Source organism: Pelecanus crispus, chromosome 3 (assembly GCF_030463565.1).
Source record: "Pelecanus crispus isolate bPelCri1 chromosome 3, bPelCri1.pri, whole genome shotgun sequence".
Classification (NCBI taxonomy): domain Eukaryota; kingdom Metazoa; phylum Chordata; class Aves; order Pelecaniformes; family Pelecanidae; genus Pelecanus; species Pelecanus crispus.
In genome coordinates, this window is record NC_134645.1 from 113,438,715 (window position 1) to 113,510,803 (window position 72,089).

The window sequence follows — 72,089 nt, forward strand, 5'->3', positions numbered from 1 at the left end:
TAAATTATCTAGGTGAAAGAATTTAATAATCCATTAACTTTAGTTTATATATAAGGAAAGGGGACAGTGATGTTTGCTTTTTTCATTATTTTCTACTTTAATAATTTACCACATTTTTGGAATAAGGTGTGTCTGTATGTCCAGTACTGAGCACAAAGGGCCATTGCCCTTGGTTGGGCTTAACAGTAACTGTAGTGGTAGCAGCATTTGTGTCTGTGATTGTTGCTGGGCATGGAAATTGCATAATGACCACATAATCCATGAGGAGGCATCTATGTCAATAAAACACTCAAGGGACAAAGTAAAAACTAATTGATTTGACATTCTTATTTCATTCCAATGATACCAACATGCGGAAATTAAATATTGTGCAGTTATTTTATAATTTTGATTAATTCCTTCAGATTTTTAATGTATGATATTTGCTTTAAATGTTTGGGTGTATCATTTATATACCATAAAATGTATAATATTTGAATATTCAAAACAAAATTAAGCAGCAGTATCAAAACAATATCTTCTTGTTGTACTGAAATGAACTGTTTCCACACTGAACCAGCATCTTCAAGAGTTGTGTTTTGTGATTTTTTTTTTTAATGTGTTTTAGAATGAAAAGAAACTTGTTTTTCAATATCTTTGCAATTAAGTATGCAAACTTCAGACTGCTTTGGAAGTGCATGATTCTATTTTGTGTACATTTGAAAATCTTCTTACATGTATCAGATAAAATATTCTGTTTTGCCACTCCTTGTTCTCTGTTTCCATCTCCAGTCTTGAGTTTTAAAAGTGCCATTGGGTCCCTTTTTCTCTGGGTTATGTTTTAACAAATATAGTAAGATACGGTATCTACCCAGAGCCTTGCAAACATTAGATAATGTGTCACTGCATTTTGTTTGTCTAGTGGGTAAAGAAAATTTTAGTGCTATAATTTGGAAGATTATGACACAGATAGAATATCTAGCTCTCTTAAACAGAAAGTCAGAAATGTATCACATGAGCTATGACTTTTGTTTCCATCTCCATACCAATAGGCATTCTTGGCTTGCTTTTCTCTAATTTGTTAATTTTTCTTTTTTTTTCTTTAGTAATAACCAGGCCAGAATTAGTTAACAAAATACCAGACACCTAAACATGGTGCAATTTTGCAGCTGTTTGGAATTTGGGACTACCCTGTAAGGCATAGTTTTTTGGTTGGATTAATGCAAAATCCAAGACTGAATGTGCAATATCTCATTTTGACACTTCATAGCCATTAATCAATGTCACATCGACAGGCACTCCGTGTTCCCCAACATGCTGAAACACTCTTATATTTTACAATAGCATCGTTTGGCACTTCTCTCACACTGTTCAGAAACAAAAGCACTGACAAGCTGCTGCACTGTTGTAAAACCATCAGAATGGTTCATATTCGTTGGAGGCACTCCAAAGGGTATGGTGAAATAGATTTGAAGCTCTACCAGCTATACTGACAAAAACACCAGGTTCTCACCTGATAAACAGACAGAGGTTCAATTGCAACAGGCAACAATTTAGCTGAATAATCATCTTATACATTTAGTACATTTAAACTCAAAATGGAAAAATCTAAGGTGCCTCATGATGTTATCCTGCATTGCATCTATATAATTTCCAGGCCCTCTGCTGTTGATACACCTCCTTATTTTCTATAGCAAATACATGTTAGTACAGTATGCTTTACTAGTAAAGGTATGATACAGTTACAGATATACCCAGCTGCAGCTTCACTAAGCTAAGGCAGATTTTCCCTATTAAATGGGACTACTCCAGGTTTGCATATAGGTACATATAGGCAGAACTGAGAAACTGGTGTCAGCCAGTCCCTCTGTAATGGTGAGCAATGGACTGATGATACAAAGCTGGAATAAAGTTAAAGAAGTTATTTTTTTCCCCTGCTGTCGTAATATACATGTTATTTACTACATTTAGCTTTTATTTTAGAGATGAAATAGCACTCTATGAATGGCATATTAAACTTCTATACAGAGCTTTGTACAATCCAAGTCAACTCTTTATTTCAATAATTTAATTCAATCATTTGATTCTATACCATCTTCAGAAAGAGCTGTTTATGTCCAAGTTAGTAAAAATTGTAAGATTCATATCTCTCTTTCTCAAATGCTTACAGATCACAAACTTCTATTTATGCAGTTATTCAGAACAATTTTTTTCTTCAGTTATTAGAGGCACCTGGAAAATGAGGCTATCGATTTAATATAATGTTCCAAGGTCAACATCTTAAGAAAATGCTTTGTCCCTATCTATGAACACCTGAAATTGATACAGCTTATCTTAAAATTCATGAAATTTATTATCATTTTTTTGTAGACCAGTAGTCACAGCATCATCTTCTAATTCAATTGCAAAGGTAGCCTTTGCCACCTCCCTTTATCCTAATGAAAGATCTTCCACTTTTATAATTCTGCACTCAGAGTATGTGATCATTTCAGACGTATGCAACCCTGCGTCGAAGCTCAGGCATATATTTATGTTGAACTCATTCCACTGAGATATCAGAGAGTGAGAAATCCTGCTGTTCACAACTACCAGTTTCTTGCAAGTGTTTGGGGGAAAGACTCAGCTGTTGCTGTGATGACACTGGGAAAAACTCCGCTTGAGAGACAAAGGTGGTTAAAAACCATCACATCAACAATGGTGTTCACCACAGGGTGAATGTTGTCCTGGGAAGTGAGGGTGTAGCAGGGCAGTTATAGCCCTAAACTGCTTGAGGTGGAGAAGGGCAAGCCCAGAAGAGACGTGAGATTGAGCATCCATGTGGCCACCACCACATCACAAAATGCCAAATTGTGGCTACTGTCTTCTCTCCGGCTAACTCCCCAAGGGAATTTTCCAACAAAGCAGGGGAAAAAAGGATCATGAATGAGATATAGCTAAAGACGGGTGAAGAATTTATCAACAGAGAGGAAGAACGAAACCCACAGAGAGGAAATTAATGATGCATGATAAGCATATAATAAGTAGTGGAGCCAATACTTCTATTTACCCGTACAAACATGAAAATGCTCAGAGAATCTGATGGGTAGCTCACATGAAAAGGAATAAAGGATTTTGGTTTTCTTCTGTGTAAGTGTCCTGTGGACCCAGTGCCACAAGGCCTTTGTCTAAACATCTCAGAGTTTAGGAGAAGAAAAAATGGGTTTAAAAACTGTATTGGGTTTGCATGGCAAGGTTTTGGTAGCAGGGGCTGGCTACAAGGGTGGCTTCTGTGAGAAGCTGCTAGTAGTTTCCCCTATGTCCGATACAGCCAGTGCCAGCTGGCTCCAAGACAGACCCACCGCTGGCCAAGGCTGAGCCCATCAGTGGTGGTGGTAGCACCTCTGTGATAACATATTTATTTAAAAGGGGAAAAAAACCCCAACCCAGGCACAGACTGCAGCTGGAGTGAGGAGTGAGGATATGTGAATGACTCTGCAGACACCAAGGTCAGTGAAGAAGGGGGAGGAGGTGCTGCAGGCACTGGAGCAGAGATTCCCCTGCAGCCCCTGGTGCAGACCATGGTGAGGCAGCTGTGCCCCTGCAGCCCATGGGGGTCCACGGTGGAGCAGATATCCACCTGCAGCCCATGGAGGACCCCACGCCAGAACAGGTGGATATGCCCAAAGGAGGCTGTGACCCCGTGGGAAGCCCACGCTGGAGCAGGCTCCTGGCAGGACCTGTGGAATCATGGAGAGAGAGGAGCCCACACTGGAGCAGGTTTGCTGGCAGGACTTGTGACCCTGTGTGGGACCCACGCTGGAGCAGTCTGCTCCTGAAGGACTGCACCCCGTGGAAGGGACCCACGCTGGAGCAGTTCATGAAGAACTGCCGCCCATGGGAAGCAGTCACTTTGGAGAAGTTCATGGAGGACTGTCTTGTGGGAGGGACCCCACTCTGGAGCAGGGGAAGAGTGTGAGGAGTCCTCCCCTGAGGAGGAAGGAGCGGCAGAGACAACGTGTGATGAACTGACCGCAGCCCCCATTTCCTGTTCCCCTGTGCTGCTCGGGGGGAGCAGGTAGAGAAAATGGGGAGTGAAGTTGAGCCCAGTAAGAAGGGAGGGGTGGGGGCAAAGTGTTTTATGATTTGGGTTTTATTTCTCATTACCCTACTCTGAATTGATTGGTAATAAACTGAATTTCCCCAAGTTGAGTCTGTTTTGCCCATGACAGTAATTGCTGAGTGAGCTACCTCTCCTTATCTCAACCCACGAGCTTTTTGTTGTATTTTCTCTCCCCTGTCCAGTTGAGAAGGAGAGTGACAGAGTGGCTTTGGTGGGCACCTGGCATCCATCCAGTGTCAACCCACCACAAAATCATATCAGATAACTATAAATACGGCGCAATTCTGCATGTTTATATTATATCGCTTAGAATTTTATAAAAGATGTAGGCCCAGGGCACAGATTTATTCAATTTAAAAATACATTTGTTCTAAGTATGATTCTTCTTCCTGTTTGTTGATTCTACCTATTGGTGTGCCTTTCCCTGAAACACCTGGTGCTGGTCACCTTTGAGAAAGAATAGTAGACCAGATGGATCATTGCTCTGATCTACTGTGACAATTTCTGTGTTCCTAGTTCAAGTCCAAAATACACTTGCATTCCTCATTTTGTCATCACTGTGGGGTTAAACCCCAGCACATTCTTCTTACACAGAAATGCATACGATATCATTTCAAATGCCATATGTGTTTAAGTAGATTTCACACTTGAAGTGCAGCAGAATCACGTTCAGAGATGAACAGGGATCTTTTTTTGAAGGATTTCATTTCCAGAGAGGTCTGTTTTTAAGACCCTAATCCAGAATAGCCTGGAAAGTAGTTTTGCATAGTTAATGTACCACACATGAATACATCTGCTAAGTCTGAATGTCTATATAAATCCTACAAAGTAAGACTCTGAAATTGCCTAGGTGACAGAATAAATCCATGCTGTACAAAAAAAAAAGTTAAAATTTAACCTCCAGCTGCTTAACCTTAGTTACTGCATCTTGGTTACTGTGTGCATTCCTGGCTTTATAACTTTTTTTTTCTAGATAGGAAGACATCTTGAGTTTATTTTTACTGGCCGTCAATTTTCTCACAGGATCAAAATATCACAAGTTGATTAGGTATTAATGAGAGTTCATTAATATTAAGTTTCTGGCTCCAGAACCCTGAACATCTGTGATCTTGTAACTTAGTGAATTTTGAGCACCGATAAAAATCTTTCTTTCCAATGAAGCTTATTAATAAATGATTGAGCAATGTAATTTATCACTGGCTGTATTATTATTTCTTAGAGCTAAGGTTGCATTATAAATTGACTCTTCAGAAAAAGGTAAACTGATTCGCTTACTTCAGGTCTTGCCTTGCATTCTAACATATGGTTCTGCTTAAACATGTCCATGTTTGCAACCTACAGTTGACATTTTTGGCACTCAGAATAGTGTCTTGTAATTATGCTAAGTCTAGAAAGGAGGATTAGCTTTTATAGCAGAATTCATAAAATAAAAAAAAAAAAAGTTTTAGTCAAATTTATTGGCTGCAATGAGCCCTCCAGAATGCAGACGTCTGGTCTGGTAGAACTCAATAGATTTCTGTTCGCTGTATGTGCGCGCGTGTGCGCGCGCACACACACACACACATGCACAAATGACTACTTTATGAAAGCATTTGTGTGCAATAAAATGTTAAATATTTTCACACTTAAAATCAGCTTCCCCACCTGCAGCGATTATTATCAAACAAGCTCCATTTGATATGTTTTGAAAGCCTTTTTCTCCCTCTTTCCTCCCCCACCCTTTTCTTTCTCTCCTAAAATACACTGTATTGGTTGTATTGGTTGCTTGGCAAAGCCAGGTTTTTTAACACTGTCCAGGTTTTTCCATAATTCTCACCCCTGTGCAGTTTTGTGGAGCAATTTGCAAGTGCTTCATTATGGATTCAAAAGCACATGAGTTGAAAGAGGGTGAGCTGAGCTCTGCTGCAGTACCTTGCGTGTAGAAACCATCACTTATCAGTCGTGAAAGGCACATTCCTGATAGCTGAGTGTTGGTATGAAACCCTGACTTTTATCTCTGCACCAAAAGGGAAAGGTTTCATTTGGGTTAGCAAACACCAGGCACCTATTTCCTTTGCAACAGCCTGCCTCAAAGTGCGCTTTAATTCCTGACGATTCCACTGGAAGATCAAGCTCACACACATATCTATCAAACAAATCTCCTCATCCTCCAGCATCCTCACCCCTTTTTGAACTCTCCTAGGAAAGAAACAGCCAATAGCAACCTAGCTGCCATGCCTTGTACATTTTGAATACAGATGTCTGCGTTTTGTGGTGGAGGACGGACAAGTTGTGTTCTGTGCTATTATTGATTTTTTCCTTCTTTCATTAGTTTACACTTCCAGATATCTGTAGGGCAAAATCAGGATGATTACCTTGAGTTATCATAGTCAAGCATGAACTACCATGTCTCCCTTTGGGAAATAATTAATCCACTATTTATAGACAGAGTTTAGAGGAAAGGTCTAATTCTTTCAAGGATTAAAAGCCTTCTTTCACTACTTCTCTGCATTAGACTAGACCTTTAGAGGAGGATGAATTCCAGTTGTTACAAGAAGCTGTTACTTAAGCTCATATTTTCCTATTTAACCTCAAACAATTACCTGCAGCACCTGAGCTGCAGGGATCACTTTGAGGTCCCCCCGTAGCCTGTAAAGCAAGCCTGGCACCTCCCAGCTGCCCTCTGCATGTGAGCGTCTGCCTCTTTCTTTTGATCATCTGCACAGGAAGCAAGGACAAACAGGCTCCTAATTTAGATACCTTGCTTAAGTGTCCATAATGAGGTGGGATTAATCTAGGCCATGGTTTCTAGCTGGAAATGAATGTAAAAAGTTAAAAAAGCAGAAGAAAATCACATCAAGAAGGGGAACACAAGCAACAGGAACCACTCCAGTGTCTCATTCCTGACAAGGGAATGCTTCTGTTCTCCTCTGCTTTAATTGTGCAATATCTGGCAATCATCCTGGACAGTGTTATAAAGTGATATGGGATTGTTTAGTTTACACCCCAATTTAGTCATCTAAAAGGTGGGTGTCGACTCCGGTTGAAGGGCTTAGGCTCCATCAGTAATCAAAGAAGAGAAACAGACACATCCCCAAGGTGATTTTTCGCATTTGAAGGTAGGTGTTTCAGACAGGGCAGGCAAATAAACTCCTCAGAGATAACTTTCTTATCCAGTGACGACAGAGTTATCTCCTGCAACTACTTCAGACTACTCAGCTAAATTTTAGATTGCTGAAGTTAAGCAGGTTAATTCCTTTCCAAGTCTGGATCCTGTATCTCTAGAGGTACAGCGAACTAAACGTAGGTCTTCTCAGCCCTAAACTGTATCCTGTCACTATGATTATTTTTTGCATTAGAAGCTAATAAGTGTTGCCAGTACCTTTTAAACTCTTAACTGTATACTACATGTGTTGGGTTTTTTTGTTGTTTTTTTCTCCCCCTTGTAAAACTGCTAAACATATGCTTAACCATCTGGCAAGAAACAATCAAAACCAAACAAACAAGGTGTTTGAAATTTCAAACACGCGATCAGTCATATTTCTTTAAGGTTTTTTTATATACAGGCCTGAATAATAGCACAGTAATGTAGAATGAAATAACAATGTAAAAATTAATTAACATGCCACACTAGGTAGTTTAATGTTCCCAATCAAAATAAAGAAACTTGTGAAGGAGAGAGTTTCTCTCCTCTTCCTGTCTGGCTCTGATTATATTCTGGCTGAACTGTATTTTTTCAAGCTATTAATTTTACTAGTCATGTATTACCTGTGTCTCCCTGTCCTTCCTTTCTCCTTGGTCTCCTGCTTTTCCACCACTCTGTAGTATCTTAATTTTCAAGGCTCTGTGCTACCTATCACTTCCTTGTCTTTCATGATTGTTGTTGAGCCAGCTTCACTGGTACTCTGCCCCAGACCTGCCAATATCCCTTCCTCACTTGCAAAGCTCTCAAACAAATACCCTGAAGTCCTCCCCTATACTGTTTCTTAGACACAGAAGAATCCCTCCATAGATGCCTGGGTAGACATGAACTTGGCCTTTGAGTCATGGTTTTCTATTCCAAGCTTTTACTAAAAAAAAAAAAAAAAAACCTTTGGTGGAATCCTGCTGGGTGTCCCAGGCACTGTGGCTATACAGGCTAACCAGGAAAAATAAGGGTAATGAAAGCAACATCAGTTGGTGTCTTCTGTTTCTCTACATATTCCATTAGGAAAAGAAAAGGTATTACAGCAGGCAATTTCATAAAAGTTTTGTTGGCTCTGTTTCTCCTAGGCTAAGATCCTAGCATGATAGGGTAGCATTCAAGTAGTTGCAATAAAATCAAAATAGTGCTTTTATTTTTCTTCTGAGGAGTTGGGACATGCAGCATGTGTATGTGGGGGGGGGTGGTCAGAACTTGTCCCTTTCTGGTTGTGCAAAAAGAAAGAACAAGGAAACCAGTACAGGAAGGTGTGTGGCGTGGGACAGATGTTCACTGCTGGTTCACAAGAACAGCAGATTTGGTTTAAGGGGCATGCTGTAAAAAAACAGACTTTGAATGAAGAGCATTAAAACTGAAACAGAGCCAGGCCTCTTAAAGTTATTAGAGTGCAACGTAGTTTTAGGAAAGCTTTATTCCTGTTGCTGAGAATGAAATGTACACCAATAATTTCACACCCTGCTCTGGATATACCAAACCCAGATCATTTTCCTCATAGAGTAGTTCAGCTCTGTAGCATTTGGCTCGCTGGATTTATTGATGTGAGCAAAGTAGATCTAAGTAAGGTCTTTACAGGATGAGATCCACACTCAGTTTCTGAAACTGAGAAATCAGAAAGGCAGAAGGAACAAAAGTAGGTTTGGTTTGGTTTGGTTTGAAGACTTTAGCCTTAAAGTTCGTGCCTTGCCTAAGCTTTATGGTTTGAATCATCATCTCCATCTTGGGGCCTGAAATTAATTGTCCTTTACCATTCCCTAGGCATGTGCTGCCTGCCCAGGAGCTGGCACTTCAGCTTTGTGTACTCAACCAGTGCTCTCCTTGCAGGGTCACTGCTAACCCTTCCCTTTTCCCTGCCTTTTCTTCCAGCAGGCTGGGGAGGACACAGCAGTAGGGCAGCATCTGATGATACAGCTATCAAAATGACACATTAGGTAAAAGATAAGTATTGATAGTCACAAACTCCCCTCCTTTGCTGTCAGCCAGTCTTTCTGGACTAGAAGTTTCCATGACCCTGTCTGCATTGAAGGAGTTACAACCTGAGCAAATCTCTGGTGGAGACCTTCAGAAGGGGTGTAAAATAGAGTTTGTGGTGTTGTGATTTATCCTCCTGTTTGGCACTGGCTACACATATCACAGTGAGTTGGTCTTACACAAGTGCTGCACATCTATCTGGGTAGGAAATGTGCACTACAAGATAGGTTGGAGCTGATGGCGAGCCCACTCAATCTTCCACAAGCCATGGCTCTGTCTCAGTTTACCCAGAATGGGCTCTACGTGTATGCAGAGCAGGGTGTTGGTTAGATATAGCTCAGCACGGCAGGCTAGGATAGGCAACTAGTCAGTTTTTGCAGTCCGAGACACAAAGTAAAGTGTTGAAAATTCACCCTAACAAGCTATTTTTGTTCTCCACTACCACATTACAAAGAGATGTGGCTACGATAAAGCTGGGTACTGTGATTTCTACCAATCATTTCCTGGTGTGTGCCTAGAACTTTTCTTTGCTCTAATTTTTCACCTGTGAAAATTATGTAAAAAAGATATTATTCACCTCTGAAGGTAATTTTCACATTGGAAAGTATTCTTTGGATTTTTTTTTTTTTTTTGAGGTTGAAGATCAGCACTGATACTCCTAGCAACTTCTTTGCCCTCTTTAAACAAACAAAAAACCCCAAACACAGTAATCCAGCAGATGGCAAAACAGTAGCAACATGATTTAGAGAAGTCTAATCTTCCAACTAGCATAAGATTAAATGAAGCATTATTTATTTATTGGCTTTTCTGGTCCACTTACTGTGATTTAGATATAATCTAATATTATGGAAAGTCTTTGAGATCCCAATAGAGTTCTTCCTTTTGCTAGATGTTGTATGATCCCTCTCCCAAAATGCTTATTTAAGAAGTAGACTCTGAATACCTTGCACACACTAATGAATTTTTCTCCTCACAACCACCCTGCAAGAAAGGAGAGAGTTATTACTCAATTTACCTGTGGGAAAATAAGATTAAATAATTGGCTCTGAGTCAAGAGGAAGCCTGTGGCTGAGCTGTGACTAGCACCCAGATATCCTGAGTCACAGTCCAGTGCCTTAACCACAAGCCAGTTCTGTTGCTGACAGACTTTTCTTGGTAGCAAGCCCACATTTCTGGAATGTATTCCCTGCAGAAATGCAATTAAGTATGTACTTGGCTACTTTTAAAAGAGCTGCAAGCCACACCTCTCTGCCTAGGCCTTCCACTTGCTAAATCCCTGCTTCTTAGTTTACTAGTAAAGCTACAGGCGGCCAAGAGGCTAGTCTGGAGCTATTTTTATGGTGCTAATGTCTCGCTGTAGCCCTGAAAACAAACTCATTTTACAAACAAATAAATTCAATTAAAAGAAATGCACTTTGACAGCAGAGGATCCCGTCGCTGCTGTGAGTGCTAACCTGTGGTGGGTGTTGGTCTGACACTCTCTCTGAAGTTCAGGATGAAGAGCCCACCTGAACCCACCTAGGAGGTGTCAGTGGCTAATAGGCAGCTTCTATCAGGTTAAAAAGCCAGGCAGACTTTTCTTTTTGTAGGCGTCAAGGTAACTGTCATCATAACTTTACTTAATTTTTAGAGGATTTTTTTCATGGAGGACAATTTTTGCCCCATTTTGGTATTTGATGATATGCTAATCCTCAGGACATGGGAATATTCATAAGATTGGATTCCTGTGCATCATAATCTGTTAGTTTTTTACAAGAGAATGGAGTAACATGCTAAATTAAATGTATATGTCTCCCTGTAAGAGCTACAGTGTTAATATTTACTTCTGTGCACAAGGAATTAGATACACTCCTGCAGTTGTTGTCCAGTCAAGCCTTCCTATCTGCACTGAAAATAATAGCATCTTGAAGAGAATATTTATTGTTACTAAGCCCCTTTAGACATGGAAGGTAATGTAATATCTTTTGAGTAACTGTTGCTCAAAATATCTGAGGCTAATCGTCACACTGATCAGAGAACATTAGGGTGCCAATCTAAGCAACATTTGATTCTAATTAACCATGTGCTTTATCTTTGCTGTACTTAAAAAAAATTCTGATGCACATGTCACAAATCTAGAGTCTGAACAGCTTTATTGTAAATTATCTGCACACAGATAAATAATTATTGGGGTCTGCCAGATCCTTCAGTCATCCTTGCCCCAAGTACTTATCGCAAGTACCCAATTTTATAGGCACAAGCAAAGATAAAATACCATTAAAAAAGACAAGTGTATACATGCTTATTGCACACCTCCTGTATGCACTGCTGTATTTGTAAGCAAACAGGCACATGCATACAATTTACATGCAACGCATCTGCCTTCTGCTAAGAAGATCACATAGGAGAAATATATTTAGCAAGTAAAGAGTAGTCTTCCTTCGCAGCTAACATAGCAACTTCCATCTGTGGTAAATTATAGGATATTCTAAGAAAAGGTCTTGCATGAGTTTTGTCAGAAGAAATTAGTTTGGTGTGCTGTAAAATCAAAACCAGAATGACATGTGATTGTTGCTGAGTGGCTGGGTCATTCCTAATGTTGCCTTGATTCTTATAAACATGAAAAGGAACTTTGAAAAAAGAGACATCACAGCTCTGTGCAACTGTGCTCCTTTCACTGTCATAAAACAATATTAATCAGAGTTAGCCCAAGACAACCTAACCCAGGTCAAGGGATACTGGAATGGCACAGCTGAGTCTGCAAGTTGCGCTCCTGTGGTGAACAGGCCCCTGATTTGTATGTTCTGGACCCAGGGAAGTCAGCAGCCAGAATATTGTTAAGTTTAGTGGTGCCAAAATACTATAAATTTGGGGGTCCTAAAGTTTTACATGAAATGCTTATTTTTAAAATCTTCCATTAGACATTGAAGCCAATAATATTGGTAGAACTCTAAACTGTATACAAACCATGTAACACTACTTAGGCTAGATTTCCGTAATTCTGTACATGTAATGCCATTTCCCCAATGCCCATTTGTCTTGCAGTCCAGAAACAAAGAGCTTTTAGATAAAAATATGAATATTGTTAGTGTTACTCATATCCACAGCTGACGTAATGTACTGTCATGGTATTTACTGTTGATTTCAGATATAACTACTTTGAAAATACGTGATCTGCTTTTGCCAGGGTGGAATGATCTGCCTGAGCTTACAGACAGCTCAGGAAGAGTATCCTGAGAAGTGTATCCTCTATTGTCCCTTCAGGCCTGAAATAACAACATTCTGATTTTGTTGCTGACCATTTAAGCAGAATTTTCTAGGTCCTGTGCTTACCCCACAACCCTAATGGTTTTCCTCTGTCTCTTTGTCTAAGAGTCTGCAAAGTCCCTCACCAGAGCCCAGGAGTTCTCTTTTGATCCCTGCAAACCTGCATGGGGCAGCTGAGAACTCCAATGAGCATGTTGTGTGAATGTGCAAGACTACAGAAAATACTTTGACTTCAATATTAAATTAAACAGTGCAAGAGAGACAGAGTTCATTATTAACATGAAGTGGATTGTTCATTTTCATCTTGAATTCAAATATATTTCCATGAACAGAGCAGCTGCAAGCTCAGGTCCACAGAGGATATCAAATTCAAATATTTTAAATGGAAGAGATGCATTACATAGCATGAAGGAAGTGATTGTCACAAGGGAAGGTGTACAGCCTTCTGGTTAAAACTGGGCTTGTTCTGGGAACTGTGATGAACTTTGAGCCCTGTCACAGAAATTTGGTGTGACCTTGTCTGAGCTACTCCATCTCCCTGTTCATCAATTCATCATCTGCAACTCGAACACCTCCCTCAACCTTTTTAACATACCAGCTTTTTAGAAGAGAGCCATAGTCCTACAACTATTGTTTGTCTTAGGGTTTGGGTTTTTTTTTTTTCAAATTGAAACAAAAATAACAATTACAATATGAATATTTTAAATGAAAAAGCGATTTTTACTTTTGTTTTTAAAATAAAGATTTCCCCATCACCCACCACCTTTTTTTTCTTTTTTCTTTTGTATATAATTACAGGATTAGCTGGATGGTTCCTCTTTAATGGGACTTTGTAAGTCTGTGTGTTTTACCCAATAAAAATTTGTGAGGAAAGAGAAGGGAAAGAGAGGGTGAAACTGTAGTGATGCAATAAATCTACTTCCAGTGTATTTATGTGTGATGAATTTACACCTTTGTCATGCAAATACACTGCATTCATTCAAAATTTCACCTGAGTGGGATATACTAGTCCCAGGTAAAGCATAGCTCACTGTTGGTGAGTTGCCCAATCCCATCTCTTAAAAAACAGAAAGAAAGAAAAAGAAAAAAAGAATGAGTAAGACATTTCTCAGTGGCCTATTTGGAGACCTGCACAAGCATGTGGTGAACTTTAGATGTGAGCTGGAGTTTCCAGCATGTGTTTAAAGTTAAGGGCTTTACCCAGCTGAAGCTGAAGTGAGTCAGGAAGGCGAAACCCGGCCTTGAGTAAGCCAGTCAGGTTATGTTCCAGCATGATGTCAGGAGGGATAGAGTTAAAATCAGAATGTGAAAGAAGCCAGCAATGAAGCACAAGCTACACCCTAATGGTGTCAGGTCAGCATTTTGGATTTCAAGTTAAGATGTGGTTTCCCACACCCAGCACTGCCAAGCACCACTGTTTTTATGGGAAAAGCCTAGCCAGATGTCTTTCCTAGACTATTATAGAACTCAAAAAATATTTTTGCTAAATATGTATACATATGTATATATATCTATAACTCTAAATATATAACCAAAGCCCTAACTATATATATCATTTGCAAACATATTTATATAGAGATATATCTCTCTACAAAAAGTGGTAACCAACCTTCTGGTGCCCTGAGTCAGCATCTAATTTATCAGCAAGAAAATATTCCTAAAGCAGGGAACCACTAGAAATGAACCTGAGGTTTCTGAAAGCTTGTATTTCTAAAGACTGTTATCAGGTGGTGGAAAGCATATAGAAATTACCTCATTCAGCATCTTGCATTTAACCATGAGTTCGGAAGTTTCTGTTCATAGCAGTCCAAGGAACTGCCCCTTCTTAGAAAAAAGTAACCACTTACGGTTGTGCAATCAAACACAACAAACAACTTAAAACATAATAATAGTATTTAAGTCCAAATTCTACTGTGATTTGCACTCCGCATAACCCTGAAACGATCTTGTGGTTGAAGCAGCAGAGCATTGCTCCAGGGATGCCACATATTTCCTGTGTGACCTTGAGCAGCCAGGTATCCGTCTGCACCCTATGTCTAAATAATGGTGGAGCCAGCAAACCTCTTGCACGTAATCTGTCTGGGTAGGGACTGTCTTCTCCTATTGTAGCAAGCAATATAATGGGGCCTTCATCGTAATGAGGGACTCTAAACCTTGTTGTAACATACCAAGACCCTCTGTGCTAAAAATGGATCTTCCCTCTCACAGGAAGTCGTCTGACACTTTGCAATTGCTTTCTGAATTCTGAGCGTGGATGAGAAGTCAAAGAGCATACATTTCTCACTGAAGAAATATTCTTTAAGTTTCAGTTTAGAAATGTCAAATAATGTATTTGGAACCAAAATCATTGGACATTCTGAAATAATATTCCAAACCTTCTTCTTGTCAGTCTAAATAGATGCGCTGAAGTACAGAAAGGTCATTCTGGGTCAAGGCTTAAAAAAAAAAAAAAAAGCAAAAAGCTTCCTTATGAAATTTTGTTATGAAATATTTGCAAGATTTTATTTTGACTCTCCTCATCAGAAAATATGAACTTTATGCCCACACATATATTTTTTTCCAGGGGAAAAAACATGGAAATGTTCTAATTGGAAAAATATTCATGAGTTCATTCAGAGCAATTCTAATATAGCAAAACTGTAGTTCCATAAAGTATAAGATAAGATAAAGCAAGACTCTTAAAGTACAATTATAGTTTGGCAGTTTTAGAAAACTGAATAGCATTCTAGTAAATGCATGAAAATGTTTCTTTTTTTTTCAACTTTATCTAACCCTCTGGGGTGTGATTTATTTATAACCTGTAAGAATATTTTTATTAGCTGTCTTCTCTATTATTGTCTACTGATACCCGAAGTGGCTGAATACCCATAATGTGCACCCTCTTGTCTAGCACAGAAAGACTCCTAGAAATCTTGTTACTAATAGAAAACTTGCACATGGAACTGGGTCTTGATCACTGAAGCCGGAGTTCCATCCATTTCACCTAGATTTATCTTCTAAAAGTGATATGTCTAGTCTAAATTACTCATCGAGGCTCCCTCTGTAATTAATGAGCAGACACAGGTACCTACAAAGGGGTATTTGTCCCATCCAAAGACATATGTCAAAGACAGCTGGGATGAACTATGCTCTAGTGACGCTGGTCTCCTTTGACCACAAAGCATGAAATTAGATGTCTAACTTCCACATGGTTAAAATTAGGGGAGATAAAGATCCTATTTGGTCCCCAGTCTGTGTAAACACAAAATGTAAACCTTGAGGGAAAGAAAGTAAGGAGAGGCTATGCATTGCAGAGTTCCTGTGGGACATTTTCCCTGTGATGAATTTGTACCAATAGCTTCTGGTTTTTCTGCACTCATTGTATCAGTACATTTAGGATCTGTGGAAGAGATTGTGTATTGGGAGCCCTGGAAAGAGGGGCAAATGGTAGCTACTGGGAAGGCAAATAATGACTTTCTGTGCATCACTATGACTATACTATATGGCTTCTACCATTCAAAAATTCTGTCCTTCAATGTATTTCTCCAACTCAGATAGTGGCTGACAGCATTTTTGCTCCTTACCTAGTGGTTTGATGGATATTTTGAAAATAAACCTATGGCAAATCACCAGCAGTTTTACAAGATCCACATAGTCTGTCTCTATTCGTTATAAACAGCTGGAGTGAAACACTTCCAATAAACTTGGATTTTAATATAGCAATGGTAAAGAATCACAAAAAAAGTGATTTTCTCTTAATGCTTAACAACTGATGTTCTTCCTACTTAGGAAACTAATATTTTTGTAGCCACTAATTAAGGCTTTCCAAATTAACTTGGGAGTCAGACACACAAATTCCATTGCTTTTTCTATTTTCTAAAAAAAAGCATTTCAGGAAAGATCTCATATTTGTTATTTTCTTATCCATTCCTCCTGATCTTCAGTGTGAGCAGCCACTTAGGGGGTCACTTCATCAGATTCCACTTCAATCATAAATGGAACTACTGGTTATTTTTTTCTGCTCATACTCAGAATGAACCAAATTTTCCAGGCAGATCTTTAATGTGGCTTTTTCTCAATCCATTTTAAGACTGATATAAAAAATCTCCCAAGGCCTTAGTCTTAACTACATTTTGTGATAACAAAAAATGCAAGTTAACAGTGCTTGTCAAGAGGAGAAGCAATTCTTTCATCAGTTTTGGATATGTCACTTTTAAGTTTTAGTTCAATGTCCATTTGTTCCTGTAACAAGGAGAAGTAAAAAAGCTCTCTCCCTGTGTTAATTTATATTTTTCCTTTTCATTTTTATGATGCTGTTCAAAACAGTATTATCTCAGTTCTTTCCATGTCCAACTTATTAAAAATAATGGAGTACTAGTGGAATTCTGTAGTTTCTCTCTTTTCAGGGTGAAATCTGTATTTTGAATAAACTTTCAGAATTTTAATTGTCTTAAGTTTTCTTCAACTGTGATAGAATTTTAATTTGGGTGAAAAAACAACTACATATTATATTACAGAATTAAATAAAAAATTAGAGAAAAATGTTATGACTTTTAGGTAAAACAAAGTTAGAAGAGTTTAAAATCAGAATATTGTGATTACTATTTTTCATTTTTAACCAGATACCTCTCCTTATCTATATACCATTTCCTCAACCTTGACTGCCTGTTGTCATATCCAAAACTTTTTAACCCTGGAAAATGTCTCATCCAGGTTTCTAAATACCATTATACCTGTTCCAGCTACTTCACTTCAAATTTTTGATAATGTTTTATTTATTTGCTAGTGCACGATGTACCACTGGGAGTAGAAATGAAAGAGAGAAAGGATGGAAGGGGCTTTACTTCTCCCCATCCCACTCCATCTCTGTGCCTCGGCATCATTCTCAGGTTTCTCTCTTCTGTTCCTTCCAATATAATGCTCAAGCCATAAAATCTCCCAGCGAGTGTCTTCCTCCGTCCATACTCTTTTGTTGCCCTTAAAATACTCCATCCCTGATCTTTGATTAGGGCTTCTTCATCCTCTGCTGAAATAATTACTACTACTAAAATGGGTCCTGCAGGGCTTCTTTGCAGTGATTGCTACTTCTTTGCAATAAATAGAGTGGAAAGGACTTTAAGCCACTGGGTTCTTACCATCTTTCCCATGTGGCTGAGAAATTAGTGCAACAGAATTTACATTTTCTTCAGCCACAGGATATTTGGGACAGGCTGAAGAGTGAAGGCAAACTATTTTTACTGACTGAGTGAAGGAATAATATTAAAATAATGGAAAACACAATTAATAAAATGGTGAATATATGAATGAAAGCTGACAAACTAAATAAAAGAGAGTAATAATAAAATAGTGACATATACAGCACCAAAAGTGACTATGCTTTGTAGCCAAGAGACAAGAAATAAACCTCAGGAAGCAGATTAATGCTCCAGTGTAAGGAATTATACTGGTTTACAGGCTAAGGACCTGGACCTCTGCATCCACAACAAATGATGACTCAAGAATTTAGTTTGCGCAAGGGGAAGGTTATGTGGAAGACAAGGAAAATGATTCAGTGAAGTGACACACTATCTAATGAAAGAGCTAAACAAATGTCTACTTGTCAGTGGGTAATTCCTGCAAACCTCCAAGGGCAGAATTTAGCCTCCTGGAATCCATTTCCTCCTGAATTTGCACAACAGTGCATGGGGAGACTGCTCACATGAGTGCCTGATGGTATATTGGCATGTCAGATCACTAGATGCATGTTAATATGATTGTTGCATCAGACCTTTCTTTGAGAGTAATTGAGTGGATATAAGGATATATAGTTGGCATTTTCCAGGGAAGCTGACCTGTTGGCTACATTTAGATCATTCCAGTGTTCCCTCCTATAGTTTATGAGTTGACTTCATGAGAAATAATACGTATGTAGATTGATTTTCTTCAGAAAACAAACACAGCATCCATAACTTAACTTATGGCAGCAGCCACTCTCAGGCTAGATTGTTTCTACAGTACCCCCAGTACCAGTTCGGCCAGATGTTGTAGCAGGAGAAGCAGAGGCAGCAATGGATTTAACTGGAAGCAGAGCCTTTCTCCTTCTGAACTCTCAGAGAAACATCTGCAACGTTTTAGAGGTAACATGTCGCTTGCCCTTGATGCTGGCTGTTCTGACAGAACCCTGAAAGTCTTTTTTGCAGCTGCAGTTAGTAAACAATTTGTCCAGTCTTTGGTTCAAGCCTATTGCCATGCTCTTCCCAGGCTCCTGCAAAAGCCATGAGCAGTACACGAGAGCACAGGAAAGGTGAGATGGGAAAGGCTGCTCCTGTCCTCGCCTCCACCCACAGCAGCCTCACTGCCAGCTTGGACATCATCCTCTTTCCTCTTGAAATGGTTATTCCATTGCCAGGAACAGCTATTATTACCATTTTGCAGGTATGTACACCTCTGGCTTTTTAGTATATGAAATATTTGTTTTGGAGGTGGCTTTTTTTACTGTTATTATTAACTGAAAGGCAGCTGCAGGAAAGAAAAACAACAGGCAGCAACTCAGAGGTACCCTCTATAACCTATAGAAGCCTGTTTGAAAAGCATGTGTATGTTGGCACTGATGTCCAACACATATCGCAAGGGTAGATAGGAAAAACCGACTTTGCCTCCACACTGACATGCTGCAGACTGTTGGAAGGCTGTTTTCATAAACAGAAGGCTTGAAGCAGTAGTGATATCCATCTCCTTTCTCCATTCCCCTTAAATTTTTTCCCAGGCATCTGGCCATCGAAGCACATCTCACGAAATGGAAGGTGTTTATATTCCTAAACATTATGGAGTACCAGAGTCTAATCACAGAGTAGCAATTAAATTGGTACGCGTACTGCTTGCAGCAGCAGTTGCCAATGCTTCCCAACTTCTTCTAATGGGGACGCAAATTTATTAAGTCAGAGGTAAAATTAAGACTCTTTCTATATTGCTAAGGATTAAAAAGTATCATGCTAAGATAAAATAAGCTTATAAGTTGGTTGCTAAAAGGATGAAATCAGTCATCCAAAAGTCAAATATTCACAACTGGGGTTTTATTGTGAAGCAGTGTGATTCATAGGGGAAAAAAAGACGGAAATTTCTATCAAGTTCACAAAAAAACCCTTGAATTTGTTATGCTTATTTACACTACTATACTTCTATGTCCCTTTTTACTTATTTTGGCTATAGCGGCTGTCTAAAGTAAGATGATAAACCAAAATGCTCTAGTTGTATCAGCAAACATCTTCACTAAGTTGTAAAATGTTGTATGTTTGCTTAAGGGTTTTTTCCTTATGATTTTTCAATTTTGGTAATGTTTCTGTGGAAAAAGTTGAAGCTTAAAAGCCCTTCTCATTCTAAAATAATAATTTCCACGTGGAGTTTATCAGTCTAATTAAACTGGCATCATTTCCACTTACATGGAAAAGTTGTCAAGTGCGCTTACTTTTCCATGTAAGCGAGTCTTTAAGATCCAGGACATGGAAACTTTTTCAGAGGAAATGGCTCTATCTGAAATAAGAAATTCTGCAGATGTCTTTTACCATAGCCACCAACCTAGCTACTTGTGCTTGTAAAAATTCAGTCCGTAGTTATAACGAGCATTAAATGAATTATGTGGGGTAAGATTCATCTCAATTATCTGTTATCATTTAAAAGTTAAGTGTCTAGCCTAGCTAGTTGTTTAAGTGCTCTCTGTAGTCAAGGAAGAAAGAGAGGCACTATTCCAGGTGGTGATTCATCCTGCTTTTCCAGGACACCTGTTTTAGGATGGGCTGAAATATCCTTTGGATGTGCATCTCTTTTCCAACTACAGACAGAACCTGTGTGCAGGGCTTGGATATACACCTGAGTTTAAGGTGACTAAACATGAGTAGGAAAACTGCTACCTTAGATCTAAGTTTAGATAGCTGGGCATATGTATCCTCCTGACTACTGCAGACTGTATCTATAATATATAATGCACAAAAAAAAAAAAAAAAAGAATTGCAATAACTAATTACATAAGTATGCCCCCATAAATAGAGACAGTTGTCTCAAAGATTGTTGTTTTTCCCAGGAAACAGACTGAAGAGACTCTGCATAGCCATATTTTCCCATATTTTAGGTATTTAGATCTTCAAAGCAAGTTTTCTTTTCAGATTCTATAGGATTAAACTCTTAAAGGACAATGGACTTGCTGACGTCTATCTTTGACATTTCCATCTTTGAGCTACAACAGAGAAAAAAAACATCACAGAAGAGAGAATTCTCCTTGGACACTTGCTTCACACTTTCAGAAATTTCATCTTTGCTGTGATCTATGCCATTCAATGTATTTGCAAATGGTGTGGAAAAGACAGCATATAGGGAGCTAATAAAACTGTAAATGATATAAACTTACTTGGAATGATCAAACATAAAGCTGATTCTAAACAGTTGTAGTTAAAAACCAAAACAGTTAACAAAAAAAAAAAAAAAACCCAAAAACAAATAACAAAATAACAGTTGGATCAATAACAAAATAGCCGATGAATAACATGTATGTATGCAGGAGAAGGGAATAACCCTCCTTATAAAAATACAGCAACTGCTGTAAATTAGCCTAGGACAGGGATGCACAAATCTCTGAAAGCATTGACTCAGTATTCAGCTGTAGCCAAAAAGGCAAATACAAACTTGGCCCTTTAAAGAAAGAGAAAACAGAAAACATTATTATAGTGCCTTGTACACTCTTTTGCCTATGTCTCACACCCTGTGTGTGTCTCCAGTCATTCTCTTTCAGAAAGGGTATTGGAGCAGTTGGAAAAGCAACAGATATGATCAAAGGTATGCAGTGATTTCTGTATGAGAAAAGGCTAGAAGGCGTAGGAAAAAGGTGACTGGGAGACATATTATAGCTCAATAAAATCCTGACATTATGAAGAATGTGTCTGGAGAGGAGTGGTACAAGAAACTAAGGGGCTCCCAGGTGGCAGGTTGAAAACAAAAGAAAGAAAAGCAAATGCACTGAGTTATGGAACTTACTGTGACATGATGTTGCAGGGTCCAAAAGTACGAAGAGGGAAAAAGGCAAGAAAATGTCACAGAAGATGGATCTTCCACGGACTTCTTAAATGAAGGTCTAGACATAACTTCTAGCTCAAGAATTCCTGGACATGCTGATTCTTAAAATCTAATTTACTAAAAATCAGTCTACAACTCCTCTTTTTTTAATACTCTTTCTTTTATACTTCTGTATAGAGTATATTGGGCTAACCGGACCTTTCCCTGACCTGTGTTGCGGTTCTTAATGGCTCACACTTTCTCACAGGTTGTGCGAATACAAACCTGTCCTTCTGCAGGTCATTAGACACCGCTGATTTATATTATTACAGACCCATTGAAACAACTAGCTTTAAATCATATTGAAAAGGAATGTACAGAATTTTGAATGTTTTTCTGAATTTCAAAACCATTTGCGCGCAAGAACTGAAGACTTCAGAGAAGGCCTGCAGCAGTGATATTCTTTCCCTCGTGGCATTCCTCGCCATGCAAGGAGGACCCCAAAGATCCAAGGCAAAGGAAGTGCCTGTTTAACAGATATGTCTGCCATAAAAAACATCAGCTCATCATACACCATTTCTTTCTCATACTGAAGAAGTCATTAACCTCCTTTTTTATTTTTTTTAGCTTAAATGCCATGCACTATATCACATTTGTAACTTTTAGAAGCTTCATATGGCATTCTTGGCAAAATCTGTAGACACTACATGGGGGAAAATAACTTTCAGCACTTATTTTTTATCTCCTGTCAGAAGTGATTATTCTGAGTCAATACAGCACAAACAAAAGTACACACTCTTGGTGCCCCAAAAACTGACACATTTTAAACTCAAGCCATTTCATCCTGAAGAGTAGCTATAGGGCATTGCTACTACCTGTTGTATCATGAATTCTTGAGTAGGAGCTATTCAGTTGCAGGTCTGATGTGGGAGCTATATCCAGAGTATCTTGTCATCTTTTAAAGCAAATGACCTCATGTTACTTACTGCTAATGATATTTGTCATAGTCTTAACATTAGGACCTTCACAGACCTAGAGGAAAGTCAGTCCATCCTTAGGGTAGAAAATATACTTGAATTTCAGTGTTAACAAAAACAAATTAATTTTTATGGAAAGGTGAATTTTTATGGAAGAAGCATGTGATCTGTTGGGCAAGCCTGTCTCTAAACATGCATTATGGATTTTTGTCAGGTTTATACTCAGTTTGGGAACTTTGGTATATTCAGCAAGAGCATTATACAAAAACAGTGCTCTTCTAATGGGTTCAAAATCTCTAGGGCAAAGTTACATTATGTCCAGAGCTACAGGTTATGAGAGCCACTTCATACCAAAGAATTCAAACAGAATTATATACTGGTATTTCATTTAAATGTTAAGAAATCCTTTAGGCTAACTATATAAACACAGGTCTCCATTCATGTAGTTTTCCTCTGTATGGACCCTCAAATATAGACATTTCCCTTCTAATATAGAGGCTGTATATGACAAATGTGTTCTGGTTTTATGTCATCAAGTTATGGACTTCTGAAAAAGTCCTACATTAGCACATTGTATATCTATGCTTGTAATACGGGAATTACACACACACATATATCATTAATGGCATGTGTGCATAAAAATGTCTGTATCTACCCGTATACAGTGATCCCAGGAATACACATGATTTCTTAGAGATTTGAAAGGAAGGAAGGAAGGAAGGAAGGAAGGAAGGAAGGAAGGAAGGAAGGAAGGAAGGAAGGAAGGAAGGAAGGAAGGAAGGAAGGAAGGAAGGAAGGAAGAGTAAAGATTTCTGTAATGAGTCTGCTTTTGAAAGATTTATAAATTCTTCTAGCTCACAATAAATTAAGAATAAAGATTATGGATATAAATAAGGATTCAGTTCCGCAGCTTAGAAATAGTTGGATAAAAACTGAAAGATGAGATTTATACTACAGAGTCTAGAATGAGACAGGGAAAAAAACCCTTCCTACAACCTCAATTTTCAGAGGCAAATTTTCTGAAGGGGGAAAAAAGGCACATGGTGAGAAAGTTTCCTCTCCCTCCGCTAGTGGAGGCTAATCTGGTGCCATATGGTGTGGCCATAGCTGAGAAAATGTAGACTCTCCACCTAGACTGAAGCCATGTCTGCGTGGAGTTCCCTACAGTTCACCCTCCCTAAGCCTTCGATGCTCCCAAGTACCTGCAAATCATTGGCTTGGTTCTTGTAAATGCTGAAGAAGTGCTCCCCTATCTTTTACCACATCTCGTAGATAAGCACCCCTCCCTCCTTTATGTGAGGTTGTAGCTTAGGACAATCTCATATGCTTGCACATGGTATTTTTGCTTCCATTGGCAGTCAGTTTATTCCACTTCCTCCATGCACTCCCCTTTTAAGCTAGATTAATTATGCAAATAAGGATATAATCCTTCTGTATCACATATATACCTCCTCTGATAAGAAATAACTTCTATTTCTATTTAATAGGGTCAAAATCCCACAAGAACCCTTGTGAGTGTATCTAACTGTATAACCACATCTATCTCTATGTCTACTTATCTCCACATACAACAGTGCATATGCACATATATATATAATGTATGTGTATATATATAAAAGCATACATATGTGTGAGTGCATACAAATGTGTTTATGCTGAGTTCCAGATGTCTCGTGTGATTGCAGTGTGCAAGTACAATATATGATTTTTCAAAATCTCATATCAAAATGTAATTTTCTTCCCATCCTAAAAGAAGACTTTTATTATGATCAAAGCTATTTATTATAAGCTCAAACATGCCTATTCAGGAAAAGGTTGAAAAGATAGTAAACACATTTTCAAGTCATCAAAATGGAGTGGAACATCTTTAATTCAAACTTTTCCAGAAAGTCAATCCTCAATAATATTTTGGTGTAGAAAATTAAATTTAATTAATTAAAAATGTTAAAAATATAATGGTGGCTGGAATAAATGTAACCACAGTAGCTATTCCAGCTTTAACTAAAGTTATTATTTATACAGGCTATTTGTAAAACATCAAAGCATTTTCTGGAGATACAGACTAAAGGTACTATTGAAATACAGCCAAGTCTGTGGTGGAACATAGCACCTGTTGTAACAGTGCATTGTATAGTGTTACATGGGGATTTGTGTGCTTGTGTTTGTGGAGGATGTGTGTGTATGTATGTATGTATACACACAGACACACACACACATACGTACAATTTTATTTTGTTATTAATATTACTTTCGCATTTTCTATATGTATGCAACATAATTAGAATTGAAAGCCCCAATTACACTGCAGTGAAAGCCTGCTTATTAATTGACAATAGGCCTCAGCTAAGTAGCAACAAAAGAAGTGCTTTGTTTGGCAACCTTTGTTTAAAAGGTCCTTTGAAAACTCTTTAAGAATACTATGAATAGAGATTGAACAAACCTTTAATCCTCTTCAGGTCACACATGTGCTAAAGTGAATAATAGTGTGAGGTCTTTTTCACCTTTTGAGTTCTTTTAAGCCAGTAACCTAACTTGAAATGAGATAAAGAAAAGGCCTAAGAAAGCTTGAAAAACTCTAACTTGTACACTTCTGGCTTATTTATTCTGCTGCAATAAGCCCAAAGATGCATTTCATGCTGGAGAGATGTATAAATACTCAATATTTATAACAATTCCATTCATAATTTGCTTGGTCTGTGAGTTATTTCCCTTTGATTCACCTTAAATGCATTTAGGACCTCAGAACATTTTTTTTCATTTAATGCTCCTGTTCTTTTGTGAGTATCAGTGTGAAAATCTTTCCTTCGTGCTACAGTCCCTTTTTCCTATTCAACACTAGACTGCACACAATAATTAAACCTTGGGGGCTTGGAGATTTTGGACTAAAGCTTAAAGAAATGCAGTAGTGAGGCCTCTTCTCCGTCGATCTTCCACCACTTGCTGTGGGGATTTTCTTTAGTTACACATGGCTTCACAGGTAAACAAGCTTGAAAAAAAATCACAAGCAGGAATTAAATTAACACCTTAGCATTGCTTATAATGAACCAGTTTGCTTAATTAGATGATCGAAAAAATTATGTTCTAAAACATGACAGGTCACAGATTGAAGTCTCTATTCAGGCAAATGCCCACAGAGTTACACCGGGGCATTTGCAAGAGGAACAGCGTCCCAGACAAGATTAAAATGGCAATGTGAAAATGCTGAGTTTCAACCGATTAAGGTGCTTTTTTTAATCAAACATAAAGAAAATTATAGCGCCTTTCTTATACTTTTGTTTATAAATGAAGCTCTTCAAGTATCTCCATGACTTTGAAAGCAAGCTTGTAAACACCTTTCCTAAGATACAGGTCTGTAAACATTGACCAATGCATTTGCCTTTGAACTAGGTGAAAAAACCCACAAATTAATTCAATGACCAAAGGACAGAGAGGCACTAGAGCTAGCACCCCAGCCAAAGGCCAGTCCACCATGAGAGCTCCCCAGGCACCTCAGTAGGCTCTAGCCAGGCTGCCAGGACAGGAGGGAGCCGGCTGCACCCTGGGATGCTCCCAGCACAGCCACAGGTTGGGTCCTGCTGGAAGGACTGGTGAAAACTGGGATGGGTAAGGGGGTTTGAGACTCTTTGGAGGAGCTGGAGATGGCAGAGAAGCAAGGGAGGACATAGGATGCAATGGTGTTTGAAACCAGTCTCCAATACTTGGGTTGCTCAAGGCTCGAGTCATTTCTAAATGAAAGCAAGTGTGCATAAATGACTTGCATTGTTCCTGGGATCCTCCCTTAGCCTTCCTGCTGGCCCCATCCATATGAAGGCGTTTCAGACCAGAGAGAAAGGGCAATGACCAAAGAAAAATCCTATCTGACACAAATACTTACAAGTCTCCTTGCCTTTTCCTTTCTGGTACTGTGTATGAAGACATACCATAATATGAAGGGCTTTTAAGCATGTACGAGGCTGCATAGCTAACTACTGCTAACATCAATCATAAATTGTTTTCTTTCTCAACATTGAAATCAGTAAAACAGTAAAACATGAGCTGCTTCCAAAGATAAATGCATTGTTTAAATCAGAGCAAAATATTTACAAATAGGTTTCAATATTCAGGGTCTGAATTTTGCAGCATGTGTGCAAAATGTTTCTGTGCAGATCTATCAGCTGCGCATGCACTTGATCACTTATGCCGAGCAATCTGGGAAGCAAGTAATTGGCATTTCTCTGAGCTACTGCTCTGATCAGCTATAATAATTTCTGGAGCTCCATAAGAAAATCCTGCATATTTTTAGCTTCACGGTAAAAGCAGTTTTTTGCATACATTATTTCAATTTTTTTTCTTTTTCTGTTTCATTACCCACTGTTTTACAGGGGGACTGCATTCTTCTGCAGATGATTATCTCTTAAGGTGTTTGTATATACCACTGCCTGCCATCCTCTGCAGAGGCAACCACCAGAACCATAAATTAAATCTCCAATAAACGTAAAAGTTGTCTGCTGCTTGAACTGTGAACATTTAGGGACAGTTGCTTGGCTTGGCTCTTCTCCTAAGGAAATTAACTTTTTATCTCAAAGACAGCTAATTTAGCTCTCACCACCTTTGCTTCCACTCCCAAGTACCTTCTTATCTTGGGTAATCAGGATGCAGGGATTCCCAATCTATCCCTCTTTATAGCTCTCTTTCAGTAGTGTTAGTGTTTGAACTTCATACCCCTGGATAAAAGGGCTAGCACACCAGCTCAGGAAGCAGTTTTAAGTATGAGGTAAATATGCAAGTTACTTAACAGCCCGTATATGAACTCAATTACATCCTTCATCTCTTAAGATATGAATAAAAAGGTTTGGCTTTGATCTTGAATTAAGCAATCGCTACTTATAAATCAATGTACCATGGGATTTTATTAGTAGCAATAATTAGTGGTTAACATTGCAATGAATACAAGGTTGGGAAGCTTTATAAACCAGTGCCAGGTTGGGACATATTTCTCACATATATTATCTGAATTACACAGAGGAAGCGTGGATTTTTAATCGGGGAGGTACAGTGGGGATGTGCAAAAGCTATTTCATTAAATAGGATACATGAAAGTATTTAAAAAATAAAAGCATACACCTGGGTCTTTTTTCATCCATTTATTTTACTCTAATTTCAAAATTAAATTTAGAATAAAAGGTATAGTGCTTGTGTACTAAAATCTTAAGACATATGTGTACATTTTAAAAGAAATACAAGTAGGCATCAGAAGTTATTTTTACTGTAAACACTCTTCATATGTTCCCATGTAGAATGTAATGTCTGCATAACAACTTCTCGAATGTCCAAATTCCCTCCTATTCACATAGTGTGGAACAGATGTTGTCCTGCTTTTTATTACTTTAATTTATGAATCATACTTAGGCTGAATTATGAAATTAAAGTGATAGAAAATGTTACTTAAACTTGGATTCTACTTCTGTATCTTTAAAACATTTTCCTACTTTTTTCAGAGTGATCATTTGGGTTATTCTCCCCTTGGTCGCAAGGTCAGATTTCCCATTTGTAGGTTAAAATGTAGCCAACCCAAAAAACTTCAGATGCATAAAGAGCCAACTTACAGCAAGAACTGTGCATCCTTACAGAAACTTGAGATCCATAAATTCAACCATGCTGGAGAGAGCTTTTTGTTTAAAACACTGAGCTAAACAAAATGCAATTAAGGCTAACAGGACAAAAAGCATCCCTCTTGAGATTCATAAATACACTCATGGGAGACTGGAAGGAAAGAGAAAAGACCAATATAGTTCTAATTGTGTCTTGTCTAAGCTGGCCATTTAAACAGACAACTTTTCCCAAAGTAAATTAGTTGGTCCAGTTCATGCTTTTTTTACCCTTACTTAACCAAGTGAAGTAAATGGGAATTTTCTATGAGTAAATCAAGGCATTGGGTGCATAACTTTTATTCTGCTTTGATGAGAAATTGTGATCTGGGTTCTTAACCGCATTAAGAAATACTTCAGCCTCTAAATAAATCTCATAAAACCATAACAGTGCTTTAGGAGAGCACTGCTTCTTGCCTTACTTAAGCAAGATTGGAGAAATCTGAAAGATACTAACACAGTACCTGTAAAAAACTATGGACTTTATTACTGATGTCATGTCCTTTGCAGATCTGTCTTCGCATCTTTTCAGGCTTGTAAATTTTTACATGTGAAATCCTTTGGGAATTTCAGGTACTTTGCTATTTATTTCTTTGCTTTGTTGTCACAGAGATTGTTTCACTTTATCATAGAATCATAGAATAGAATCGTCTAGGTTGGAAAAGACCTTTAAGATCATCCAGTCCAACCATTAACCTTGGTTGGACTGGATGATCTTAAAGGTCTTTTCCAACCTAGACGATTCTATGATTCTATGATTCTATTAACCTACACTACCAAGCCCACCTAAACCAATCAAGGGTAGACTAGACTAAACCATATCCCGAAGTGCCACATCTACCCATTTTTTGAACACTTCCAGGGATGGTGACACCACCACCTCTCTGGGAAGCCTGTTCCAATGCTTGACCACCCTTTCCGTAAAGAAATTTTTCCTAATTTCCAGCCTAAACCTCCCCTGGCACAGCTTGAGCCCATTTCCTCTTGTCCTATCACTAACTACTTGGGAGAAGAGACCAACACCCACCTCACTACAACCTCCTTTCAGGTAGTTGTAGAGAGCGATAAGGTCTCCCCTCAGCCTCCTCTTCTCCAGGCTAAACAACCCCAGTTCCCTCAGCCGCTCCTCATAAGACTTGTTCTCCAGACCCTTCACCAGCCAAATCATATTACATCGTATATTATTTTATTTTCAAAAAGTACTTTAAAAATAGCCCTAATAATCTCACACCAATATGAACTAAATCCATTCTGATTTTTAAATATGTTAGTGCCATCATACGCCATAATGATGGTTCTTAGCAATGAAATAAACACCAGGAGAGGAACCTGAAATGAGAGGAATAGAAATGTTCCTCCCTCAAGCTCGGATGGGAAGATGGAAGGAATCAGCTACAAACCAGGGATGTGCTGGCTGGGTCAGAGCCAGCATGCCTGCTGGAGTGCAGTTCTGCCTGAGTAGTGCTGGCTCGGGCTTTCCACTGAAGTGCTTTTTGATCAAGAGAGGCCAGCTCAACAAAACCCAAACTTACCATATCCAGCTTTCACTGGCTGAGGTTCCGGCTCAAGGATGGATTTCTACAAAATACTACTTTTCTGGAATAGGGTGATTTCTTTGTGAAAAAATAAGTTCTTGGCTTCATCCAGTATAGACTGGGAATAAACTATGTTTTGTATAAAAATGTTTCTTACCTCACTCCAATCGGTAGCCCATATGAGCTAGGTAGAGTAAAACACTAAACTGGGGTACAAGAAACCCAGAATTACTCTCAGCTTTGTCTCCAAGTTCTTATGCATATTTATGAGATTCACTTATTTTGCCACTGTATGCCTCTATAGAATAGAGGTGATGCTTGCCTGCTTCATAGCTTGCTGTGGCAATAAGATTCCACAACACATTTGAGATGCTCAGATAAAATAATATGAGCCAAGGATTTACCCTGGTAGATAAAGATTATAGAACTGACCACTCTTGATGGGAACCAAAATGAAATATTCCAGTTTGTTTCTCAGGATGCATCTCTTGAGATCTGGGAGTGATCTATGGGTATAGAAGGCCATATGCCTTCTCATATGTCAGTGGATCCTTACTGTCTTACATCGGCCATACAGTAGTTTCCAAACTGATCCATCCATATTCCAGACACTCCTCTCCACAGCATAGTTCAGTGAAGATGTTAGCAAGAAGATGTTTCACAACTTTCTGTTTTTTTGCCTCAGGTAGATTAATTAATTTTTAACTGCAAATATTTGTGTCTTTGAGCTATACATGCCCAAATTATTACAATATGTAGAAATTCATTTCCTATGCTTACTGTGAAAAATATCAGGCAATATGAAACAGTTTCTTCCTAAACAGAAGAACCTGTTTGAAAATCAGTGACACAACTGGAACATAATTCTTGTTTTAATTTAAATACTGCCACACTTACAACTGTGCAACTATACTCATTACTTCAGGTTGCATGAGTATAGATCTAATACAAATTTAGTTCTAGATTTGTGAAATCTGCAGCAAATTTTTTCCACCTATCCACTGGATTTCTAAACTTATTTTCACCCCTGCAATAATGTATTATATCCTCGGGTTATATAGCACAAGAGGTGCCCAAGAATCGAATCATAGCTCTGCATCTTCAGGGTTCCTAAATTTATGTTTCCTTTTCCTTTCTCCTCACTTTCTCCATCTAGGCCTCCTTTCCTTTTTCCTGACGGCTCAGCATTTCCATTACACATTTATTAGGAAAATAAGTACCACTAGGAGAAATTCAGAGGGGAGTGAAGCTTCTTTTATTTCATCTGACTACAGTCAGTCAGTCACTCAGCTTCAGCCACAATATCTGCTTAAGTTAACTATCATTTACCTAATTCAGTTTGCAATGGGCTGGTGAGGTGTGAGGGTTGGGATCCAGACGTGTGTTTCCCCATAGTTATCAGACCATTACAACATGCAGGCGGGTGGATTACAGAATACCCCAACTATTTTCCAAAAAGTCAGGTCTTGTCTTGTATTCCTGTTTTGGCTGCTGCTTCAGGCAAATGAACTACTTTTAACTTTAAACTGCTTTTACTGCAGAAACACGTCACACATGGTGACCAACACCAACAAAGTCTGCAGACGGACGCAATTTTGTGGAAACCTTGTTGACAGAGGACACCAAGCAGGAATCCTGGGTGTCTGTGTAAAATATTGCCTGCACATTTCATTCTCATTCAGAACAAGTCCCCATACAAAGCTTAATTCTCAAAATACCATTAGCATTCAGTTTTTCCAACTGATCACCTTCTATAAAGAAAAACCAAATCTTACATTTTATGTCAAAAGGTTCTAATCTCCTTAAAAGAGGCAATACATGCCTTTTGCAGAACTGATCACTCACCTGCTTTTGTATGCATGTGCAATTCCAACTGAAGCTGATGGCTCATCCAGACGCCCAGAGGCGGTACAAGTAAATCTGTGCTGTAACACAACCAACCACACCCCACACGCATGCATGCTACCAAAGTAACTCCTGCCGCACTTCTATTTCTCCTACTCTCTCCTTCATCTCTCCCTGCCTGTAATTTTTGCTGAAGTAATTTGCTCATGAATACACAGTGGGGAAAATTGTCTCTGATCTACCAAACCCGCATATGTTCAATAAAACACACACGCGCGCACACAGAGTCACACGCTTGTGAAAAAGACAGGAGAAAGTCCCACTGCAGACCCTTGCACGTCCAGGAAACACATCAAAGTTAAGAGAAGCATCTTGTACCTGGTAGGAGCATTCCTGGGAGGAAAAAAGGGAGAGGACAGGATCTGTCCTAGGAGGACTGGCCTCCAAAGGCTGATCTTTTCTGAAGGAATCAGAATGAGAAAAAGGGCCAGATGAGGAGACAGACATACATGGACAAAGATCTTAAAATATACAAAACATAAACTGCCCATTGAAAAATCCATCAGCCTCTTCAATCCTATATAGGTCCAGACTGCCTGAAAAAAACCCTTGCATATTCTCCTGGCATTTACACCAATTTGTCATGACTGATGGACATTTTGACAGACAGGAGGGGGAAAGAGTATTTCAAACCATGTTGCCATTTGGGATATATTTCACATCTGACATACAAAGCACCTGTTCAAAATATAATTTCCCAATTACGACACAACTTTTAGTCATTTTTTTTTGCACATTTTTCATCCTCTGTGTTTCGTTTTTTGAGGTTTGGTATTTTTTATTACAAAAAGTAAAGAACAGTGTAACACTTCTGGGAAGACCAGAGCAGAGATTTTAGTCACAGATGAATACTCAGTAGATTACAGGAGCACTTATTTCCTCTATATACCACCATTTCTTCCCTAAGAACATAGCAAAATGTTCACTATTAGGGAAAAGGTTTTCATGGTCAGCACATCTCCATATGGGCTCATGGGGCTACATCTTTTCTGTGTTATAAATTAGCTTTAATTTATATGCATATTTGGCTTTGCTTCCTCAGAAAGCATATCATACATCCACATGCAGGTCAGTGTAATTGCAAAGCCTTTGCAATATATCTGTATGTCTCTCCCTTTATATATGTAGTCATATGTATATTCATGGACATACCATCCACATCTTCCCTCAAAGAATATTATTGATGGCAGTACCTCATAATGAACTGAGAACTCTTCTGGTAAGCCCAGCTGTACAGAAAAGCTACATTCCCTTTGGCAGTGAAGGGATGCAAAACATGTGCAGTGATTCCATTTTTATAAGAATAAGGTATGTTTTCAAGTCCTGAAAGGATCAAACCTTTCCTATTGCAGGTAAAATTGGAAAGAAAAATCCATTCAAAATGTATTCAAAGACCTGATTCTCTACCGGAGAGTGTAATTCCTTCAAATTCAGTGGACATACAATCTCTTGTATATGTGACTATCTGTCCGCTGTTCTAGATCATATTTGATTCCATTAATACTTTGCATGTCAAGCAATATGCTTAAACTACAAGCAATTCTACTCTGTGTAATAAATAGCACAGCTAATATCACAAATGACGGAAAAGGGATAAAGAAATCGCTATGTCCTGGGACTGGGATTTTAATTAGTTGAGTATAAATATATACAAAGTTTAGCTGACTACATAACGCGTGTGCCCTTTGCATGTTTGTAGTTTTGTGGTTTAGTATTATAGAATTCATTCACAGTAAATGGAAAAGTTGCATGTGCCCCATAGTAATGCATAAAAATTGTCTAAAATCAGAATCAGTGATAAGAAGTGATTACCTTTCATCAGCATGTGTGTTTTTTCTTGTTTAGCTTTCCACAATCAACATAGCTTATGTGAACAGATTATTTCAATATCCCATACAGACAATGTAATGGAAGGCTCACTCCTACCATTCTTGCTTTGGAGAAATTAATTTTCATTGACTTTATTTTATTTACAACAGCATAAATTAAATAACCTTTAAAAGTTGGCAATAGAGAAAATGGAAGATTTTCCTCCAATATTCAGATTAATCTAGATTTCACCCAACCTTTTCAAAGTGTTTTCAGAAGTCATTTGAAAAATGGCAAGAAAAGTGAGAGGGCATTCATAGGAAGATAATTAATACATATTAACCATCTGCCTATGCAATCCCAAGGGAGAGGTAGTGTGAAACCACAAGATGTGGTGAACAGTAAGCCCCTTCATTAATGGTTGACTTATGTACTCCTTCAGGCCACAGTGTGAATGCAATGGTTCTGCAACCTATTTTCTGCTACCACATGCATGACAATTACAGAAAAATGCACAGACCTACTTTCTGTCAGTGCACCTTACTAACAGCTGGATGGGCTGAAACTTAGTAGTACCATCATGCTAGGCTTTGGATAAACTTCTAGTAAAAGTGTTGTCCTCCTGAAAAAAAAAAAAGTGTTAGAAGTGTGATTAATTGTATTTTAATACAATGATGCAATGATCAGGTAAATGTAATCTGCTAATGGATTCAGAAGGGCTGTTAGCACAATGTCTGAGCACAGTCTGGTTATCAGATTTACTCTTAGATCCCTGTGATGGTTTACATAAACATTTCAGACGCTTATCTTAGCTCTTTTCATCTACAAATCAAGACAGGAACTTCAATATAATCATCTGGCAATTGCTGGCAGCTGTTTATTCTGTGATGGCATTATTTTAACTGAGTTACTGTTGGTCTCAGGCTTCATCTTAGCCCTCAAGTAAACTGGTCTAACATCACAAAAAAATGAAATCAGTCGTCTTCTTTGGCCAAGAGGCCACATATTCAGTGGAAGTTATAACTTATCTCCTCTCAAGAGCTGGCTGTCACATGACTTAGGAAAACAGCAGGTCTGTCTCCCCATGGTTGGGGAGCCTGGTGGGAATGATAGCCTCATGCACACTTTAAGTAGGCTGTTTTCCAATACAGTAGATGCATTTTGGTTTGGAAAGAAGTTATAATCTGACAAGACCAAAATCAGTAATGATCACTGGAAGACAAAACAGCTTTCCATGCTCCCTGACTCATGTAGATCTGGTGGGTCACAAATTTAGGTTCCATGTAATCTGTAAGAGGAAGACATGATTGAAGTATGGGGGTGCATCTTGCTAATCCAGCAAGAGTTGAATAACAATGGCAGTGAAGAAATCATGGCATGGATTTCAGGTCAGGCTAGTAAAACAAGTGCACACCTAACTGTCCAAGGTGTCCCAACTAAGCAGTAGTTGTGTTGAAATGCCTTCTCTGCTGTGGCTTAGTCTACTGGTGAAAGTCAGCCTAGGTCTGCCTCTCCGTACTCTGTGTAGAACTTTGACTATGGGGAAGAAGCACATTTAGTGGATAATTTCCTGCTATACAGAGTGGAATTTATCTACAGGGTCGAGATATCTACATGTTACTTATCTAAATCTAAACCAGCCACTCAAGACTTATCTAATCGTTGATAGAAAAAAAACAGCCAACCCTGGAGGGTGATTCACCTCATCTACACAATAGGTGTCAGAAACAGGTGAGATGAATCACCCTTCAATTTATTGACTATAAGGGTAACATAGATGATTGGCACAAATGGCTTTAGATATTTAAGTTGTGGCATAAATTTAATTTCTGGTGTGCCTCAAACCTCACTTCCCTATCCCCCAGTTCCATTTGCAGTTGGTTACTGGCTGGAATCTTAATTTATATAGCATTTTGAAGTCTATGGTACATTTCCTTGTCTTCACTTTGGCAAGAATAATATGCAGATTTCTTGAGTTACAAAACAGCACTAGTCAATAGTTCAGTGATAGGGCAATTGCACAAATAAACAGTCCTGCCTTCAGTCTCTAATGCAATCTTCTGTTTAGAGATATGTTAATGGCTCTGAATCAGTTTGACCTGTCCTTCTATTAATAAGCTTATCAGTAATATATCCATTAACTGATTTAGTTGGTATGCAGGAGCTTAATTATACAATGAGACATGGCAAGACTGTGTTACAGTGAGATAATGCACACCTCTGATGTGGTGTGAAACACCAAGTGGAACTAAGTAACTTCAAAAGTCTGAAAAGTATGTTGAGTTCCAATAGTGCATTGTGTGATCTTGGGCAGTGCATTAAAACAAAAATTTGAGAAACCTTTATAGGAAATTTTTAAAATTACAAAATCTATGTAAAGATGCTATTGAGTTGTTTTGTGGCTAACTCATGAGCTGTAATAACAGCTGTGTTCTGCTCAAAATGTTTTAGTCATTTTTGAGTTTCTTAGTGGTAATTTCAATGAATGAATGAATGAATGGGGAATGAAGCATCACAAACTTCACTGATACTGGCTTGCAATATCAACCTGTCCTCCCTTCCCAGTGAAAGATGTTTTTCTGTAGCTTCATTGTCCTTAGCAAAATGCATAGCACATCACTCATACATTAAATGAAAAACAAACAAATCCCCAAATCTTAAAAGCTCATGCAAACTCTCCCCCCTCCTCTCCCACAGGAAAGAAGAGAGGTAAGGGAAAAGCACATGCAGAAAACCTGTTCTAGACAGGGAACAATGTACTGATGGGAACAGAACTGGATCAAGTTGAATCACACTGAATCGAATCAAAAGAAAACAATCTCTGCATTGGAGTGAGAACAAAACCTTTGGAACTGCTTCTTAAATTCCTGATGCAATATGCTCATTTTATATATGTGCGTCAAAGTACTTTTCAAAAAATAAATGAGTGGATTTTTGCAAAATACCTTTCAATTATTATTTCTGCCATTTTACTCATATCGGGCAGAGCCTGCAGAAACTCAGCATCACAGAGAAAGCCTGACATAGTGCTAGAGACTCTGGTTCCTAGACCTGGGAGGATAGGCTACAAGACCATTTAAACTCCCACTGTGCTGTTAGCAGAAAGCTTATTTCACTTTTTGCAATTTTTTTTCTAATTTAATAGCTAGAGGTCATATGTTTAAACAAGTTCCTAATAGCTTCTCTTCTATCCATTTATTACAAACTTCCCCATTCAAGTAGTTGCACAAGTTAATACTAGCTTTCCTACAAAACCTCCTATGTCTAGGGACTAGCATTATAGCCTTAGTGGAAATGTGAGGATGCTGAGCAACTCTGACAAGGAATCCTGGAAGGTAACAGTCAGGGGAAAGAAAAATCTATTTTTACTTTTGTTGTCACATTAACATTTTCATTTATTTTGCCATGACATGCAAAATGTAGGAGTCAACCCCAAAAGAAACTGATGTTCAGCATCATGCTCACCGAGGAAGGGGCAGCAAAAGGATGCCTTCCCACTGAAGAAGAGGCTGACCCTTTGACCTTAGCTGTTCCCACTCACATACAGATATAGAAATGTAAGCTACTCAGCATGATGCCAGTTAATTTAAATTACCTAACATCCCAAAGGGCAGCTCCCTGCTGAGGAGCCTTTTCTTTTCTTTTTCTTTTGACCTTCTAATACAGAGTAACTTTTCACAAGGATAAGTCAGATGGTCAGCTTGGGAAGTATTCAGTTTCTGTGGCCTTTAGAGGTTCGTGCAAAAGGTCACCTCAGACTACATTCTGCTGAATAAGAGATTGGAAAATTGCTAAATTATACTGAATGGCTGGATCCTCAGTCCATGTAAATGATGTAGCTGCAGCAATGTAGCCATTCCACTCCCCCAACTAGTTTAAGCAATAAAAACTAGATGACAGATTTCCTTTTTCATGACTGCAATTTATTTCATTACTTTTCATCTAAGCAACTAAGGTCCTGTCAACCCACAGAAGTTGTACCATTTTAACAAAATCTCTCTAACGTTTCCTGCTTCCCTGTGTTAGATCATGCTGTGGTGCCTGGTGGGACAGCACCAAATCCAGCCCCTTGGGTCACAGGGTGGAGCAGGACCTTTGGGGCCCTGGTAGGTGCATCTCATTGGGCTGCCCTGAAGCACCACAGTGTCTTCCTTGCTCTGTGATTCCCCATGGCAAGCTGCTGCCTGACAGATTAAAGGGCCTCAAAACCCGGGAATACACTGCAAATGTAGAAATTATGGTCATCATTACAAGAAATATTACATGGGAGATGTTACAGAGGTTGCACGTTCATGGAGGACCTGACAGGTCTGTTTGAATGGTATATAAATAATGAAAGCAATAGAAACTGAAGGGCTTATGAAAAGTTATATTCGCCCATGGGATCTTTGCCTAGGTATGACTGTGTCCACAATGTGAGAAATAATAATGTTTTGCTTGTGTAGGTAAAAGTAAATTGATCAATTAGCAAATCAAATATCCCATGTGCACTGGAAATCTTAGTTTAGCTTTCTAGATCCTTTCAGCTCTGGGCTTTCCACCTCTTTTCTTTAGTTTTGCTATTTACTCACACTTCTGTTTATGCCCTGCTCCCCCTGAACTTGCATTCAAGACACTGAGCAAATTCAGCTTTGCCTGAATAGCTGACTTCCATTTCTTGATTCTCGGCAACCTGTGGGTCTTCCTGCTTGACATTAGTTTACTGAAACATGATAATTTATTCTTTGTTAGATGTTTTTCTGGCTCCAAACTCTGAGCTGGTGTTGTTGGAGGGCTTTGCAAAGTGGGTAGTCCCCCTCAAGCACCTCCTTTGCCACTGCTGGGTGTCTCAGTCAGCCCTGGCACAGCCCAAGCCCTGGGGAAGCTGCCTGACGCCTCCTGCAAGTTGGTTTTCTCTAAGAGAGCCAGTGTTCATTTCAGCTGACATACAGAAAAGGACTTAACTTCTTTTTCTAAGGTTCCTCCAGTTTAAAACATTATTTGCTTTGTTTAAGAAAAGGTCTCTCCCTTTTTCAGTTAAATTACGCAACAGTTCTGTATTGTTTCAGCAGGGCCTCCAGAAGGTGTTAGTTAGCATCTGGAGCTCCTACACAAACAAACCCTGAGGAAATTCAGTCAGACAGCAAAGCTATCTTTTTTGTTAAATATCCATGTGGTGATTTCCACTTACTGGGCTGGTGGGAACTGATAGTAAGAGTTACGTACGTACGGTGTATAAAACATGTAAGTCATTTTCTTCTAGAAAGGGACCTTTCTTCCAGTATCATATTATGCCTGTGAACAAATCTGTTAAATCATATTCTGATTAGTCAGATTGACGTATTTTTTGCTGGCAATTATAGCCTAAATCATGGCTATCTACTTTTGGACTTAGTAAAGAAGATATGCACTTAGTAGTAAGGTGAAAAAGGGGAGTTGATAAGAAGACCATGAGCTCTGAGCCAGTATATCCAGTTTAAAATTCTGTGCAAAGATCTGACTGAAAATTCTCCTTGTGTCACTTGTAGAGAATTTAATTATAGGCCTCAGTAGCAAATAAAGCATGTGTTTTTCCCTCCACTGCTCATGATCTCCTATCAACTGACACTTATCCATCCAGTCATGTCTGTCCTTACCCCCCACTGTATCCCACATGGATGCTTTCAAAGGCTTCTTGCCTTGAAAGGACCAGGTGCAGCTGACAAGGAAAGGTTGGCCCTGGGACATTCACAGGAGATACTGAGGAGCTGTGCCTCATAACGATATGGATTCCATATGAATAATCAGTATAATCTGAATATATGTGCTGCTAAAGTTCTTCCCTCTGAGGGGCTTCTAGTCCCCTGACCATGGGAGGTCTGTGCTGGATCTGCCCATGGCTGTCCCCATTGAGACTGGGCCGGCTGCATCTCCACCATGTCGCTTGATCCAGACTGTTTCTGGTTGCCATTTGGCACCCGTCTGTTTCCTCATTTCAAAGTGCTTGAAGTAAGGTGAAGACTGCACTACAGCCCCCAGAGTAATAATCTATATAACCTCAGCCAGTCTCCTCTCAGAAGGAATGAGCTGGTTTAATCCTAAATATAGCTCAAGAGGAGCATGAATCAACGGACATAGAGCATGGATGGTCAAGGGACTGGTACCCATGGGGGAAAAACGCAAGGAAGAAAATTATTTGCCGCCGGTATTTATAGCTGTGTATTTCCTCTGCTCAAAGAACTTTCATTTGATCAGTGGGGCTCCCCCAGATCTGATCCCCAGGTGGCCCAGCAGTTTGCAATAAGAGTTATTTATTAAGGTTCAGCTGGGGATAGGCAGAAGTAAAAGCATAAGTTACTCCAGCATGAACTAAAGAAGTACAAGGCTGTGGTCAGGGATTATAGCAACTCACACATGCTATGGGTCTGCACAGAGGGGGCCCTCTAACACCCACTCACCAGTGGGTTACACCACCTTGCTACACCAATTTACATCCTATATAAGAGCCCTAAGTTGGCTCTGAAGTAAAGTTAAAGTTGAGTTCAAAGCAACCCAGCTGCTTCCAGAAACTGCTGTGCATGGGTCAGGGCTGGCAGGGGAAAGAGTGATTTCTCTTTGAAGTCCTGCTGCTAGATGGGTGCTGATTGTCTCATGTTACTGTAAGCATCAAGTAGCTTAAAAGCAAGCTCTCAATTTACTGAGCAGAGGACAACAGGCAATGGAAAAATATTTGTCAAGGATGCTAATGACTTCTATGCAAGGCCCACACGTCTAGAAAGCCAAAGAACTGCAAGTGAAACTGATTTCTAGAAACCGTTTTCCAAGAAAACAGTTAGATACACTGACACTGGGTACCAATCAGGTTATTGGCAAGACAAACAACATAATACCTAGGCAAATTAATTTCTCACTAAGTGGAATATAAACCAGTTGGGGTTTGGGTTTCACAGAAGACACAATTTTTAATCTGATACGTATATATACATATTTATATGCTTATACTTTTATACATGTATATATTTATACTTTTATGTATTATATAAAGACTATGCTATACATATTATATATTATTATTTTACTAGGATATAAATGAAAATGTAATAAATTAACAGAAAGAAAAAACTTAACAAGCAGAAGGCTTGGACTTTTAATCAGATTTCCTCCTATTTTCCTCTTGATCATTAGAGTGTAGCAGTATTATATACAAGACATATTCTAGAGTGAATAGTTTGGGATCTAAGTTCTGCAGTTCAGCTATGACCCTAGAAATTTGGGAAAACCTCTTTGTTACATGAGATATTTTGTGATATGCTTGGCATCTGGGAAAGCTCAGAGCAAATAAGAGTGATCATGCAAGGAAGTCTGAGTTTGATCACATGACTGATAAGATTCTTATCTGCCTTCGCTTCTGAGACTGGGTGGTACCACTTGCCCATAAATTAGCTTCACTTTTTCAACATGCGTCACCCTAATATGGTTCAAAAACTTTACTGGAGGTTCAGTTCTCTTATCTCCGTCTTTGAGGCTTCTGAGACTGGCCAGAAGGACACACTGTAGTGTGGTAAGATATGCAGTCATAGAATAATTTAGGTTGGAAAAGACCTTTAAGATCATCAAGTCCAACCATAAACCTAACACTGCCAAATCCACCACTAAACCATGTCCCAAAGCTCCAAATCTACACATCTTTTAAATACCTCCAGGGATAGGGACTCAACCACTTCCCTGGGAAGCCTGTTCCAGTGCTTGATGTATGTAAAGGTATTTATTTTATTACATATTATGAGTGTGCTTGCAACTACCTTTACATCATACAAACAACTTTGTTCATAATATGCATCAGCCTTTGTAAGGGAGAATTAAGTAGCCTGAAAATATGTTTAACAATATTATGGTGTATGACATTCATTGTAAGGGTCTTTGCTCTCAGAAATGTAATTTGCTGGCAAAGTGTGTTTATGCATCTTGATTAAATATCAGTCATGCAAACTATCTTCCCCCAAAAATATTTGACAAGAAATAGCTTTTTTTCTTGTCAGTCTTGCTCAAGTGGAGATCTGCTAGCATATACACTGAGTTTATATAAGCAACGGCAAAAGTTCAGTTGCTCTGGAAAGATCTAACTCTAAGGTCATCACTTTAAACCAAAGTGAGTCTCTCTGTATGCCATTCTTTCATACTGCAAAACTAATTATTTTTTGTACTTCACCTTTTATATCTCACTAAGCAAACCCTCCACTGTGGAAAGGTCCCAAAGAAATCAATAGATACCTGGAAATCAATATGTTCTTGAACAGAAAGAGATTACTCCAAAATTTTAGATATAAATAGAAAATTATACTGAATATCTGAACTATCTTTAGAGGGGTTTTTAAATTACCACCCTATAGCATTCTATAGATATATTTGGCAGTGATATAATGTAATTGCATAATATTATGAAATAAGAGTGGTATAAGGATCAGTATAAAATAGAATTGAACTAAACCAGAAAACAAAGTTTTCCATAAAGGACAGGTTGTAAGTAATTTGGGCTTGCAAAAAAATGTCATCAGTAAAGAATAATTCTGAATTAGAAACTCAATCTTAATTAAAAAGGTCAGCAAAAATTAAACGATGTTGTAGCAATACGTTTTTTTCATTCTCTATCATTTGTACAGTGGTCTAAGGACTGGCAGTTTGGATATAAAATCATATGCATAAGTACCAGGAGGTTATTCTTCTCTTTAAAATAGACTATTTTTTTTGCAAAATAGTGTGCTTAATTGGACTATACTGGTAATTTACTTGACTGCAGAGCGATGCTTTTTCTCCTGTTTTTAAGTGCTCTGAGACTAGTGATGATATCTATTGAGTGAATTTAACCAGGGTGTTTTCCATATCCTGAAATACAAAGTTTCTGAGGTGACCCTTGATCTTTATTAATTCTGATCTTTATCATGCTGGATAGAAACTCTTCCCAGTATAATTGAACCTCCCAAGGACACACACTACTTATCCACAGAAAATCTCAGGCTTTCATCTAGAAAAATTCCATCCCTATGTGATATTTAAGCAGCTAGCTGCTGGAGCTTTACAGCATTGTTTCTCTCTAATAAGCAAGCATTCATCACCCAAAGGTGCAGTTTGTCTTCTGAGAATGATGTAGGAGCAAATATAGCCCAAAATGATGACTCATTCCACTGGAATCACCTCTGAAGACTGCTACGAAGAAATACATTTCATATTGGCTTTCGAATGGCTTAAATCTAATTGAAAGAGTCTTCACTACCCTTCATTTAAGTTCCACTAAGTTCTTTTATGGATGCAGGTGGCTGAAATAACAGTATTTTCCAAATCTAAAGTATTGACTCAGATCTTTACCTCAGGCAGAAAAAAAATACTGTACTTCCCTGGGATTTTAAACTCTCCAGCAGGATAAATGGATGTGTGTGTGAAAACACGTGCATGCAAGAGACAAAAATCAAGCTGCAAATCTCAGCTCAGAAATAGCCTCCAGAAGAATCACCAAGATATCCTGAGTATTCACAATAACATTGCCCCAGTGAAGGACTCTGAAAGAGTCTTTGGAAGGTTCTGGCAGAAAAGAGGTTTGACACCACTGGCAAGGAAATGGCCTCTAGTTGTTTTAAACTGTACATTTTTGAAGAAAACAGGGCTGCATACATTTTTATTGGTAGAGTAGCATCAATATCTTCCTCCAATGGGAATAACCTACAAGACCTTCGAACTTTCGGCCAACTACTAAGATCACAGATGGAAACAGCTTTGTGTAGGGTTTCCCACTTCATTTGCATGCCCTGGACATGGGTATCTGCTGTGTGTTGAACACACACTGGATCTGCCATACACCTGTGGTTGGAACATGATTGTAACCGAATGTTGGTCTGGATGCTTCTTCACCATGTAATTGTTTGTCTAATAATGTTACCTAAAACCTCATTTAAGTAATTTTGAAAAGCAAAGCACAGAATGCTTCTAACAGTACCACAAATACGGGTTTTCTTTAGCCCTGGTCACACCTGTGATGATTTTTGTTCATCTTTTATGGACTTTGGTATTAATCTCTGTACGCAATTATGATGATAATAGCCTGTAACAGTGTGCCTGTAACAGCAATAGCAACAATTGCTACTATTACTACTACAACAACAATTTAAAAGAACCCTCTTTCAGCATTTGCCCTTGTGTTGTTTGCTTGAATGAAGATTAAGACAGGTGAATGAGGCCTTGCCCACCTGGAAAGATTAAAAATTGCTTACCTAAATCCAGGCTGAACTCCCCCGACAGCCAGCTTAGATAGAACAGGCATCCCTGGACATTCACTAATCCCACCTGTCTGAGGTACCTATTTAAGTGTAAGAGGAATCACCCTTTTCTGATATTTATTTATTTCCATTTTTTTCACAGGTGAGCTGATGAAATGTCTAATTTTTAGAAATCTAGTCCTTGAATCAGAACTGACACCCAGTATGAGGTACCTAGACTCCTCAGGTACTGCTCTGAGGCAACCTAGTGTGGGCTGCCAGCCCTGGGTCTCCCAGGGGCTGCCAGCAGCCAATCTGTCTGGCAAAAAGACTATTTCCATATTTTTACAGTAGGCAGTCGTTAGAAAAAAAAAAAAACCTACAAGAACAGGCCCAGATATATGCACTGAAAATGAGGAATCCCACTCTCCATTGAGTAGCACTTGAAATCCTTATGGCTGGACTCTAAATGTGGTGTTATAAAAAGGAAATACCCTTTTGTCACTGTCCTCTGCCAGCCTGACCCTGGAAGCTACACTCTGAACTACATACACTATACTCATTTAATTCTACAACCTTTTCAATTATTCTTAAAATCTTGCAGAAAGATGAGACTGTTTCAAGGACAGTCCTATTTTCTTTTTACAAAGCAAGGTCTAAAGTCCAGTCATAATTATTTTGAATGCCAACTTGGTATAAAGCTTACAAATTCTCACAGGTTATTCAGCATTCCAGGAAACTGATCCAGGCCCAAATTGGAAACACATTATGTAACTGTATCTGGCAAGAGAAGAAATTAGATTTATTGATTAGGGTTTTTATCAAATAATACCTCACACGGAAGTGTGAAGCTGTCTATGGGGCATGCCTGATTGCAATCACGGACCATTAACAAAGGAATAAACTGGCTTAAGCACATTAAAGCATTTACAGGATATACTGAGCAGTGTTAAAATAAAGGATGTCATAAATTGTGTGCTGCAGCACTTTTCAAACAGCCAGTCACCTCTGCTGCGAACCTTACTGTATTTTAATTGTCTGAACGGTGCTGTTATCACAGCCTCCTTTAGGAACAAACACAAGTTTAGCCCGAGGTTATTGGAATGCTTGATAATTTTTTAACATGCCTTAGTTTAGATAACCTACAGTCTGCCTAACCAGAAAATGCTAAAAACCCGTGCACGTTCACTTAATGAGAGGTTTTCAAGCAGCCATTCTGTGCTGAAACTTGCTTTTCCATTAGCACATAAAGTGAGAACAAACCCTGGCTAATTACTGTTCAGCTAACGTTTTATCAAACCCACTTTACTGGATTTTATTGAATAAGTCATTCAGAAGCATACTCTTTTCTCCTCCTTGCAGGCCATGCCATTCAGTCAGATGGCAGCCACGTTATTGGATTGCATATATTCCTATTCCAAACTACAGGTGGAAATTTTTATTTTTCTTAGGTAATTTTTTAGGAAATTTTTATTTTCTTAGGCACTTTTATTCCTTTACTGCATTCAGGCATTTCTGTATGAAAGATCTCAGCGATACTCCAAAACTGTTATGATCTTAAAAAAGGCATCAAAAATGGCTATTTATACAAACACCTACAAACAGGGTATCTATGATTGTTCCTCTTCAGTAAAAAAAGGTCAGCTGGCAATGAGTCTGCCTCTGCTGCAACTCAAGGGTGACTCCAGAGCCCATGGGCAGCGCTAACAGTACTTCAGCCAGTTCAGGTTTTGACAGTAATAAATCTGTTGTATCAGAGATGTCAGGTTCTTGGAGGCCTTCACCGGTGCCATAGCCACCACAGTTAGGGAAAAATGAGCTTGAGCATGCCTGGCCATGTTGCAGTCACACCTCCCCTGCAGACACAGCTTGGCTTCAAGCAGTCTAATGGTTTGCAATGCATGAGCTTGCACAAGCTGTGATTTTATGGAACATACTCTGCTCTCAGTTGCCTTGGAGTATGTATGCCACAATTCATTTGATACCATTGTGTTGTGTTACAGTTTGCAAGCTCTCCTTGGGCATGTTGTCCAGCTGTGCCAAGAAAGAGAACAACTTTTCTTTTCTTTTCTTTCTATGATGTTTTGGGTTAAATACTGTAGCTGGCATTTCAAAAACACTCACTTTTACTGCCTTAAGATTTCAGTGTGCATGTTGTAAGATTTACACTGTTTACCACTACTTACAGGTAACTGGATTGTTTCTACTGATAGGAGACGTAAGAAAATAATAATACAAAAGTAGAAAGAAATATATTTATATATATATAATAATTATATTTGTAGAAAATATAACAATAAATTATTATCATTAATAATAATAATGTTTCTTCAAGAAGGTACATCTGATATCCATATTTTAAAACCCAGAGCACTGCATTAGGAAGTTGTGTAGTCTGTTGTTTATTCAGTGGATGAAGGCTTAGGAAACACTACAGATGTTAAAAAGGAGTAATAATCTATTCAGTTACTGAACAATAAATACAACGCAAAAGAAATGCAGATGAATATTTGCATCTAATGAAAACTATCAGCTGAAATTATACAGATGCATTAGTGTAAATCTGGAATAATTCTGTGTATACTTTGGTAGAGGTAGAATGCAGAATTGCAGCAGTTTCCATGAAAGCTTCTATTCTACTACAAGTCTTTACTTTTATTTAAAAAAAATATAGATGATTGTGTGCTCTCAGCTGAGTACCAGAACTAAAACTGTTGAAATGAGTTATGGGATTTCATTTTGGAGCCAAGAGATTAAACACGGTTACTTATCAGTCAACCAGCAGCTTATTTAGTTTGTCACTCATCTGCACTGAACTCGGTAGTCCAAAATCAATATACTGCAGCTGCAGAATAAATACAATATATGCCCTTGGAAGAGGAAAGCATGTGGTATGTAAAATGATGGGTATGATGATCAAAGTGAAAATGAACAATAGATTTTTATTTTCTTCTTTCCCATCCAGATTCTAATAAAGAGGAGTTAGCACTGTAACACGGGAAGTGTTTTCACCTGCACATGTCCATTCTTCATTTCTCTTACTACTTCTGTGAATATAAAAAATAGATGATGGAAACTCTTGGTTTTTTAGAGAACTGTTCTTAGTTCTGTCCCAATATAGATATTGTGGGAGTGCATATATTTCCTCACATATTTTATTACTCCCATATACACACGTATGTACAGACAGGCCTACACCACAGAGACACATCTTCTACGTACATTGAGAACGAAAGAAAAAATTTTATAGGTATAAATTAAATTTTTACATGCTTATTTGACTGATAAAAAACCTAATTCTTTATAGTGAGCTTTTGTAAGATGAAATAAATGTTTAATTAAGTGAAAGTATGTGAAGAAGTACTCATATTCAAAATGTCTTATGAAGCTTATCTAATTAATCCCTACAACTTCTCCAGGTCCCTTTGTAATATTTCTCTATTAAGATGCTATTTACTCCCACTTCTAGCTAATTAATGCGGATGCAAAATAAGAACAGACCAGTCCCCGTGGTCACAGCACATCTACCTGCCACAGCTCATTTTTCTGCCATTTATCATCATTCTTTATTTATAGACCTGAGGTGGTTTTAAATCCACATGACTTTGGGTCATTTTATGAAATGTATTTAGATAACTAAAGATGCAGATAGGTGAGACTCTGAAAATACCTTTGTCTGAGGTCAGAACCTGCTTTATAAATACATAAAAATGCAACATGTGAAATAACCTCTATTCCAAAGAGCTCTAAGCCTCAACTGACAAAATAAATCCTGTTTTTTACAATTCAACATATTTTTCTCTGTTGTATGTTCCTGTCACATATTTGCAAAACAATTTCTTTTCTCTCACCTCCCTTTGCCAATGTAAGTTCACCTGGATAACTGCCTGCCCTTCTGCTTTCTGTGCTAGCCTTTAACATTCGAACACTTTCAAGGGATTGTCCTGCTATGATGCCACATCAGTTTAATTTTTGCAAAGCTTTGTGGCAATGCTCTGTCCCGTACAATTAACTACCTGTAAACCTTTTTTTTTCCCTCTGTAGTAACGTGCAATAAGGAATCATTGCAAACATTTAGCAACACAGAATACTAAAAAAAAAAAAAAAAAAAAAAAAAAGAATGCTGTATAGTCAGCATAAAAAGTATTGGTCAAGAGAAGAATAATTGAAAACAGCTAATGAAAAAGCTGTATAAAAAACTGAGCCTGTATCTGCATTGATTTTTACAGCTGACCTGGTAATGCAGACCCATCCTTTTGCACCTACATGATATCCTACAATATGAGTGAAAGCCAACTGTATCGCACATCTTATTTCTCTGGTGTAACTCTGAAGCACAAGCATCCCAGGAAACTGCCTATGGAGCTGCCTTTTACTCTGCTGATGGAAAAAAATATTCCACTTTAATTCCCAGACATAAAAAAAAAATACTGAAATAAGACCAGACCTTTTCCAAGGGACAGATAAACATGTGTATCAAACTTAAAAGCAAGAAATAACAAAAGCATACTAAAGTTCTCCATGCTAGATTGCTGTGGAAAGACAGGGTTTCGCAGAGAAGAGGAGGTTAAAACCCCAAATCATGTTAAAACAGAAATCCTGGAGCTCCAACCTGCTTTTGCTCCCACAATCACTTCTCCCTGCTTGCCCATGCTCCCCAGCCGTAGCTCGTTTCCATTGGAGTAGTTTGTCTGCAGCTCACACCACAGAGATGTCTCCTTCAAAGAGGTTGCAGAGAGGCCATCACACAAAAATGACTGTAGTTTCAGGCTTCATTAACCTTTTGTGGATTTACTATCGATGGCCTGGTAGGTACTCTGCTTACTAAACTACTTCATTTATCGGATGCTATACTAGCTAACACAACAAAATATGTCACCAGATGCCTCTTTCAGAAAAGTTCACCCTAGGATAGAAGAATGAATAATAGGTAGAACAGATGCAGCAAGTTATTTAGACAATCTTATGGAAATATTTTATGGGGATTTTGATTCCTGAAAATATTTTTTTGATGGCTTTATGGCACCCTTCTGTTTTTTTATTCCTACACTTAAAAGATGGTAGTGTCCAAACCAACAGACGTGACCTTAGGTAAACTATATGAAAAATATGTAAAGAAAAGCAGGTGCTCCAGGAACAAATACAATGAGTGTAGACTCAGAGCTTCTCCACTTCTCACCATCAGTTAGAGGAACTGGACTGTCTGGCCACATAGACCCATCTGGTGCTTGTTGCTTGCAGCAACCTCAGCCTCACTTTATTGCTCAGGTCCATTCCTTCCCTCCAGTCTGCTGGAATAGTTTTTGCAAGCCGTCAGCAGGAAAAAAAAAAAAAAGGAAAAAAAAAAAAACCAACCAAAACCCCAAACCTTCAGCTGCTTCCTAATATTTAATTAACAAGGGACTAAGAATCAGTCCTCAGCACTTCTAGTTTGAGTGGGTGACCTGCCCATTCACAGACGGTGGTAGCTGGAACACAGAGATGCTCCGTCTGGATGTATCACATAATAACACAGAATAACACAGCTTCAGCCAGCTATCGGAAGTGCAGCCAAACACATGCTCATGTCAAAAATAGAAATTTGTCTGAGTAGTGTGTTGGCACCGCTTTGACAGGTATACGATTTATAAACTATTCCTCGAGGGGAAAAGGAAGGCAAATTGTTTAAACAAAAGTGTCGGTACTTTCATCACCCTCTTTCCTGGGCAGCGTTTTCTGACCCGTGGCTGCGTTCCAGCGCTCTCTGATACCAAAGGACTGCTGAGAAGCTTCTGACTCTGAACAAAGTTGGGAGCTGTGCTCCTGGAAGTTAAATTACAAATATAATTTTGAAGAGAACTGAAACCCCCTGGGCTGATAAAATGATATGCCGTAATAAAAAGGGAAAGACACAGCTACGTTTTCACTTGAGCTTCCCAGACGCGGCGTGCTCACTGCCATTAGCAGCGGCTGTGCGTATTGCCAGCGCCGGTGGGCACCAGCAGCCATGAGCGCTGTCTCTAGGAGGAGGAGGTATGCCCTCGCCTGCTCTTCACACACACCTTCCCCTGCCTGCCTGCTGGTGCTGGCCTGATCTGGCAGGGATCTACACCTAGGCATGGCTAGACACTGGCAACAGCCACCTGGATCTTCGCTGTTCGGGAACGTGCTTCTGCAGAGGGGTCAGGAGCTGCCCTCCTATTTGCTGCAGATTGCGTTGGCTTATTTTCCTTGAGGGTCTTCACCGGATAGACGTGTAGTAGCTGGGCTAATATAACTATAAGGACTTCATTCGAACTCAGTGGAAGACAGCTGGGAGCTGTAAGACATCATACACCTCCAAAAAGAGCAGTCGGACTTTTCTTAGCAGCCCTGAGACTTGGGAGCCAGGCAGCACGTCACGGTCTCTGGCTAAATTCCCATTTGGCCTTAGGACTCTCGGTTTTGGATCCCGCCTGCGGAGTGTCTCTGGCTTGGTGCTTGAACTTTTTTTTTTTTCCTCTTTCACATCTCTTTGATAGCTTCCTAGCACCACAAGGCAATGCCTTAGCAGTGAGAGGAGGGATGGACCAGGCTGTTTGCTGACCATCCTGCTGCTCCCCTGAGTCTGTTTGTCCCCTTGGAGAGAGCACACAAGCCCACAGCTATGGGTGATATGCAAAGCAAAGCCCTGCATGTTCTTGTGAAAGCTTAAGCCTGCCTAAGAGTGTGCAAATGGAGCTTCCCCGGAGAAGTAGAATTCACCTGAGTCAGTCTATCTTTCACCTCTCTCTACAGCCAGTTGGAACTTAAAAAAAAAAAAAAAAATCTGCAGTGGTGCTTTGGGACACTCTTTTCTCAAGGCAAAATGGATACCTTGGAGATAAGCAACATTATGCTTCATTTCACCAGCAAACACATCTGAACAGCAGCACATTGTAAAACATTGACTTCTATTGTCAAGGTTGCCTACTGTAATTCCAATTGCCATCAAAGAGCTTTTGACATTTTATCTCAGTCAATAGAGATAAACATTTTGTGCCGATTAACTCAATTAAAACGTTGTGCATTACAATAACAATTAACAGCTCCAGTCTCTGCAAAATCCTGTTTACGAAAGCAATTTGTGCTAATCTGTGACTATTCTGAGGCTTGAAGCTTGTCACCTTGTGCTGCACTGCCCTCTTTGGCCTCTTTCACAGTGAAAAGCTAGGTTGTTTTAGAAAACATAATCAACTTGGCATACCCTCTGGTTCAAACATGCAGCTGGAGACATCCATAGAAGACTAAGGGATATAGGGCATAATTTTCCAAAGCACAGAAGAGATTTAGAAGTCTTTCCTCAAGACTTAGACTGCTAGATAACTTAGCTGCGCTGGCAAATCACATCCTTACTTGGAGAACTCCATTTAACCTTAACAGCAATTGTGTCTCTTGGTCCACCAGCTGCTTGAAAAGCCTCCAGTCATGTTTAATGGTATGTCACGTGACTATCACCCTTGACTTCAGGATTATTCATGACAAGCAACATGATATAAAGCAAAACTAACTTAATCTACCCTGAGCTTGGATGGGTTTCACATAGGAGAAGGATACTTAATGTGTTCTAGCCCAGCCACGTTTTTATAAATTACATAAACCAACCACAAGGACTTTGACTTAAGGGCAAAATCTTTACTAATCTATAACTTCATTGACTATGTTGTGAGCCTTGATTAAGAAAGAGCAGCAATATAAAGAAGTTTCTGCAGCTACATTTGATTTTAATGGAGTAGATGGCCATATTCAGAAAACTCAACCAGTCACTGCCTGCTCTGAAGGGACAGACCATGCGGTCATGCTGATGGCTGCTCAGCTTCAGTGGTCAGAGTGTACTAAAGGGGCCTACTAGTTTAAAAGTGTTTTAAACTATAATCCGTATGATTTCAGTTGAAAGTCCTGCGTGTGATTCATGAACACAATCTACCACGTGCAGGACATAATCCTATTTACATGTGGAAAGTAAAAAACTCCAAGAAAAACTCTGAATAATTAAAAGGTGATAAACTAGTGGGAAGAAGTGTGAATTGCCAAGAGTCAGATGAAATTAATACAAAAGAAGCTTAAGTCTTCTACTCAGTTTAAATGCATGTTTAAACTATGGGCTAGTTAACACATTTATATATATGTATATAATCAACAGCAGGAAATTGCAAATTACTGCTGAATAGGAAGTAGTTGATTGTGACAGAAGGTTAAAAAACAAGTGACTTAAATAGTGTCCCTTTGCCTTTATTTTCACAGTTTAGTAGCACATTCAGACATGCACAGTTCCAAAAGATCTGAAGTATAATTCAGACATACTTAATTCAGTTGTTTTCACCTTTAAACAACTTTATTTATTTGCCTATTCTAAATGGATTACCATATATAATTCAGCACACAGTACTTTCCTCTGTATTATCTCATCTATATCTATGGCAGTTTCTTTTACTGGAAAACAAACAAACAAACAAAAACTCCATAAAGCCCTATTTTTATTTTCACTTGCAATTTCCTCAAAGCCCTTCCCACCATGCTGCTGTGGCAAGTCCTTTATAGTTACCACAGTATTGCCACATTATTTTCTACATCCCGTGTAGCTGCAAGGGGAAATAATTCACGTTGGCTGCAGATCCACAGGCTCACATGTGCTTAGCATTAATGTAAAATCAAGGACACATAAAATCATATCATATTAAACTCAGCTATAATATGCAGTCAGTTTCCAACGTTAATTGACACTATATGTGCCTAATATTGTATTAAAAAATATGTATATACATAAGTAATGTGGAACACATATCTGAGCATATATTTGGATATATACATGCTGACAGAGATTTATACAGCTATTTGAACACTCATGCATATGAGTATATACCTGCATAAGTACAAAGTGAGGTTATAGAGTTTTACTAAAAATCTCCTAACCGAGTGTGTTGTGAAGCATTTTGCCGAACTCTGCTATTATACTATAAAGAAAACCCGAAGGACGGAGGGTTTTAAGGGAGGAAGGTTGGAAAAGTAGTTAAGGACAGTTCTGAATGAAGGAATGCCTCAGGGTATGAGATTCATTTGTCTTTGTACTAATGGGTTTATGGCTTTCGTTTTAAACAGCCAGCTGGGGCCGGGGAAGGGGTGGGTAGGTAAGGGGGAATTGCTAATCCCGGCTTCTTACCCTTCCCCATCTGCCGCCAGCTAGCCCGGCCGCTGGGCGAGTGGGCGCTGGGCGAGCGGGAGCTGGGCGAGTGGCCGCTGCCCATTCCCGCTGCCCATTCCCGCTGCCCTCCCCCCCTGCCCATTCCCGCTGCCCATTCCCGCTGCCCTCCCCCGCTGCCCGCCCCCCCTGCCCATTCCCGCTGCCCATTCCCGCTGCCCATTCCCGCTGCCCTCCCCCCTTGCCCATTCCCGCTGCCCATTCCCGCTGCCCTCCCCCCTTGCCCATTCCCGCTGCCCATTCCCGCTGCCCTCCCCCGCTGCCCGCCCCCCCTGCCCATTCCCGCTGCCCATTCCCCCTGCCTGCCCCCCCGCCCGCTCTCGCTGCCCATTCCCGCTGCCCATTCCCGCTGACCGCCCCCGCTGCCCATTCCCGCTGCCCATTCCCTCTGCCTGGCCCCCCTGCCTGCCCCCCCCGCCCATTCCCCCTGCCCATTCCCGCTGCCCATTCCCCCGGCCCATTCCCGCTGCCCATTCCCCCGGCCCATTCCCCCTGCCCATTCCCGCTGCCCATTCCCCCTGCCCATTCCTGCTGCCCATTCCCCCTGCCTGCCCCCCCTGCCCATTCCCCCGGCCCATTCCCACTGCCCATTCCCCCTGCCCGCCCCCGCTGCCCATTCCCGCTGCCCTTTCCCCCTGCCCATTCCCGCTGCCCATTCCCCCTGCCCGCCCCCGCTGCCCATTCCCGCTGCGCATTCCCCCTGCCTGCCCCCACTGCCCGCTCTCGCTGCCCATTCCCACTGCCCATTCCCGCTGTCCGCCCCCGCTGCCCATTCCCGCTGCCCGCCCCCGCTGCCCACCCGCGCACCCGGACAATGCCCGGCACCAAGCCACCGGCCGCGGGAAAGTCGTAGGCCAGAGCTCAGCAGGACAAAAGATGACATGTAGAGAAGAGCATCTATCTTGTGATTTGTGGTCAAGGGAGAAATACTGGAAATGCTAAAGTCTGCCAGGTCATGGGCGACGTGGCTTACCCTGGCTTCAGCAGAGTTATCCTGGCTCCACACTGGAGCGTTATCCCCTGATTTTTATGTTTTCCTTCCCTACTTTCGCAGAAGGCCAAACTCACCCCATTCTTAGCACTGCTCTGCCTGTGTAGGCTACATACATACTGTCTTGCTAATCTGCATGAAAGTGCCTGGGTATGGAAGGGAAACAGCAAGACATCTTATCTTTGAAGAGATCTCGAGGCCTTTTGAGTTTACTGTTGTTGCAGTCATTATTGTTTAGCATATCCTTGAAGGTTTGGTCTGAGGGACAGCTGGCGGGAATGCAATTTAGCTTGTTAAAATGCAGCAATTATTTAAATATACACCAAGCAGGAAAGCAGAGGCAGAGTGAGTTTCCTCTGTTAAAGTGTTACAATATGGGTCTTTTGGGAGGGGGGTGGGGGGTGGAAAAAAGTGCAATACAATCTTCAGAAAGAGCATCGCAAAAAAGAAATTCAAGTACTTTTAGGGCTGGAAGCAAATTTTTGTATTGTTGTCTGCAGTTGTTCAGCTACAGCTTAAATCTAGATTATTGTTAAAAGTTTTGTGCGTGAGAATGAAGTGAAAGAGAAATCACCCCCCTGTTTGTCAGGGGGTGACTGGCAAAACCTCCAGTGTAAACATAGATGCTCCTGTAACGGCGCTTATTCACTTGGGGAGGTCTCTTGCTGATATAAACCTGATGTTTACCAGCATGGATTGTCAGCACGATGTACTTGCAAACACTGCTGCAATAGGAGCGAATCACATCCAGCACAGATAGAGCCTTGGAGTGACCTTTTTAGTTAAGAATTAGAACCAAGGATGCCACAAGCAGCAGGAGTATCACCGTGGATGAGTGCAGGGCACGGTGCAAGGCAGTTACAGTCCGGTGATTTCTAATCCCAAAGTCACACTCCACTGGCAAAGCTCAGTACATGTAACCCAGCAAAAATTTTGGCTGTGGCTTGTGCAGGGCTAGGCTGGAGACTTCTGCACCTCTGCCTGTGACCCTGCAGCTGCGGAAACAAGTCAGGACTGTGGCCACAGTCTCCCGAGCTTATCAGCTCAAGGAGGCTGGAACTGGCAGCAGAGTATCCGCAGGGGCCGGGGGAGAGCAGCCAGGGGAGGGTGAGCATGGGGGAAACGCGAAACACCGCGATTTTTCTGACTGGAGTCCCATAGGCACAGTAGAAAACACGGCACTTGGCCTTGCACGATCACACTGCTCACACTCAAAGGATATGGAAATGATTTCTTTCCCAAGTGCAATCCGCCTGCTCTAGTGGGATTAGAAAATGGGCAGAAGGGCTGCCTTGGCGCAGAAAGGCTAATACGTCCCACCGGTGCCTGACGGAGCCCGTGTGCTGGCCCTTGCGTGCTGGCCCTTGCGTGCTGGCCAGCTCAGACGCAATCCCTCCCCAAACCCTTCCTGAAGACCAGTAGCTCTGCTCGCTTCCTTTCGCTGGCCAGGAGCCAAATGCCACAATTTGGTTCAAAGTATCAAGGAAGACCTCCTATGGGGCTGGTTACTGAAACCCAGAAATATCACATTGTTGAGGGAAGAAGGCTAGCTGCTACCAGATCAGCAGCATATATCTGCTAACGCTGCACATTTCTCTGCATCAGGCATCATTGACATTTTATCCTCTGGTTTGTAATAACTCTTTCAATGCCACAGGCCCACCACAATCGCTTCACTAGCACCTCCCCTCCAAAAATTAAGTGCAAAAGCAAAGGCCTACTTGTTAGAACCGGTGATCCCTTTCCAGTGCTTGTGGCACTGCTGGCCTGTAAAGCATTGCAATCTGCCACTTTCCAATGGCATTCCGGTTAAATTACATCCCAAACGGCTCGCCACAAAGGGGTTAATGCTGTAGCAGCCTTGCTCGGTGGATCAAATTCTTGCAAGAGCTCACTCTCCTTGCTTTGTTCTTTAGTGGGATGCATTCAGCAAGAGCAGCATTAACACTGTGGGCTCTGTTGTCCTTCCACCAGCGCCTTTGCTCTCCTCCCTGACTTCAAGGCAGTGGGACTTCAGCGTGCTCCCTGTTTGCGTTTCGGCCCCGGCAGGAACAATCTCACTCTTTCACATTGTCCCAGCAGCAGCTCCACATCACTAGACTCTGCCCCTGCGGGGCCCCGGCTCAGCTCGGGGACAGCAGCAGCCACCGCCACTTCTGTGCTGTCAGGCGGGACAGGGAGAATGTGCCTCGCCTTGTCACAGGGGAGGGAAGCCTGCGCTCCACAAGAAATCTGAACAGATGCCACTTAGCTGGCTTGGAAATGGCTCTTTGGTTGCTTGCTATTGCCCAGGCGGTCTGTCCAAGCATCCAGTGCTCATCCCAAATCACTTTCATACCAATGGCTTTGCCTTTTGTGATCTGTACAGGCTATTGGCATCTTTATTTAAATCCTCATTCAAATATTACATAAAAATGCTCTCACTCTCTGGCACTGGGTCCTGCAGGCAGGGAATGGCCTGCAGCTGTGCCACCAAGCTCTGCCAGCCCCAGACTGGGATGGTCACACGCAGCTCCCCTCTAAGACTGTGCTCGCAGCCACCCTAGCTTCTTGACACTTAAAATTGCTATTAAAACCACAACAAGAAATTCCTGTGTTTACAGTAGTCAAAAGTTTTCTAATGTTTATCACCCAGAACATATTGTCTCGAGTTGGCAACCTCCCTGTCTTATGATATGTCCTTAAAAATGTAGGAGTTAATGGTACCTTTGCACCCATGCCAGACACAGGATGCTGTCTGTGGAGCTGCTGCTGGTGAGCTGAGCCACAGCTGGGAATGGAAGGTGCTTGGGATGCACCCCGAGGCCTCGGGTGTCGGCACGTGGCTGGGGTCCTGGAGGGGCTCTCAAGCTCCCCAGCCCTGCTCTGCTGGTGTGGTCACCAACAGAGCACGGAGGTTAACGCTCTCAAAATCAAACACCTTTAAAACTCGAAATACGTTCAAGTAACCATCCGGCCAACCATCTGGGAGTGTTGCAAAGGAAAGTGGTTAAGGACTTTAAAGCACATGGTGGTTTGCACATTTGAGGAGATTTTGGGAGCCCGCTTTGAGAAAACAGACTACCAGGCAATTTTCACATTTATGTCCCCGTGTAACAAAATTTGCCTCGAATCCCTGGGCAAAATGCAGTGATGTTGGCCCCTAAAATGGCTGACGTCCTCCCAGCTAAGCAACATGGGTTATCCTCAGAGAAACAGAAGAAAGCAGGCACACCACCGTAACACCTCACAAAACCGCGCTGATGCGGCACTGCTGCAGCAGGGCAGGGGACAGTCCTGCTCCCGCCTTCCCTCACCTGCTGCTCACCTGCACTACATCAGGAGGGCAGGACTATGTCCTCTTTTGGGCCTACTCAGTCTTCAAGAGCTTGTTCAAGCTCCCTGGCGTCACACCCCAAAGTGTTTCGAAAGGCTGCCTTTGTTCTCTGTCAGGCAGGGGACAGATGTGGAGGTTGGCAGCACTTTGGCTCTGTCCTGAATGAAGCCCTGAAGACAATATCCTGGGGACCCTGAGGCATCCGTTCACAAGTCAGACATCTAAAATGTCTTCTAGCGGCAAAGCCCATTTGAAAGAAATGGGACAATACCAGAACTGTGTCATCAACATTTATCTGAGTGCCCAAACCAGTTCCCTTTGAGTGCTGTTGCATCCTTCCTATTAGCGTTCATTTTCCATGAGCATTCTTTTAGGTGAATTTACAGGCAAAACCAATATACAGGTTGGTTAGTTTTAAGCAAGTATTTGAGAGCGTTGACTTGATGTGCATCCTGAACTGAAATTAAAAGTTTGTCCCACATAAGCCTGACAGAAAGAGTTCATAGTGGCAAAGACTAGCAGCGTAGCCCACAACCTGCCAGGTTCTCTATCCCTGGTACCAGCAACAAATGGCTTATGCAGAAGCTGAAGGCTATGAGGAACCAGCTGCAGAATTATCTGACAAATAATTCATGGGCCTGAGCAAGTTTAATGACACACATCTCATCCGTGTTTAAATTCACATCTGAATAAAGCTAAAGCATTACAACTGGATTCAAGTGGGAAACAACAATTCCACTTTAACAGGAAATTCCAAGGTTTCAGACAAAACCCTTCTAAACATTTTCACAGCTTTCAGGAAAAAGACACAGTGTTATTAGATTGGCTCTCTAAATCACTGCCTTTGCTAGTCATAGGTGCATTTTTCAACAAAAACCCTCTTAAGGGGGAAAAAGAAGGAGCTCTTCTGTTTCAGCAAAACCAGGATCTTTCTTTCGAGTCTCGGAATGATCTAAACACAATAGTGTAAACATCTACTTTTTCACACCTTTCTGTAACAAGCAGCCCAAGGCTTCCTTCAGGCACATCAGCTGAATATACCTCCTAGTCTCAGGGCTGATCAATTCTGCCCCCCAGAAGTAAGTGGCAGAAGCTCGGAGGGGTCAGACACCACACCATACCTTTGTTTTGTTATTTGCCTCTTTGCGTTATAGCTTTGCCTCTATTGGCTCTGCAGCATTTTTACCTCCTTTTTCATCAATTGCTCTTGATTAATTTAATATTCGCTATCATACAGACTACGGATTTAGAACAAATAACCCTTTCATTTAGTTAATACCAGCAGCATAGCTATAAAGCTGTAATAGTTTACGACTTTCAGGACATAACCTGCAACCACAGACAATACAAATTATATTACACTGTGTTTTATTGCTCTTTGAGGCCCACTAAGAGGCTCAGTGCTGTTTCATAGTCCAGAGTAGCAGCTCTTTATTCTTTTTAACACACAGCTGAAAAATACTTTAATTCTGTAGCAGAACGGTGTGTTTGGTTTTTGTGGGTCTGCCCTCAAAACTGCATGTAGTTCATTTACCATACCATGCAAACAGCACTTTCCATACAATTAAAGGAGAGTACGCATGCACAGGGAGAAATGCCTTCTTCTGCATGCACTGGTCTCAGCACAGAGGAGCTCCATTGAAAAAAAAAAAAACAAAACCACACCACACTTTGGTAATCGTTTGCAAAGACGTGACATCTGAGAAGGGAAAAACCTCAGAAATCTCAATTCCTTCCTAAAATGCCCCTTGTTTATTCAGGCTGTGTATTCAGATGCTGAAGGAATCATAAACGCTGCTGGCGCAGCTTCTCAATCCTGCCTCTTCTTCTCTTGGCCTAAGACTGGGCGCGGAGAGGAACAGAAAGGAGTAGCCATGTTTTCTTTAATGGAGGGTCTAAATAAAAAATGAAGGTAATAGAGCTTCAGGAATTGCAAAGGACCAGAGGGAGCAAGCGAGCACAAGCCAGCCCTGCCTTTTAAAACGTGGAAAGGCCATGTACTTTTTTCTGCTGCACCTGCTGCCTGCGCAGTGTTGTATTATTGAAGAGGACTGCAGTCCGATCTGCATATCAAATAGCTGATTTGTAGATGAGGTCATTCATTTTGTGGTCGTATGTTTGCTGTGGTGGGGATGGGCTGTTGCCTAGCAGTAGGCCACAAAGTCCCAGCAGGTTTCTTGAGTCAGCAGCCATCCTCCGCTCCCCTCACCACTCCCCTTCCCTCATTGTCAATTCAAATCCAGTCTTGACCTTAATAAATAAAACTCCGAAATGTTCGACTCATTTCTAAGTTCAAAGCGCGGGTGATGTGCTGGGGATTGACAGCTTCCTTTGACGATTCATTGGTTCGGTGACTCGATAAGCAAAATACAGATGCAGAAACCTTGGTACCACGTGAACGGAGGGATGATGGATAGCGCCTCGCCGCAAAAACCCCCTCCGAGCGGCTGGGGCTGCCTTGCTGCCTGGCTATGCCGCTCCGCTCCGCTGTTAAAACAGGGAAGAGGGGATTAAAAGATCAGCACCACATTTATTTAAGTATTTAAACACGTCAGAAGCGGGTTTGTAAAATTTAAGCTAGTTTTCCTGTATGACTCTCAGGGAATCAATTATGCCTTTCCTGTTAATTTTGACAGCCACTTCGCAGTGGGCAATGCTCATTTGAAACACTTTTTAAGAGGTATTTTCTTCTTTCAAAAGCAGCTAAAGCTACTTGTTAAGTACAGCACATCAAGCTGGTGGAAACAGAAAAAGAAATCAGTCACCGTTTCAAATTAAAAAGAAAAAAAAAAAACAAACCCAACCCTGGGCAAAGAAGATGAAAACACCGGAGTACAAAGTGCCTTTAGAAACTGCAATACATATATGTTGTCACCAATTGGTGTCTGATAAGTTGACAGAAACTGCAGTTTAAGTGCTTTTATTTTAGGAGTGATCTGCTGACAAAAGACACATGTGCAAACCATGCTGTTTAGATGAAGGAGTCATATTCACTTTTGCAAAGTACTGTTTATTTATTTTTTCCAGATTATAATGTTTTCTAGGAAGAAAGGAGTACAAAGTCCCCTCAGCCCTAAAACAAAACCAAACATCTCAGCACAAATTGGAGCCTTGATAGCTCAAAGCAAAAGCCTCACAAACATCTATTAGAAGCAGGAAATGTCTAATGGAAAACTTACAAACATCTGATACATGAAAGGGAAGGCACAAAACAGGAAAGCAGAGGCATGAACAGCTAATTGCTGTAGATTCCTCACAACATTCGCTGAAACACAGCAAGACACACCAGCCAGTTCCACAGCACTGGGGTATACAACCACCATTAAAGTATTAGTAAGAACACTTAGAAAAACAGCGCTTAAAAAATGCTAATACGTTGGACAAAGTGAAGTTAATTCGGCTTGTGACTGAGTTTACAAGGATGCTTGAAGGTGGCCAGATGCATCCTGGCATGCTGCTTCTCAGCTAATGCCTGTTACGAAAGCTTGCAAAGAGAATAATTTTTTAAAGTATGCTTACTATTCACACTGAAACCTAGGTATACAAGCAAGCTATATATCTTGCCAGCTATTGCATAAATATCCAAACTTGCAGCTGAAACTTGTGTTTAGTTTTGATACGCTCTGGTCCACCTAAGGAAAATTGGAAGTTTTGAGCAACAGCAGTGCATTATGCTGGAGCATGGGCATGCAGCAAGTACACAGCACCAATTCTTGCCCCTTGTAAATGCCTGCTGCTTGTCTGATTTGAATAAAGTTATGCCTGCTACTGTCAGAACTGAATTTGGCTCATGGTCTTCATGCAAATTGCCACTTGCCTGAATGTGTGCACCATATTAAGAATGCAAATATGTTTGGACTAGATGATTGTTCCTTTATTTGCTGTACACCCTAATTCACAAGGAGCTGAATCAGGTTAGTTTTGGTGCGTGCAAGAAGGCAGACTCAGACAAAAATACACGAAACTGTTTGCAAATAAGTTAATTATGTCAATAGGTCTGATCTTAACAGCCACCCTTTCTGATGTTATGTGTATGGTTTCTTGGACATAGCCAACAGAAAAAAAAAGAAAACACATTTGAAAAAAAATTAGTCACTCTTCAAGGACATGAAATGAGGTACCTTTTTCCTCACATACCCCAAACGAGATTACATCCAGGATTCCAGAATTTCCTATCTCTGATGCTTTGAGCTCTGAAGACCAGAATGTACCATTTTATCTTTGTCTGAATTTCAACCCACAGACGTTCTGTGAAGTTAATTGCTTGTATTTGTCTATTGGAAAGGCATCCAACATTGAGCTGAAGACATCTGGAAATCTAAAAAACAATCCCTCCTTTATAATTTGTTCAAATGAGTGATAACCATACCCATTAAAAATGTATATCCTATTTCTCATTTGAATTTCTGTGATACACTTTTTCATTCCTTCTCACTTCCAGCTGTTATTCTGAAACTTTGCCAACCTTCTGTGAGGCACTTGGGAAAAAAAAATGTAAAAATTAACATCTGAAAAAAGAGAAATAAAAAAAGCAACAAAGTAGCATTTCTAGATTTCAGAAATAAAACAAAACTTTAACCACAAAATTAATTTGGTGAAATTGTAAATTTTTGTTTTGCTTTCAATTTTTCTTGTGCATATTTTTAAAAATATTTTAAACTATTTAGAAGGGAAGGCCCTGAAAATTAACAATACCTTATTTCCTAAGGAAAAACAAAAGAAAACCAAGGAAACAAACAAAAACTTTTGGGCCATATTTTCAGAGCATGCTATTCTTTCCTGTGGGAAAATTCACACATTCCTCACACCGAGATATTAAGTTTGAACTCTCAGTCATTTAATTAGTTCCCAACTCAACAAAGCGTTTAAGCATGTTTTCGAAGCACAAAGCACTTAAGCACATTCTTATTCCGTCCCTGAATAGGGGCGGGGTGCTGAATCACACTGGAAGCTCTCACGGCAGAGCCCAGGGCAGCCTGGTAGGCCACAAAGCCTGCAGGGTTCTCTCTGGTTTTATTCCCCAGCAAGAAGGGGTATGGTAGTGATTACATCACGTCAAGAATTAAAGCCAGGCCTAGGTTGAAAACGCAAAACTTTTTGCGATCCTATATAACGGCGCAAATTTATAATACAAAATTGAAAACACACGCCTGCCATATGGAAAAAGAAAAAAAAAAAAAAAAGAATCCGTTGGGGATTTATATTTGCTCATTTTTGACAAGTATAAATTTGAATATGTGTACAATTAGTAAATAATAATGTGATAAAGCCTTACGTTATAACCGTGCAACTAGACTTTCACTGTGTTTTGGATATATGGGATATGAAAATGTAGGTAAGCATAATTACATACACAACCAGACAGACAAGTACACAATTTAGGCTTCCAAAACCTTCGGCTGCGAGGTACCTGAGGGATATATGCCCACACAAATATATATACACACACACTCACACGCATACAGCACACAGGTGAATTGCAAGAGTGTCTTGGAGAATCAAGTAAAAAAATGATGCTACATCTCAAACAGATATCACAAATCAATTTTCAGTTAAATTAACAATAAGATTATCTTATCGGTAATATTTTCTATGTATCTTTTACATTTAAGTTTATACCAAAAAGTCTATTATTTGAAACTACATTTCCCTTTTTCCTTGACCCCAGGGCGTTCAGCAATATTTTAAACTTTACATTGTACCCTAAAAAAGTAATATTGCCATTTCTGATTATTTCATATGCAGTTTGTGTCTCAGATAAGCTTGTTTGAAATTTAAACATTCGGCCTTTTGCTTCCAAGACTCCCTGTGACATCAGTGAGGAATGTAGGCTTGAGCCCATTTCTGGGTAACCTTTTCAACAAATACCTTTAGCAATGCTAGAGGTAGCAGTCAGTTCTCTATAGAGATAAGCACTTAGCAAATGAAGAAAGCGAGGAATTAATGGGATTCCTAAGAACCTGGGACCTGCCTCCTTGCCACAATGCCACGCTGGTTTACGCTGGTGTAACCCCAGAATAACAAAATGTTCAGCTGGGTTGCTTAGTTTTATATTCGCTTTCCACGTGGCAATTCTTTAATAATATTCCTTTGTCTTGTTTCTGTGTGAAGCTTTAAGGATTGCAAATCTGATTTACTTTCTACAAACTGTTTCCAGTTCTCCAGAGCCAAATTCTGAAAAGAATAGATTATACCCATCACATCAGGTAACGTTCTGACTGAGCAAAAATATTGGGAAGCAGGTAAACATTGCTTTCTATTTTCTATTTCACTTAGAAATATTTTTCTACAGTGGCATTAAATATACATATATACAGAAACACCTTTTGCAACTCAAAAAAGGGATTTCTAATGCAACCCAGTTGAAAAAGTCTATTTACCCAGATCGAAATTTTTGTTTCATTTTAATAAAATGGCAAAACAGTTTTTTTTTTTTTAAATAAAACTGTTTCAGAAGGTTGAGAAATTCTGCTGCCAAATGGCTTTAAGCAGGCAAAAAGGAATCCCTGTATGTTTCATTTATGTAGGGCTGGTAAAGCCTGAGGAAGGGGGAATCGTGCTTACGCAGAGGAAGACGCCCATCATGCATTCGCTAGCGTGGAAATGTCAGCCATTTTTCTGCACACTCTCACCAAGCGCAGGCTGGAGCTGCCCTCGCTCCACCATGTCAGCCCAGCTGCTTCTCTCCTCGCCCCGAGAGTGCCTCCACTCACGCAAACATCCTCTGGCTTACTACAGGCATATCGAAAAATGTTTTCTTTAGAAGAGGAACGAGCGAGGCATAGGGAAAAAAAAAAAAATCATATTTTCCAAACAAGACAAAGAAATGCAAGGCAAGTCCTGCCTGCCTTGCTCGAGAGAGCTGCTCTGCATTCAGGGGTTAGCCTGGGTGGAGAATGATGCTGTTGTCTCACAAAGGACTCATGTTGAGCTGAATCTTTGATTACAGGACAAGTGCCTGCATTAGGCCCCTCATTGCGCTCACATTCTGCTCCTGCCATTTGTACAAAATTTCTGAGTGATCTCTTTGTGAATATGGACCCCAACTGAATCAAAGATGAGCTCCTTCCCCCGCTCCCTTATTTTTTCCACGAGCACCCCTTTTCTCTTTCCCCCTTCCTCCTCTCTCTGATCACCCTCTCCCTCTCTCCTTTCAGACCCCTCACGAGGTTAGGAAAAGGGACTGCTATGGGTCCAAAAAAAATCTAATGAATGGTAAACCCTGGAAATAGAGGTAGAGGTGGCTTTTGGTGTCTTTTAAACTTCCCCCTCAAATTCTGTCATGTTTCCTACACAAATGGTGCATAACCTCGTGCTTTTCTTAACAGGATTTATGCTTGTCGGTTCTCTGGATACCCTGCCATGCTAGACAGAGGACTCCAGAGCTGCTGCTGTAACCATGGCCACTCCTAATTCTCAACTCTTGGCAGATTTCTCCTGGTGTAAAAGGCAGCGTGAGCAAAAGATGCGCCAGCAGATGCACAAACACGATAGCCCTGTGTTTCTCTGAGCAAACGACCGTGTGCCTAAAACCTACCGAATTTCTAGGTATTATCTGAGAACGCTCTTTTAGCAAAATCACCTAACTCTCAACATAGAAAACAAAGCAAATATATAATCAGCCTAGATTAAAACCCAGCTTCAGCCAAATGTCACACAAGCTTCACACAGGCTCTGGAAGCTAGATTTTTTATGCATCTGCCCAAATTGAAAAGGTTATTTCGCTGTCTTCAGGATGACTCTTGAGCTGAAGGCAGGGCGGAGGGTTGCTGCCCTGAAAGAAGGGGAGTTGCTAGGAGATAAGTCCAAGATTTCAGACAGCATTGGTTGGAGTTATCTCTAATTGACAGCTGCTTACCCTAAGGGTCTAATTCTAACCTTGAGACCAAAACCATAATGAGAGGGCAGCTTTCCTTCACCCCTGTTTTCTAGCCAGGGCAAGGAGATTACTGCAGGCCTGTTCTTCTCTGGTTTTTGTTATGCTGCTTTTCGTGGGGCAGCCCTGTGAGACGCAGAGCCTGCTGTGCTTTCTGAGGCTATAGCTTGCATCAGTGAGCCCTGTCTGATTCATACCACCTGAATAAACTTGCTCTTACAGTTAAGATGGTCTCACTTTTTTTTTTTTTTTTTTTTTGAAAGGGGGAAGGGTGCAAAGAAATTCACTTAAACATAAAATGATTTAAAGATTTATTTTTTTAAGCAGATACTTTAAGGTACGGTCTATGGTTAACCCTTTTTCAGGGGGCCTTAGACTGTCATTGTTAGTTTTAAATCAAGTCCATGCTGTTAGCAAGTTGCTGTTATTTAGGACTCAAAACCAAACAAAGAGAAACATTCAAAGAAAAGAGATTAACAGAGCCAGGAAAATAAAGTGGGGTAGGGTTTTTTTTTTTTCTCTTTTCTTCAAACTGACTAGACTTGCTAGGATATTGATTTACAAAGAAAATCTCTTTGAAAACTTTGAGTTGTATTTTGATCAGAACTTTACTGTAAACAGCGGAACAGTATACCAGAGCCCTAAGTCAAATTTTCTTCTTAGTTGTACAGATATAAAACTGGCCTTCTTCCTCTGAACTCACTGGAGCTACTCTGGATTTATACTAGGGTGACAGAAAGCATATTTTGGCTAAACATTTCCAGGGGGATAACTAAGAATAGAGAATGCAGTCACGTTTAGAAACCCAGGGCGGGGAGGGGGGGGTGGGGGCAGAAGGAAAGAAATCACAAGAATCTTTTTTAGAAAATAATCCCTTGAATTCTTGAATCTCAGACATTTTCATGTCCAACAGCAAAAATTAATTGTTCTGCAAATTTTTTAAAGTAGGCAAGATTAATTAAAAACGTATATCTTAAGCCACAACCAAAATCTGCATCCTCTGCAGGGCTCATCCTTTGGAGGGAGAAGGCAAGCAGGAACCAGTTCATAAATGCGACGTCGCTGCGGGAATTGCCTCTGACAGACGCTGTGGGGCTGAAGCCCCGGTGGCTGAACCCATTTCCCGTCACTCTGCATAAGAGCAGGTAACCAAGCGGGGAGAGGAAGCGAACCGCAGCTCCACAGTGTCTTTCCTGGCAGGGGGAGAGGATAGTCCCAGCCCCTTCATCCTCAGCCTCAGAAGCCTGCCAATTTTGGATGGTGTTTTGGGTATGTAAATACCTACCCTTGAGAAATGCGCTGAGACAAGAACTTGCCCCGCAAAGACTGACTGCCAGCGCTGATGTTTCCAAAGTTAGCAGGGGGATCGTTTGGATTGCATTATGGTATTCTTACTCTGGAAGCAGAGTCCACTGCGCAAATTAATTTCTGAAGGAATAGCTGAATGCCTGCCTGCCAAAGTGGATAATGAGCGTATCGCCAGTGAGTCAGAGGGGAGTCAGCGAGGGAGGCTGGACAGTGATAAAACAGCAGAGAGGGAAGCTCAGACCTTGGCATCACTCTCATCTCTGCTCTTGAGGGAGTGTATAAAAAAGACAACATCCAAAGCCCTTAGAAAAATAGCCTTTAATGAGTCCCATAGAATGAACCCGTAGAAAGGGTTCTGTGGAGGCTGGGGGGGTTTGAAAGTGCAGAGACAACCAACCCAGTAGTGCATACTTGCATAGCCATAGCTGCTGGAAAACAGTGAATCTCATCTTCCACTGCAGTTTTTGCTGTTTAAATTATTAGCTATATTTTCCTAATATACTGTATATGACTACTGCCTCTGGAAGCCAGAGAATTTTATGTGACCTAAAGAGAATTTACATATCCTTAAGGCTTCAGACAAAACTAAGAATATGGTTCAGTGGCATATTTCTAATAACATCTATTTCTATAACAATTTCACTTATCATTTCCAAGTTGCATGTATTTGAAAACTAATGTTTGTACTAGTGTCTGATGTGCAATTCAAATTTGTGCAGAAACTGCTGCAAGAATATTCACAAGAGTTGTTCTGTTGCTCCACAGACCAACTCTCTTTTCTTAGCACTGTCTTGGAAATGTTACCTAAAATATTTGTTTCTCCATCTGGAACAATGAGAATAATGAAAATCAACGGCTCTCATGAAAAACTGTGATCTTCACAGCTGAAAGCAAAAAAAGAAACAGCACAGAAAAAGAAACATGATGTTCACAGCTTCCAGAACTGCAATATAGCATTAGGAGAACTATCATGCAATTTCACAGGGACATAAAGGGGTGCAAGGCACCTAAGCTCTCTGCACGTGTTGCTGTAATAGAAGTCTGCACCTGAGTTAGGAAAGCTTCCTTAATTTTTATCTTGCTGTGCACTTCACTTTCCTGGCCAGGACAGCAGGTCAACCTTAGGAAAGAGAGAGAAGATGCTCCACGAAACAGGCTTGTAAAAGCTACTGACCTCAGGAATAAGCGGAGCGGACTGAAAAATCTCAGGACCACATCCTTGTTCTCTGAGTCACCAGTGTGCAGGCATTTCCACCAAGCTGGTGTCAGGACGGGGTTGTACTAGAGGTTTGGCGCTGGTGATACCCTTGTACAGTCCCTCATTTGTAAGCTTCTGATGCTCTTGCAAATATTTTTCATGTCTGTCTAAAAAAGATTTCAAAACCAAAAACTGTATTTAAAAGATAAAAAATAAGAATAGTCGGAGAGGGTTTGATTCTGTCCCCACTGAAACCAGTGAGACTACTACAAGGCTCCCAATTTACAGCTGTGGAGGTACCCTATGTACCACAGCTTCAGCATGCGACCATCTGTTGCAATAGCTGTCACTGATGCAAGATATTTTTCATTTTTAATAAAGAAAGATACATACTTCAACAAACTCTCAGGAATAAATCTGTGCATATTCAAATCAGGACACGTATCTGCTTTTATACATGACATCATGCTATACTGTAAGTAAAAATTTCCCCTTCTGCAAGTTCTCAGATATCTAACATCTTCATCTATTCCTTCCAAAGCCATTTCTAGCTTACTAGATATGTGACACAGCAGAACAAAATAAAAATGTCTAACGTCCTAGCACCAGGACCAGCATTCCTTCGATAATTAGCAAAACTAGATCTGACCACAGGACATAATGATGTTGCTCTCATCTTGAACAATGACTAAAATATTTGAATACAATTTTCTTTACGTGGTGTTCTAAAGCTCTTTCTCCTAACACAGAAAATTTTTTTGTTCTATCAGTCACTGAAAAACAGTTTATGCCTTTCACAGTATTCTGTATATTGTTATATTTACTCTTTTTTTCCAGTTCCTAGAAGTCCTCCTTGGTGTACAACACTGTATTTTGAAAATCAACATCTTGCTTCCTGCCAGAGCCCGTAGATATGCCAGCCAGTATTAGCTGGCTTCTAATTTTTTTCTCTTTGTGCCAGGAGGAAAAAAAAAAAAGTAAAAAAATTTGCTGACTTTAGATCTTAGCCTATCAGATGAAGACTTACTGGTGCATTAGAGGCCTATTCAAAACAGGGCTTTTCTTGCAACAGGAGCCCCTAACAATTGGTAATGAGGACAGATTCCGAATTGTTTGTGAGCAGCTGCTTAGTAGGTAAGAGCTTGTTTGGATTCAATTGAACAGTGTTTTTAGAAGCAGTTACTGACCCCTGACCCTTCCTACAGACTGGGTTGATGGGATTAGGGAAAGCTAGCTTCAGCTTACACTTGGCTATAACAAGCTGGCAAGAGATAACATACTTTTTAATTATCGAGTTACACCTCTGCCAAAGTTTGTCTGCGAATTTACCGAATGGGTCAATGAACGATAAGAAATCAAGCTAGGCTATGGGATAATAGTTACATAAGAAAACAGTCTTGAAGGAGATATAATTAATATGTTTTTGTGATTTTCTTTTTTTTCCCTTCACAAATATTTCAATTTTTCAAATCTTATTCTACATGCTTCTTGTACGCATATAGAGGCGTATGTTTTATGTGGTATTTATGCCAACGCATCTTATAAAGTAAAAAAAGACCTGAATTACTTCTAAAAGTTGCCAAAAAGGTAGTCAAAAAGGTAGTTTTTTTTTTCCATGGTAGGAAAAAACCTCCATGCAATACAAGAAATTTAAATTGAAACAACAAACAGAATAACATTAAAATTTGAAGCTTGATTTGTTCTACCACTCTGAGACTGGAGTAATATAAAAATACTTATTATTGGCTAGAAGCCAATTTGCCTGGCAGTCTACCACCATAAGAAAAGGAGACAATTGTGGTATTATTCACCTGGAACAATTAAAGATAATTTCTGACATAATAATAAAAATTCTTCAAAGGCCTTAGGGATTTTGTGTCTTAATTTTAATTAATTAAAACTAAACCAAAATTATAAAGCTTAATTATTTTGAATGATTCTTTCTCTGTTTTCTTCCAAGGCTGAAGTGTGGAAAATCCACCAGTTCAAGTTATTTAAGACCTGTAGCTTCCTTAGTTCCCTGCTCTGTTAGTACACATCATGTCTATTACGGGAGCATTCAGTTCTGGGAAATTCTTGGTACAGTAATCACAAAATTTATGTGCACCCAGACTGATCCTTTAATGGATTACAGAACTTATTGATAAAATAAAGCACAGTGAGCACTGCCACTTGTTAAGCAGTACAGGTAGGTTGAAAGCCATAGCATGGGTTGGAAGCTCAGGTGCATTTGCAAAGGGGGCTTGGAGCACTGTAGCTGTGCTCTCCATCACTGAAGGGCACCGCAGACCCAGCAAGTTTCTCAGTAACACTTGGGATTTCTTATGCTAGTTCTTTCAAAACTCTTTCATATGAGGGAATGAGGGTCTCAAGCCCAGGTTTCATTTCTGGTTACGCCAAATTTCCTGTCTCAGCAGGAGCAAGTCCCTTTGCACCTTTAAAATGGAGAGGATGTCTGGGAGCGAAGAGTAACTTTGGGCTGGGTGAGACACCCCACATCCTTGAGTCGGACCTTTATCATGGCAGTTACCACATGCCACCATTTCAGGAAGTGTCCATCTACACTTTCAGAAATAGCTGTTATGTTTTCTTTCCTCTACCCCTACCAGAATTCGGCTTCTGAATCTGAGTGCTCTAATGGCCAGACACCTTTTAATTTCCATCCTAAAGCTATTAATGGCTGGTCTATACCCATCAGTTCCTTTGCCAGTGATGCCTTTTAGTTTGAATAGTGCCCTCTTCCCTGCTGTTTATTTCCCTAACATGTCGATACATGGCAATCACTTCTTGTCTCAAACTTTGTTTTGCTAGGCTAAATAAGCCAAAATTTTAGGCTTTTTTCACATGGCTACTTCTCTGTCTTTCTGTTTTTCCCATAAGTCAGTCTTAGCTGGTTTCTATTTAAATTTTTCTTTCTTAATGTGAGTGTCCAGAATTGTACACAGTGGTTTAGAGGACACCTTGTAAGTCTCTGCTGCTGTGTAAATACTTTTACCTATACATCTCAAGATTACTTCTGGTGGCTGCCTTCCTGCTGGTCTCCCAGGTCCTCCTCCCCTTGGTTGTTTAAAAGTGGTCTCCCAGTTTATAAAAGCAATGTAGTTGAATTTTGCGCTACTGAATTCTATCCTATTTCTATTACTTTAGTCTTCAAGGTCATCTTGGTTTTCCTGTGTAATAATCTAATAATGTATTGACAGTGCAAGTGAAGGACACAAAGGAGGTTTGTGCAGAGACCAGTGTTAGTCTATCAAGGTTAATCTTCCCAGGTTGCTTCTGTAGCCAAGGGAAGGAGAGGAGCTTGTCTAGAAGTCTAGCTGGAGAAGAAGCTTCATTGCATGGTATGCATTGTGCTTGGTGGAGTTCATCTGTCATTTGCCATAGAAGACCCCAGAGAAATTAGTTCCACTGGAGTTAAGTCAGTCTTTGTGAATACCCTCAATATCTCTTTAATTTACTTTGTTTACACTGCAGTATACTCATATTGTTTGTTTCTTAGTTGTTCTGGAAATATTAAACAAGATTAATTCTCCACTACATACATTTTAGTCAATTCTGCAGTAGCTTTCCTCTAGCCCCACACTTCACCTCTCAGCTCAGTGTTTGTTGGTAACCTCACCTGGAGTACTGCGTCCAGCTCTGGAGCCCTCAGCACAAGAAGGACATGGACCTGCTGGAGTGGGTCCAGAGGAGGGCCACAAAAATGATCCGAGGGCTGGAGCACCTCTCCTATGAGGCCAGGCTGAGAGAGTTGGGCTTGTTCAGCCTGGAGAAGAGAAGCTGCGAGGAGACCTTATTGCAACCTTCCAGTACTTAAAGGGTGCCTATAGGAAGGATGGGGAGAATCTTTTTAATAAGGCCTGTTGTGACAGGACAAGGAATAATGGATTTAAACTAAAGAAGAATAGATTTAGACTAGACATAAGAAAGAAATTTTTTACCATGAGGGTGGTGAAGCACTGGAACAGGTTGCCCAGAGAGGTAGTGGAGGCCCCATCCCTGGCAACATTCAAGGTCAGGTCCCTTGTGTACCATACTGTTCCTCTGCCAATCCCAGTCTCTTTGGTAAACCCTGCTTTTGCAGCAGTAGTGTACCAATTGCTATGCTGAGGTTCACATTACCTGTTTAAAAAAAGTCCAAATCAGATGTCAGTAACTAGTGTGGCATAATTCATCTAAGACAAAACCATATTACATAGTCTTTGAAGTCTTCAGGCTTAATTTCACTGAAATTTGCGCTGTTGAGGTCAGGCTAAAGGATCCGGTAGCTGCTAGGATGACTTTTCTTAATGCAGACACTTCATTTGTGTATTCCCATTATGAGGACTGCCACCAGGTGATAGGTTTATTCCAGCCAATTGCTACGGGAATTTGGATTCCACACACCCATTCTTTTAAATCCGTGAGACTGCAGGTTATCTGAGTACCCTCAATTTGAGTTTAATAAACTATTTGGGTACAACGTTCACTTTGCTTGTGGATGTCTCCTTTTCTATTTGCTTCCCAGTGTGTAATCCCATGTTCAAAAACATGACTCTTATTGAAAACTGAAATAATGTTTATATTTTTTTGGACAAATATAAACTGACCCAAATCATATGTGGAGTTTTCATGTATATCTCATCCTCATTGCAAAGTCTTTCAACTTCCTGCCTTTTTTTCCATCTAAGCAC